Below are 53,300 nucleotides of genomic sequence, written 5' to 3'. Positions count from 1 at the left end.
TGAATTATAACAATTTATGTGATCGATATTAAAGGTATTTAAAAGCATGTATTTTTTTCTATATTATTATTCTCCTATATTATTATCCTATATTATTATAGCATTCCTATATTATTATAATATCCAATTACATGTTGATACACAAGATATACAGATTATTATTTATAACGTTTTAGTTTTCTTAATTGAGTCATTCATTTAGTACAAATGATAAGAAATTAGTAATAATTCACAAAAAAAGGATATCGTAGTAGAAATATTATAAAAAAACATTTTCTGTTTTAGTGTAGAGTTACTCCTTCTTACAGACAGTGTCGTACAAATCTGTACGTCTCTGAGAAAATGTAGGTATCCGAGCCCTTACTTCCTCAACAACTTTTAGATCTGATAGAAAAAAGAAACATACGAAATAATAAGTAATGCTTACTAATAAATTCAACAAATACAAAGGAAGATGGCTAAATCGATAAATTAACGAGACTAAAAATTAATTACATCATGGATCTCTCGCTTTTAATTTTAAGCTGTAAATTACCGATATCGGTGACTGCCATATTCTCTTGAGTTTCCAAATCGTAAAGAATCTTTCCCCAGGGATTGGTCAACTGTGTATGTCCCCATGCGACGTAACTTGCTTAAGGAACACGAGCCGGTGATATGCAGGCAACGTATAATTGATTATCATTCGCTCTGAAACGCTGAAGTAATGACCAGTGCAGTGGTCCAGTGGTCATATTGAATGCCGCTGGATATATCAGCATTTGGCAACCTAACCCAGAGAAGCAGGAAATATGAAGCCACCGAATACCAATTAACTTCGTAGTTGCACGGTTCACATTCCATCATTTCTGAATATGCGAGGACAGTCCTCTTATTGTGCTTTTAATTCTTTTATTTGTTTCATTTTCAGCAAATATACTGGATTTTTAAATTAAGCTTCTTTTTATACAGAGTTACAGATTATATTAATTTTATATAGAATATATTTAAGAAAGATATTTAATTTTTTGCTAGTTAAGTATTGATCGATTAAGTTACTGTACCTTTGTTCCGATAAATGCGTGCCATTTCCTCGAATCTAATATCATAGCAAATGCCAATACCTATTTAGCAGCCCTTCACATCGAACGTCGTTAGGGAGTTACCAGGACTGAGTGAATCACTCTCTCGAAAAGTAATCTTATTAGGAATGTCGATGTCGAATAGATGTACCTAATAACATAAAAATGTGGTCGCTAATTATATTGCTGCAACTTTTGTAATTTAATATCAAAGTTACCAACTCCTAAACTTTAATTATTTTTTATTTAATAACTGACAGCGTTTTTATCACTTTCTTTTATTAAAAAATCTTATCATTTAATAATGTTTAAAAAGGAGAAAAAATAAGTATAATAATATTTTAAGTATGTGAAAAATTTATACAACAACAAACACATTACAACAAAAATGGGCGTTTCCCGTATCATAACGTATTTTATAAACCGTAAATTATAGAATTGGTTATAGTATACGTATGTACATATGTATATTCCTAAATTATTCCTAGATAGAGTCACTTTCTTCACCCCGATATTTTCAAATTCAAAGCCATAAAGGAATATATTACTTACCTTTCGGTGTCTTGCTATCAAAGTTCCATCGGGACCCCAAATAGTACAGGTATTGTACAATTTATCGCCCTCTATTTCAGGCATCGTACCACCAACTACATAGATGTTGTTTTCTTTAGCTGCGTTCGATGAAGCAACGCTCGTTTCACCATCAGGAATACTCTCGGCGTATTTTGGAAAGTACTCTGCATTGCAATATTTCAATTAATGAAAAATAACTGTCTTTTGTTCCAACCATAAATTAAATTGAAATGTTTGTCAGTTTTTTATTTTCTAAATTATCAAAATAACTAAGTTTTATATTTCGACTTAATTAAATATGCAATTACTTAGCTAATAGTATATATAATAAATTGTTTCTACAGGTTCAAAATGAAAAATGAATATTTAGAAATATTTAATTACGACAATGCTATTTGTGTTAGCATCAGTGGCTTGTTACTCAACGACTTTGCTAGTACTTTTTGAAACATAAAGTTAGTTTTCAATTAACACTTATACTAGAGGCGGAATTATAAATGCAAAATAATTGATAATACTAATTTATAAGTACCTAATTATTAGTATGTTAAAAAATATATTTATACAAAAATCACGATAATCATGAAAATGGGGAAATCCTATATTCTCGACTCAATTCACAATTTATTTTGTATATTAATTAGATTCCGCGCTCATCAGTACGTACTCACTGGCGACATCGAGAAAATGTATCGGCAATTCCTCGTACGACCAGAGGATCGGAAATATCAAAGGATATTATGGCGCAACGCGAGTGGAGAAACAGAAACATATGAGCTTAACACCATAATACTCTTATCATAGAAATAGAAGCAGTCCTCAATTCCCGCCCGCTAACTTCTATCTCCACCGATCCAAATGATCTCCTAGCCCTCACTCCCGGACATTTCCTCATTGGCGATTCATTAATGTGCTTACGTGATCGAGATTTCAGGGACATTCCATCGAACCGACTCTCCAAATGGCAGCATATCCAACAGCTTAAACAACATTTTTGGAGCCGCTGGCATAAGGAGTATTTGAACGAGCTAACCAACCGCAATAAATGGAGCAAGGGTGGACACAGCATCCAAAAGGGCACAATCGTCATCCTCAGAGAGGACAACGTTCCCTCCATGCATTGGCCTCTGGGCCGAGTTATCAAGGTTCATCCAGGCGCCGATGGTGTCATCCGGACAGCTACAGTTCAGACGGCAAAGAGCATTTTGGATCGGGGTGTCAAAAGGCTTGTCCCACTGCCAATTCAACCCGATCTCGAGAAACCCGAACAACTAGCCACCGAGACGAAATAAGATGGGAACTTCAACCACACCTCGCTAGTTTGATCGGTACCCTCTCAACGGGGGGAGAATGTTACGCCATGCGGCTTACCATAGGTCATATTCTTAACTATCGATCGCGGCACTATAATGTCGCAGACGGATCGTCGCGTCTGCCCGGCAAACAAACATTGTAGTGGCAACCGCATGGTTCATTAAGCAGGGCGACTTCCAGAAACGTCGACTCGTGGCCCGTATTTTACCTCGCGTAAAAGAATGTGGCGTGATCCGAACGTAGTGGGGGTCGCCTTCCAGAAAAAACGAAAAAAATCGAAAGGCGTTCAGAACTTTTCGAGAAGTCGAACCGTCAACACATGTGGTATGTCGCGCATTACTTATCAACCAAAACGCAGTTACATTTTTTTTGTTCCATTTATATCTTTCTAGTTAATAAGTTGTTGAAATAAACATTAATTTATTTGTGTTAATTCTGTGGAATTTCATTGAACTACCCTTATTATCATAATCGAAATAAGGGGATCGATCAGTTCGTGGCGTCGATTATTTAATCGTAACGGGAACTTACAACTCTCGTTGACGTGCTATCCCGTGATCGCGTCTCTCCGCGAACGGTCGAAACAAAATGATTCACTAAAAACTGTCCTGAATTCCTAAGAATTTATTTACCGCAAAACTGACAAAGTGTTTATTTAAAAAATGAGGTTGAAGGTAGTCCTTTTCTTTCATTTCATTCATTCTCATTTTCTTTCTTAAGTATGGCTAACACAATATCTAATCAATTAAAATTTTATATTTTCACGTGAAAAGTTTCTTTAGATAATTATTATCAACATGATGACTAACTCTTACGGATTAATACGTGTCTGTAGTGCAATCCGGTGGACTTGATCGGCTTTTTACTTCGAAAGTTGAGTAATCGGTGTCGCTTTCTTGCGCATCTTTGAACTGTATAAATGTTTTAAAATTGTTTGATCCAGAATGTACCACGCCGGACAATCAAGAAGGCAGGTGCCTTGACTACAGAAAATGTAAACCTCTGCAAGAAATATGGCAGATACAGTACCGTACAGCCACCGATTTTTATAGACGATCAGTGAGCAGATACCAGGGCAATGTTACGATCGTTTGCTGTCCGGACGATCCAAACAAAGAGAAGAGAGAAATTTTAATAAAAACTGTGTATAAGTATAAGGCTTGGCGACCACCATACTGTGGTTTTAGCAACGTCTCTCATACCAGGGTGGTCGATGGTAAACCAGCTGAACTTGGTACGTTTTATGTCTTTCTTTCCGATTAATAATAAGCCATTTACTGCAAAGAATGAACTTTAAAGGCATTAAACAGCACATCAATGTACATTTCAATTAGACTAAATAATAATGCTATGATTTTATCGGTAGTAACTTTACTTATTAACTTGAATTATTTCTTTCTTTTACTTCATGTTAGGAAGAGTATCTTTTTGCTTGAAATAAAAAATTGATATAGGAGTAATAATATGGATAGAGATCAAAAACTGTTAGGGCAGAAATTACACGTTTGAACTTTATAGTTCAGTATAGTTCAAATAGAAATTATATAGAATTATTTAATAATTTGTATTCCACTGGAATAAAAATTTAATTTCTGTCTTTATCAAATCTCTATTTCAGAGTATTTGTACGTATGTACTTATCGTCTGCTATATGATCGAATATCAAATAGATAATAATCGTTGTTACTCATTATGTGAGAAAAAATTATGTATATTCACAACTATGACTATTGCATTTTAGGCGCTTGGCCATGGATCGCTGCATTAAGTTTTCGTAATCCCCGAAACCCAGACAAACCACTATGGAAGTACGGAGGTTCCCTGATAACGGCTAGGCATGTTTTGACCGCAGCACATTGTGCACATATGGATGGAATAGAAAACATACGCAATCATAATATTGCCATTCTTAGATTGGTGGAGGAGGTGCCATTTTCGAGTAAGTCCTCAAATATATATATATATATATATATATATGCTATTGAGTATTACTGAAGTATCATATCCTGAAATTTCTTATTGTACACATATATTGTGTCATAAAGCGTGTACAATTCTTTCTCATACTTTTGGTCATTCGTTTCCTGCATTTTCATTTATTTTTTTATTTTTCAGGGTACGTATATCCCATTTGTACGAAAGAGCCCCTACGAAAGAGCAACTTCGTCGGCTATAACCCCCTTGTTGCTGGATGGGGAGCGTTAAGATATAGTAAGTGATATCAATTTTATAATAAAATTAAACAGCTCCAGTCTTAAATATCTTTCTTATTTTCTTCGTAGGACGACCACGACGTAATGCATTAATGGAAGTACAAATGCCAGTGATTAAGAACGTCGAATGCAAAATAGCTTATTCCAAATTTCCTAATGCACCTGATATCACTGATGGTATAATATGCGCCGAACATGCTCAGGGTGGAGAGGATTCTTGTACGGTAATTAAGTTACAGAGTTACTACAAACTATACGGTATCTGAAGACACGTCAATTCGAATTAACATCAAATCGACGTCTTAAACATTAGAAATAATAGATAAACACAATTTAATAGTTTTGCCCACTTCTCACACCTCATTATGGTATTTAATCTAATTTCCTTCTAATCTTAGTTTTGCTCAAAATACATATAACATGTACATTATAAATTGGAGTATTTCAATACACAAATCAATAGAAGATTATTACTGTATATAAGTATAATTTCAATACAATTCGATCGATATATTTCAGTATCTTTGATTAAAAATTTAACGATCCTTTCAGGCTGACCGCGGCGGACCACTGCTGATACAACATGAATGAACCTCGTATTTAATAGGTATTGTGTCTTATGCTTATATGTGCGGCACAGCTGGATATCCGAGCGTTTACACTAGGGTCACATCGTACCTTGACTTCATTCTCCAAGCGATGCAATAATATGATATTACTGTTCCATAAATATCATTGTGTAAAAAACGTAAAGTTGGATTTTCTTATTGTGGAGATAAGAAACAGCTCAAATTTACATTGTTTTGTACGTTACAAATTATAGGCTTAAAATGTACGAAATGTAACTTTGAAACGACACTAATTTTTTACGCACGATAAACCTCCACGACTTAGGTATGTAAAGATGATAAACGTATATTAATTCTATTAATTTGGTAATAATAAACCAACTTTCTGAGAAGTTCTGTAAATTTCGTTTCTGTTGAAATCAAGAGAATAATGGAATATTCCACTTAGATCGTATACTTCTTGTATGTACATACAAAATTTTCCGGCTAATCTAAAACACTTCATAAGATAGAGAGCTTCTGGAAATTCGGACACAGAGAGTACATAAAATACAAGATAAGTCTCGTGTCTTTCAAAATTATTTTTTATTCGCTAAAAACGTCCTGTGTATTCATGCAATCACATGCAACCTGGAAACTTCACTTATTTTTTATCACTTTCCAATTCAATACACTGTTTCTGCATTTTTGACTATATGTAAGAGAAATTTCCATTCAGCCAAAGGTGTACTTACAGATTATAGATTCCTATACGACTCTCGGTAATAATTTATCCGCACTCCAGATAGTTAAAACTTCTGTCGACCGTATTGATCCATCTGCACTCTTCGTATGACGTCAATATCTGTTCAGTGCTGCTGCGTAGGTTTCATTGTGTTACGTCAATTCGTTTGTGACCGTTGCGCGAGTAATGGCGCTTTGCAATGGTGATTTGCAGGAAAACAGTGCAGGATGCTGTGATTCGTTTCTTGTGGTCGGAGGGTTATGTTTGATGCCTATATTTATCAAAGATTTAATGCACATTATGGAGAAAGTGTTTTGTTACGAAGTGTGTTTGAATGGGCACAAAAGTTCAAAGAAGATCGCACAAGTGTTATGAAAAAACAGCTGGACGCCCGTCCACATCCACGATGACAACATTGAACGTGCTATCTATGGAATAGACGAGTGACACTGGATAATGTGGCAAATCATTTGCAAATCAGCCACGGCTCTGCTTATGCAATAGTGCACGACAGATTTGGGTTTTAAAAAGTTTGTGCGAGATGGATGCCGAAAAAGCTGATGAAAAGGTGAAGACGACGATGCATTCGTGGTTCGCAGCTCAGCCCAAAACATTTTTTAACGAGAAAATACGAAGGTCCTTCAGCAAATGGACAAAGTGTATACAGAAATTGAGTGATTATGTCAAAAAATGATGTATGTCTTTTTTGACAATTGCTTAAAATAAATTCTACACCGACAGAGCGGGTAACTTTTTACTCACCCTCGTAAGACACTTAAATTTCCAATCTATTATGATGAATAAAAGAGCTTATACTATTAAATCTAATTGTATTTTGTTGCATGAGAGTACACGTGTATGTGATGTACATTACCTTTATATCCCCTTGAACGCTTCAATATTGCGCATATATACTATATTTTGTGCAGCTTCTATAAAATTTTGTATGTTTGTTTAGGCTGTTAATCCAGAGGCTGGAGTACAAAGAAGTGGCACAATGATGTGGGCTGATGACATTTATAATTATCAAGGAATCACCCCTACATTCGCTCAGGTATATATCGTTGACTATAATGTATTTAACATATATGATTGTTAGAATATTAATAATTAATTTTTAATTCTATCAGAATTTTAATGAAACTGTCCCTTGGGAAGGAAGAACTGATACCTTGATATCAGGGTTTGTACATCCTATATATACGACAAATTTTAGAACATTATATAACGAAGAACCAGATCGTCGTGGCCATGTGATGTGAATAAAAGGACTTGAATTTGATGATATTTTTATAATGTTAGATAACATAACTAAGTATCTTCACAGTAAGATAGGATGACATGGTTTACATGATCTTAATGTTGTTCACTTGAGTGATGATATTATAAGGAAAAGTGTAATATCACAGGTAGGATGATTCATAATTTAGAACTACTAACTCATGTATGTATTAAAAATTAAAGAAATATATTAAATTTTATAGGATATTTATGTTTAGTAACCAGTAATTCAGAGATTGGTATTCATGGTTACTATAACGAGGCTGTAGAAACGCACCCTTTCTTCTTTGCAAATGGTCCTGTATTTATGTCTAAGTCGAAACTGGAACCTCTGAATAATTTAGATTTATTCTTGTCATTTTCTAAAATACTTATCTACAGTATACCATAAGGAATGATACCGTATCACACCTAATCAAGTGCCTTAAGAAACATCAACAGGATATCACAGTAATCCCTTATCGACTGATATGTAAGTAAAAGTTATGTGTCATTGTTATACACAGTTATGTGTTAGTGTTATACACAGTTATTTATCATTTTCTATTAATTCAGTTGTAGCCACTACAATATCTATGACACTGGTAGTAATTATGAGAACAATAATGATGTTCTATAAGAGGAAATGATGATTAGGAACAAAAAGTTACAGGTAAGTCAAAGTATATGTTATTTGCCATTTGAAAAGAAAGTTACTAACTTAGAATTTTTTGATAAATAACAATTGTGCAAAATATATTGGATTTCAAATTTGTCAAAAATTGAAATTTAAGAAGCATTGTAATAATATAACATTAATATTTTGATTTTTCAGGAGATATCATGCGGTGGATGGATAATATGTAAAAAATATTAAGCAGTATATGAATTTTCATATTGCGTAGAGATAACAAAATGAATTTTAAAAAATGTCGACATGGTAATAAGAAATAGCATCATGACAAAGAATATATAAACACAGTTTCATTTTTTATAAATAAAAATTTGTTGTTCCAGATTTTGAAATATAGTGAAACGTTTAATTAGTATCTTAATATCTTTAAATAATTATTATTTTAGAATCAATTGTAATTGTATCATACGTACTTTTGAATTCGTGCAAGAACATATGTAATTTTGAAGTAGTTATTATTAGGAAATTGTTAGACGCGAACAGTATGCGAAAAGTTAGTATGCAGTGTAATAATTATCGATCAAAACACAAGAATTAAATTCTTGAGGAAAAAATTTCCGGAATTTCTTATTTACATGATTATAAAGAAATCCATAATAAAAAGGAGCTGCTTTCTAATACTTCTCTTCCTTGTAATGCCTACGTTAATAATAACGAGGTTCGACTTTTTGTTTTTAGAGGGATACTGGAAAATTTGAAAGTACAGTACCATTGGGAAGAAAATCACGATATTGAAAACGATATTTGCAAGTAAATTTCCAAAAAATCTGTTTTCAAATTTTCGCTTTCTATTTCACATTAAAAGAAAGGGCTGCCTTCTTTCTCTGCAAGACAAAACAAACATTCTGAATCTCGTATCAATGAATGATGTCAATAAGTTATTTTTCTTTTCAGATTGAACAATATTCCAGATTTATTCATAATTTCATACTACGCGAAGAATAGACTTTCATGGGTATATAAAGGAAATATTAAGTATAGGAAAACTCTTTTTCGTTGTAGGTGACATATGCTTCACGGTTGAACACATGTATTTTTGAACACATAAATGAAAAAGTACTCTTATGGAGAAAAAGAATTGATACCTTCGATTGACATTAGATAATGTATATAAACTTATGAACAATCACTATCGGTTTGTATTTTAGGTGCACACGCAGATTTGTTGGAGTTCTTATAAAATGTACATCCTGTACGAACGTTTTATTCTTCCAAATTTTACGATACTATGTCTCATATAATAACTATATGGATTAAACGTAATATAAATGATCCGAAAATAGACTCGAACGACATTAATTGTCTTTCTATTTATATCAATATCGAAAATACAAGTAAAGCTGGAACAATAGTATGCAAGAATGGACTATTTATTATTTTAAACCAAATCATAGCATATTCAGAATGCACAGTATTATCATGAAATGTAAATGAATCAGTTGTAAACGAACGATTTTACTGTAAAATCGTTGCCTCCTTTTTTTCATCTGAAATATAGCAGCAATGAGTACATTCTTTTAATATATAATAAAACGAGATATCTTTATAAAGTTACATATGTCATCACTGGTAACTGTTATCTCGTATGACACCAAATATACCGTTAGTATGGAATGATATTTTTATGAAGATATACTTTAATGATAGATTTTATGAATGAAACGTTATATAAGAAAAATTATCTCTTGTTATTCTATGATGTGTAGTAGCTAATGAAGATTAATTTTACAAAGTATTGGAGCAAAAGAGAATTAAAAAATTAAAAAGATCTAAATAAGATTGTTCGTGTGGCTTAATTATCTCAATTCTGGTACACCACTTGTTACATTCTAACTAATTAGCGCTAAACAATAACTTGCAAATATTAAAGATATTAACACCTTAATATTAACACCTAAAGGTTTTCAAGAAATTTTATAATATTTGATTATTGTATATCTAGTCATTGATTGATAAAATTTCTTGTATAAGCATAGATCGAGGTTGACATCATACGCAGATTGCATATCATTGACAGGTATCGTTTTAATTTATTTTATGGCTAGAATCATTTGAATATTATACGAATAATTATTTCCATTCGAACGATTAATAAATCACGTACCTATAAAAGATATATTATGAAAAAGACGTGACGAAACAAAAAAATATTGGAAATTCCGTTGTCATTAGATCAATTATTTTTGCAATGATTTTTATTTCCATGTAATTACATATGAAATGGGTAATTCATTAACATTTCCTCGAATCGAATATAATTCGTTACACTTCACAACGATTCAAATAATGGACGGGAAATATATAATAACTTTCCTGTCCTTGCGTTAAAATAGTACTGTACAAATCAGATGATACAGGAAATACCCAAAAAACCCAATTACATCCACATTGCATGACAGCACACTTGCAATGGATTTTTGTGATTTCAATGTCACAGACAATGACACAACTAATCAGAACACGTTCGAGGCTATAGACATTGAAATTACCGCGTGTTTAATACGTTTAAAGCATAAATCTAAATTTCACGCGATTATTTCTTTGTACATTGTGAAACTCTTAAATTATCTTAATCGAATAAATAATCCTAATGTAATAAAACATCTTGAAATAGACCTAGATATCTGAAACAGAAACTCGAAGGATAAGAAATCCTAAAAGGTACTAATCCTAAAATAACAAACTCCTAAATAATAAACAAGTGATAAAACCTGTTATAAATAATAAAGCTTACCTGGAATAATCAAATCCTAACTAATCGAAAATAAAATAAGGCAAGCAATTCTTAATCTTTCAAGTAATTTTTCCGAAAACACAGAAAGATAGAGAAATTAAAAAGACGCAGCACAAATTGCAGCACAATGAAAGTTTCAGAGCGATGAATACGATCGTATTAAACTAAATAATTTTCAAAAGTGAAATTACACTGAAACGTATATCGATGATATTTGTCATTTCTACGATCTGTTTCGCTTGATCGTGCTTCTTTTCTGATGTAAATTCAATTTATAATACGAACTAAGTTTCCTTTATTATTATTAGTCCTGCGTCTTTTTAATTCGTCACTTCTTTTATTTCAGAACAATGACGGGCTCCAAGATGCTGTTCGGATGTTTGGCGTTAATTGCTTTTCTGCATCCATTAGTTCACGTTTGTACTTCGAGTAGTACAGCTCAAGGTTTGTACTTCGAGTTGTCTTTTTCCATGCACTTCAAATTCCAATACGATCTGGTCACGTGGCCTTCGTACAATTTCGAAATTTTACCTGTTTGGTAATCGTCAATGAAAAAAGAAGTTATGCGTGACCTCAACACATTGAAACAATTTTTATGATTTTTTATTTGCCGGTTGGTCAGCAAGTTAATGGAAACATTTCACTTAACTATTCGCGTTAATTTCTTCGGTTTAACTTTTGGGAAATGCTTCGTTAGCTTCGGGAATATTCCAACGATTCGTTTTACGTACAAAATAAGCATGATAAATATTACATCACGGTAATGTAATATCGGAATATATTAAAGGTGTAATTTTGTCCGATTAATTATAATTTATTAATAATGGATTGAAAATACAGATATTAGTTAGACAGAGAAACGATGTTTGATTAACAGGAAAACTAAATGCAACGCTCGTATTTTTTATATTTGGTAACTCTCTCTCTCTCTCTCTCTCTCTCTCTCTCACTAGCAACTCTAACACTCGACAATTCTAACGACTCTATGCTTCGACGTCTCGATCAACTCTGACCCTCGCCAATGCATTCCTGCTCGGTCGTGTTCGCTCTTGCTCTCGTCCTCACACACACACACACACACACACACGCACACACACACACGCACACGCACACGCACACGCACACACTTTCTGGCTCACATGCTCTGGCCTCTCGATTGCCACTCCTTGAAATATGAAACCGTACTTCTGTTTTGACGCTGTTTATCTTTTCTCGCGTCACTGTTACTAGGCGCTCTTGGATGTAAACAAACTACAAAAAGACGACGTACACGGTGTTTTCTAATTTCAGCCGATCTTCAATCAAAGCTATTCTACGATATTACAGAATTATATTTCCCCCTTTTTAATTAATTATATGTCGGAGAAGCAGGGGGGATAGGGTTGTCGGTGTTTGAGGAGTCTTCGTTGAAGGTAGCCATCGTTGCGGTGTAACGAAGATACGATTTATTGACACAGGTATGAATAACACAGGTTTGACAATCTATCACGGCGGTGAGACGTTCGCGACACTAGTGGCAGTGATCTCAGGTTCAATAACGAATCCGCGGTCAACGGGATGACAGATAGGCGTTCTCGCTGAATCTAAGTCTGACTCGTAAACGATAATTGCTGAGCGTAAAGACGTTACTCTTTAGTCGACGGGAGCGCGTCAAAGAATGCGCGTCCCGTCCCGATTATTCCACAGAGGAAAACTATACTGGGGTGTGTCTAAGGACACGAGATCATCGGATTCGTCGAGGAAAGCCTTCGTTTAGGAAGTAAGGGAAATTGACGTTGCTGCTAATTGGTCAATCTCCATATCGGTGGTTAGAAAAAGATGCTAGCCGCCCTCGAGGGAAAGTTGCTAGTGGGAGACGCCGTTCGTTAAAAAATATGTCTCCCCTATCTTCCCGTAGCTGGGACAAAGACTGTTTGTCTGTTTGAAGGACTTTAGTTAACTAAACCTTAAGATTTATTACGGGCCCTCGGGCTAGCCGAACATGTACTGCGGAGACGCATCGACATCTGGCAATCATCTTACTCGAAGAATATGGTCTGCGTGTGGCGAGCCACGGGACAGAAACCGTTGGAATGTTTACTGTCGCGTGTCGCCACGAATATTTCTTTTAAGGAGAGCTATAGAATTATTCCATATGTTTGTTGGGCAAAGCGTTCATCCCTTGACCGCGGCTACGTTGGGCGACAGACTGTCGCCTCGAGCCAAAGCTCACCGTCACTAATCTCGAACAATTACAATCGGATTGAATAACTACAATAGTTTAGTTACAGTTATAGTAGACTTTAGATTGCAATGTTGCGGGGCTATCCGAAGGTTCCGGTGTCCTTTCATCTCCGACATATATATATATATATATATATATGTCGGAGAGGTTTACATTAGAATTAGGGTTAGGGGCGTGAAACGAATCTTCGTTTGGGTTACACGTTGTCGTTATGCAATAGAGAAGACATTGACAAGTGCAAATACGATTATTATAGAACCGGACAAGTAACCGTGGTAGTTATGTACTCGAGAAACTGATGACAATGATCCTAGGTTCAATAACGATTCCGCGGTCGACGGTATGATAGATGAACGTGCTCACAAAATCTAAGTTGGACGCGTAATATTCACTGGTCGTAAAGGGTTACTCTTTTCATCGATGAAATCGCGAGCGAGAATGACTTTCCCGTCCTGATGATGCCACAGAGGAAAACTATAATGGGGTGTGTCTAAGGACACGAGATCATCGGATTCGTCGAGAAAAGCCTTCGTTCAGAAAGTAAGGGAAATTGGCGTTGCTGCTAATTGGTCAATCTCCATATCGGTGGTTAGAAAAAGATGCTAGCCGCCCTCGAGGGAAAGTTGCTAGTGGGAGACGCCGCTCGTTGAAAAATAGGTCTCCCCTATTTTCCCGTAGGTGGGACAAAGACTGTTTGTCTGTTTGAAGGACTTTAGTTGACTAAATCTTAAGATTTATAACGGGCCTTCAGGTTAGCCGAACATGTACTGCGGAGACGCATCGACATCTGGCAATAATCTTACTCGGAGAATAGGCTCTGCGTGTGATGAGCTACAGGACAGAGACCGTTGGAATGTTTACCGTCGCGTGCCGTCACAAATATTTCTTTTAAGGAGGGCTATAGAATTACTCCATACCTTTGTTAGACAAAGCGTTCATCCCTTGGCCGCGACTACGTTAGGCGACGGACTGTCGCCTCGAGCCAAAGCTCACTATCACTAATCTCGAACAATTACAATCGGATTGAACAACTACAATTGTTTAATTACAGCTATAGTAGACTCTAGGTTATAATGTTGCGGGATTATCCAAAATTCCAAAAGCTCCGGTGTTCTTTCATCTCCGACAAATATAAGTACTGTCGAGAGACGCTCGTACAAACGTATTCGTAAAAACAGTGTATGATTGCTCGCATATGACTCGATAACTCGTATAACTCCGTTAATTACCGTTAATAACTCGTGAAACTCGAATTATAACTGACTCGCTCGCGACTGCTTCCTCTTATTGATAAATGATTTTTTGTCTATTACACGCCTGTCAGATTTCTTTACGAGCAGAACTGTAGCAAGTGCTATTGTAGCAGAATACAAAAAAATGATGCGTGCCTATGTGGGTGTCACGTTTATCTGCAGTTACGAAAATCTGAACTTTAGAAAGAGAACGTTGTTGTGGAAGTAATGATAAGTAAAGTGCGAGTGTTTGTGTAAATTCATATTTTTATAAATTGAAAAAATTAAATCTGAGCAGACGATTGTTTTATTATAAATGTTATAAGGAGTACTATATCTTGTATATTTCATACCTCGTTCGGTCTAATACTTCATATATGAAACCTATAGTGGTCATTGTTATCTATATTCATTCAATTAATATTTATTATTAATATTTATATTGAAACAATTTATGTTTATGTCTATGTATGAAGCATAAAAGTTTCAGCAACTATATGGTACGTGGTATTAGCATTATGCTAGGCATTATTTTACATTAGTCTTTGATTCCCTCTCTCTCGCTTGCGCGAATGAGAAGGATTACGTTCTTACTTCGTTGGAATTGAAACTTATAACTCAACTTAATATGCCTTCGCAATTACTTAACTTGTGACTTAGAGAGTACACGTAGATACCCCGACCATTACACTAAACGATTGTATGTGCCAGTTTATAAAATATGTACGTTGTCATTTACTATATAACATTTAAACCTGGCGACGTGGTAAATGTAAAGATTACAAATATTGATAAACTGAATGATTTCGTTAATGTACAACTTGGTAAATTTAATGTTCAAATTCCACCAGATCATATATCTGACGAAGATCTAAGTCCCTTACAAAAGCTGAAAGTCGACAAAGAAGTAGAAGCAAGAGTCTTGTTCCTTTATATAGGCCGAAAAAAGTATATCTCACTTTGAAAAGGTCTTTAATAACGAGTGACTTGCCCATTTTAGGAAACATACAAGACGCGAAAATTGTCTCGAAACACCACGCAACTATCGTTCAAATACATAAGCGTGGAATATTGGTAAAGTTTTTCGGGGATGTCAAAGGTTGGATTCCACATACTGCCCTCGAGCTGGAAACATCTAACGTAAATTGAAACTATTCAGCTGGACAAACAATTTTGGTAAAAATTCAAACAGTGAACACAGATTCGGGAAAAGTAGTTCTAAATGTGGCTAATCAAGACATAAAAGTTGAAGAAGCAACATTCGATATTGGTGAAGAAGTAGGGGGCACAATAATAGAATCATCCGCTCAGGGATTATATTTAAGAGTCAGTAGATATAAAGGACAAACTGTTAGTACAGGATTTTTACTAGATGGTCACATGTCACCTTGTATGGAGATTGCAGCTCTACTAGCATCAAAATATGTTCCTGGTCATACACTTTCAGCTCTTCTATTTGCTACAGTACCTAATTTAATTTTAACTAGGACTTTTGCAACTCAAGGAAGGTACAGGAATTTTGAAAAACTGAAAATAGGAGACTGTATACCTTGTACGATCAAGGATATGGGTATAAGACTGGTATAAGACTTATTTTTCCAGTTGCAGAATATACGCCATTTGGATATGTGTCCCATAGTAACGTTAGTAATTTTAATCTACTGCACGCAAACCAAATTTTATTGGCAAAAATATTTTCTATTAACAGGAAAGAACAACAATTAAGACTAACATTACCGCTAAAGAAAATATACATTGAATCCATTGATCCTGTATTTTAATAAATTAGTAGAACTTTCAAGGAATTCATATTACAAAAACAGACCCATTGCATCTGTCAAATTAGGGCAGAGAGTTACTGGAGAGATTGAAAAAATTACGCCTGATTGGTTGGTTGTTCAATTGCAGAATAACTTGCTAGGTATAGTGTCTAAGAATCATTACTCTGAGAATAAAAAAATAGGGGACAAAATTTCTGGGACGATTATATGGAAAAATTACGTACACGAGCTTGTCCAATCGACCACGTTATCGTTAATAATGCATAAGTGCCAAAATAAGTGCCAAACAAAATAAGCAAATACAATTTCCTGACGGTAAATTGCTACGTGGTAGAATCTTAATGGTGACAAATTGGTTTATCCTGATGCTCCTTCAAGGTATTGGCAACGGAACTTTAGCTGCGATACCTGTACGTCGTCACATAAATAGTTTACTGCCAGATCTAACACCTTATACTATTCATTCTAAAATTAAATGTTACACCTCATTAAATTTCAAAAAATCCGATATTATGCCTCTCAGCGTCATAAAATCTGCATTTGAAAAGAAGTGTTGTGTGAGAGAGAAATCGGATGATAATAATAACTTAAAAAGAAAGAAGCAAAATCAAGAGTACGTGGCACTCGCCAAAAAAATAAAAATTGAAAAGTTACGGGAAGACGAAACATGAAAAACAAAGGGAAACGAAACAGAGAAAAACCAGAGAAAGATTTAGAAAAGGAATATTCAAAGAGAATGTGTGTTGAACAAACAGGAGAAGAAAAGATTAAACTGGAAGATACCAAAGCTTCCGAAGAAGATTTGAAATATGCTGACTCAACTCTCCTTCAGGATAAAGAGTCATCTTGCGATAGTGAAGATGAAGTAGAAGAAAAACCAAATCTGAGAAATAAGAAATTATGTGCCGCTGAACGTCGAGAACAAAAAAGACAGGAGAAACGTGAAATACGTCAAAGAGAAGAAGCACTCGCCAATAACCAGTTACCAAATTCTGTACATCAGTTCGACAGATTAGTTTTAGCTAGTCTAGACAGTTCAATAGTATGGTTACAGTATATGGAATATCATTTACAAACAACAGAAATCGAGAAAGCAAGAGCAGTTGCAAGAAGAGCGGTGAAAACGATTAATTTCAGGGAACAGAAGGAAAAATTAAACGTTTGGAAGGCTTGGTTGAATTTGGAGTCTAAATTCGGATTTCCTAAAGCACTGAATGATGTTTTTCAAGAGGCAGTGAAGTCTAACGATTCACTGAAAGTATACAGTCACATGCTGACTGTTCATGTCGAGGCTAGCAGGCAGATGGAACTAGAGAAAACAATTAATACCATGATTGGAAAATTTAACTGTATTCCCGAGATGTGATTTAATTGTGGAGAAGGGTTGCTAAAAATGGGTTCGAGGGACAAATCGAGGCATATTATGCAGAGAGCATTCCAATCTTTGCCAGCATCTGAACGTATGTACACTACAGAAATAAAGAGAGAGCAGTAACTCTGTTTGAGCAAATTCTAAGTTCTTATCCGAAACAGGTGGATATATGGTCTTGTTATGTTGATTCTCTAGTTAAATCTAATGATACTGATATAGCAAGGTAAAAATATTTTTTCAACTATATTTTGTCTTTTTAATTTCATACAGAATTTATCTTCTAATAATTTGTATTTACAGGAAAGTTCTAGAGAGAGCAGTTGTTCAGGCATTACCGCCTAGAAAGGTAAAGATCCTCTTTAAAAAGTTCATCAATTTTGAAGAACGAGTTCTGCCCGAGCAGTCGAGCTATGCGTACGTAAAACATAGTGCCTCCGACATTGTGCGACAAGAGTAGAGCAACAGAACCAATCGAGGATGGAAAAAGTACCATCAATAAGAATACTAAACAAAGGAGAAACATACACTATAAGCAGGGCAGTAGACCAACAGAGCCCAATTAAAACAACAAGAGAAGTACAGGACTGCGCAAATACAAAAGAAATAGAAATGGAAATAATACAAGAAGACGACGTAAAGAGCAATACTAACAAGGATCTACCACAACATAACGAAAGTTGAAGAACTGTAACTCCCAGCAAAAAAAGAAAAATAAACACAAACACAAACGATAGGAGGACCACAGAAACAGAAAGTCAACAATGGCTACAAGAAATTCCTACACAAAACTCCTTCAGCTCACTGACAGAAGAGATGGACACAGACCCTACAGAAAAACCAAGAACACTCACTCCCAAGCCACCACCAATCTACATAGACGCAAAAATAATAGACCCCCTCATTGATCTGCTAAACAGCACGGCAGGAAAAGAAAACTGCACTATCAAACAGCTCAAACTGGACCAGGTAAAAGTACAAACTAATACCCCAGAAACCTACAGAAAAGTAACTAAAGCGCTAAAGGAAGAAAACGCTGGGTATCACACTTACCAACCCAAATCCGACAACAGCTGCAAAGCAGTAATCAGAGGTCTACACTCCAAAACAAATACAAACAAAATATGCGAGGAATTGGCCAAGATCGGACACCAGGTAAGAACGATCAACAATTTAGCCAGATTTGACACTAAGCAACCACTACCGCTATTCCTAATAGAGTTAGAACCGAAAAGCAACAACAAAGAAAAATTTGAAATTAAAAAAATCTCAAACACAATAATCACAGTCGAGCCACCCAGACATAGAAAAGATATACCACAATGCATGCGGTGTCAACAATACGGACACACAAAAAACTACTGCAACAGAAGCCCGGCGAACACAAGCCAGCTACAAAGGCTGCGTAGTCAGAAAACAACTACAAAGCAAACTCTTCCCGCCGATTCGAAACAGGACACACAACAATTTCCACACGCAACAAGACAACACAGAATCTATGTCAGCATCAAATACACAGCATGTAATGAACAATAACCACACTAACACCAATACCGTCAAAAACCGAAGCTACGCGCAAATAGTCAACCGGTCGTCACCCCTAGATAATCAAGAATAGAACAACCACAGCAACGACGCTACAGAAATCAAAGAGTTAATAAAACATTCCATAAAAAACACCGAAATACTCACAAAAATGATAAGCGAACAAAACGAACTCCTCAGACAGCAAACACAGCAGATAACAGACATGTTACAATTACTTACTAACGTGATGAGCAAAAAATAAAAATAGACACGCTTAAAATAGCAACCTGGAACTCTAACGGCCTACAACAAAGGGCCCTAGAAACTAAAACATTCCTGTATAGCAACAACATCGATATACTACTCGTTTCAGAAACACACCTCACAATGAAAAGCTATATAAAAATACCGCACTACACCATATGCGACACCAAGCATCCTCCAGGGAAAGCACACGGAGGGATGGCAGTAGTAATAAAAAACATTAAACATCACCTACACAGTCAGGTCAGTAAGGAACATATACAAGCAACCACCGTTACCGTACAGACTAACAGCAACCAACTGCAGTTGTCAGCAGTATACGTACCGCCGCGACACAAAACTACAACGCAAATGTGGGAAGAGTACTTTCGACACTTAGGTGACAAGTATATTGCAGCGGGAGACTACAATTCAAAGCACACACTATGGGGATCAAGAATCACTACACCTCGAGGTAGAACCTTGGAAAAATACATTAGAAACAATAACCTCAATATATTATCCACAGGAAGACCGACATACTGGCCGACAGACCTGAGCAAAATACCTGACCTGCTAGACTTTGCAGTTACAAAGGGACTAAACGCAAATAAACTAAACATAGCACCCAGCCTCGAGCTTACCTCCGACCATACGCCCATAATAATTGAATACAGAAACAAACCAATACTTTACAGCAGCACAGAGAAGCTATGCAATAAAACCACCAAATGGCAAATATTCAAAGAAATAATAGAGAGCAAAATCAGCTGCAACATCCCACTGAAAACACCTGAACACATCGATCAAGCAGTAACAACATTCACAGAAACTATCCAAGAAGCAGCAAGGGCAACCACTATACCTGAAACAACCAACAGACAAACAAAAACAGTTCCACTAGACATCCTCGAAAAAATTAGAGAAAAAAGAAAAGCGAAAGCAAAATGGCAAAAACAAAGAACAAAAGAAAACAAAAAACACCTAAACAAACTCACAAAAGAAATAAAAGACAAAATAAAAGAGCACAATAACAACGAGTTCACAAAGTTCATCGAGTCACTATCTGCTCACGAGAACTACAACTACTCCCTATGGAAAGCCACAAAAAAAATAAAGAAGACAATAAAACTGGTACCAGCAACCAGAAGAATGGGCAAGAAGCAACGAAGAGCAAGCTGAAGAATTTTCCAACCACCTATGCAACACATTCACCCCACACAACATCAACAACAGCAACCACAATAGCCATACGGACGAGGACGCGCTAACTACTAGTACACCAACTGACAATCACTACACCATACCCAAAGCAACAGCACAAGAAATCAGAAACATAATTGAGAAAACAAAAAATAATTAAGCACCAGGAATCGACCTAATTAACGGCAAAATCTTAAAAAACCTTCCGCCAAAAGCAATAAGACAAATCACAATAATAGTTAACGCAATACTAAGAATACAATACTTTTCAAAAACTTGGAAACTGGCACAAATCATAATGATACCCAAACCAGGCAAGGACCCACACGAAATCAAATCCTACCGACCAATCTCACTACTTCCGATGTTCTCTAAGATACTAGAGAAAATAGTTTACTATTTGGGGATAAACCCCATAATAGAGAAGAATCAACTAATACCGGATCACCAATTCGGATTCAGAAACAAACACTCCACAATAGAACCAGCGCACAGACTCGTCAATGAAATCTTACAGGCGCTGGAAACGAAACAATGCTGCACGGCACTCTTTATGGATATCGAAAAAGCATTCGATAAAATAAACCACACTAGCCTACTTCAATCAATCAGGAAACAGTTCCCGGAGCAGAGATACCAATTAATCAAATCATACTTAAGAAGCTTCATAGTAAAAATCAAAGACACATACTCTGAAGTTAAAGAAATCAAGGCAGGAGTTCCGCAAGGAAGCGTCCTAGGACCAATTTTATACACATCATACACGGCCAACATACCAACAACTAACAATAGCAAAATACTGACATTCGCGGATGACACAGCTGTACTAGTCAGGCACACTAACCCTGCAACAGCAGTTACACTACTACAAGAACATATCGCAAAAATAGAAAAGTGGCTTCAAGCAAAACAAATAAAAGCAAACCCCGATAAATGCAACCATATTACATTCACACTGCGAAAACAGAAACCACCAAACATTGTACTAAATGGCACACACATAATACAAACAAGGCAAGTCAAATACTAAGAATCCAATACTTTCCTAAACTGTGGAAACTAGCACAGGACATAATGTTACCTAAACCAGGCAAAGAACCACACCAAACTGCATCTTACAGACCAATATCATTACTTCCTGTGTTTTCCAAAATACCAGAGGAAATAATATGCAACCGCATAAAACCAATAATATAGAAGGAAAAATTAATACCAGATCACCAATTTCGATTCAGAAACATACACTCCACTATAGAGCAAATGCACAGGCTCATTAAAGAAATAATACTAGCATTAGAAAACAAACAATACTGTACAGCCCTCTCTATGGACATAGATAAAGCATTTGACAAAATAAACCACGAAAGCCTACTACAAACAATCAGGAAACAATTTCCGGAGCAAATATACCAATTAATAAAATCTTACTTAAGCAGCAGAACCTTCGTAATAAAAATCAAGGACACATACTCTGAAGTTAAAGACATAAAGGCAGGGGTTCCGCGAGGAAGCGTCTTAGGATCAATACTATAGACAAAACATACCAACAACTACCAATAGCAAAATACTGACACTCACGGACGACACAGCTGTACTAGTCAGGCACACTAACCCAGAAACAGCAGTCAAATTACTACAAGAACATATCACAAAAATAGAAAAGTGGCTGCAAGATAAACAAATAAAAGCAAACCCCGATAAATGCAACCATATTACATTCACACTGCGAAAACAGAAACCACCAAACATTGTACTAAATGGCACACACATAATACAAACAAGGCAAGTCAAATACTTAAGACTCCACTTAGATACACGACTCACATGGAAACAGCATATTAAAGCAACAACAGACAAAATACAGATGGCAAGGAGACAAATGTACTGGCTAACAAGTCGAAAATCCAAACTAAGCATAGAAAACAAACTAAAAATATATAAAATGGTCATAAAATCAATCTGGACGTACGGAATAGCACTATGGGGAACAGCAGCAATGAGCCATATAACCAAAATAGAGGCAACGCAATCTAAAATACTCAGAACAATAGTAAACGCGCCATGGTACGTTAGAAACGAGAACATTCGGAAAGACCTGGGAATACCAATGGTCAAGGAGGAGATTAACAGAAGTGCAAGAAGGTACAGAGAAAGAATACCCAAACAAATACAACGCACCCAAACCGGCTGGCAGCGGAAACGGTCGACACATCAAGCATAAAAAGAAGATTAAAAAGGAAACACCTAACAGATCTCACAAGGACATAACCTAACAAACACGATAATGGTACCCCGCTGGGGGTAGCCACCCACATGTTATATTAGTATACCGCTATAATATTTTACCAAATGTCCTACTGGACAAATTGTAAAAATTTAAATAAATAAATAATAAAAAAAATTTTGAAGAGCAGCATGGTACTGAGGAAGACATGACTCGTGTTCAAGAAATGGCTGTAGAATATGTAGAGAAGCAGTGTACAAAATGATTAAAAATAATAAAACATTTTGACACATATTTCATTACATCACGTGAGCAAAACCTATGTTACGTGGCGCAAGATGATCCGTGCGACGTCCTTCATTGTCGGACCGTCAAAACCCAAGCACCATTAAACAGGCCCTCAATAAATCTAAGGCCCCACCATAAAACTTTAACTTTTTAACGTCATTATTTTAACACATGTTTTAAGTTAATCCTTTTGTCCTGGAGGACTTTTTAAGCCTAGAAAGGTTTTCGGTTTATAGAGGGTTATTGGAAAGGTCCTTAGGCTTATTAGGCGCTCTTAAAAATTACGGAGACTGCGGGCAGTGACCTAACGGAAAAAGTGGATATTTATCTAACGGAAAATCCGGCTTTTTCCGGATTTTTTGTAAACAATGACACCCCCTAGCAAGGTTGGTAGGAGGTTTCCGTCTCCTCTCACCACTCATTAACATGACTGAAACCAATAGGCATCACATATCGTTACTCTCACCTTATTAACGAAAAGTGTGAGAAACGAATCCGCTTTCTTCGTTCAAGAAAACACACCCACACCGAGCTTTCCTCCGTAATTGCATGAGATCGGAACATCAGTCTCCTCTATTGCTACGTCAACTACAAAGAATACTGTGCATGTGTATCGCATCTTCATACGCCAAATCGTCGTCTACGACATATATCATACGCAACGGCGTAAGTTCGTTGTATCAATTTGTTGAAAATATATAGTTTATAATCCTGTTAATCGCAGCGCTATATCACCTCAACCACCTCTATTATCTTAACGGAAATCAGGAGATCGATCTATTCGCGACGTCGATTATTATAATCGTAACGGGAATTTACGACTCCCGCTGATGTGTTTCCGCGCGATTACGTCTCCCCGCGATTGATTGAAAATACAACCTTAATTACACAATACCTAAAACAGTCCAGTTATGTAAAGTTTTCTACCACATATACAAAATACTATTAATATTGATACAGATAAAAATGAAAAAAGTAATAATAAATTGACATATTTACAATTTCTCTGATCTCAAGTGCGTCCTTTTTATTGATTATTCTGTAATGACAAAAACAGGAATATGTCTAATCAAAAATCTTTTAGTACGTTTGGGACGCAACTGCTCCATTGTGCAGCAGTAGTTTTAGCTAATCGATCGTTACAACCACGTCCGCGCTATTGACTTCTTCAGAGGTCTCGGCGACATTTGAATTGTGCCTGAAATTGTACAATTTGGTTTTGTAGGTACCCAGGTAAATACCCTTGTCCAAGAAGTCTTCGTTTTTGTACTTCCCGTTCGTGGTTATTATGTTTTGCGTCTATCTTCTTAAACATATTTTTTAAGGTAATCCATGCTGCATCATGAAGACATTAAATAATGTAGATTTATATTGTTTCGACTCGAGATCTCTACCGATTCATTTATGTGATGCTCTGTATGAAGTGTATCATCGATCAATTTGAAGAGAGACACGATTTGAATTTTTGGACGAACTACAAATTTTTAATAGTTAGTAGCCAAAATTGAGAAGCTAAATCAAAATCCGCGCGGTCACCGTCTACTTCTTCATAAATGTAGTCATAGACTATGGACATAAAAATATGGATCGTACCATAGGTCTATGGTTTATTCATCTCTGGATATAATGTTCTTGATTCGTGATGTAGTCGCGCGTGGGTTGCCTCGTTGCTTATTGCCCCGGTGTAGCTGATTCCTCCATCTGGTTTAGGATCAGTTGCCTGCAGCTTGTGAAGCAAAAAAATCAGAGACTGTTGAAGAATTTTGAAGATAGATCTGTCTTATACTGTTCATTCTAAAATAAAACGATATATTTCATTAAGTTCCACAGAATAAATTATTGCGCCTATTTGCATGGTAAGATTTGCTTTCGAAAAGAAATACTATGTAAAAGACAAGTTGTGCGATAATAATAACCAAAAAGGGTTGATATTTCTAATTTCATAGTGTGCTTACTTCATAAATGAAATTTTGGGGGTGTCCTGGAGAAAGTACTTGTTACGTTCGGATACTGGCAAAGATTGCAATGCTCTCTGCATAATGTGCCTCGATTTTTAATAATCCTTCTCCACTATTAAATCATGTCTCGGGAATATGTTTAAACTTCCCAATCATGGTATTAATTGTTTTTTCTAATTCCATCTGCCTGCCAGCCACGACACGAACAGCCAACATGTGACTGTATATTTTCAGTGAACCGTTAGACCTCACTGCCTCTTGAGAAACATCATTTAATGAGTCAGGAATTCCAAATTTCGATTCTAAATTCAACTAAGCCTTCCAAACGTTTAATTTTTCCTTCTGTTCCCTGAAATTAGTCGTTTACACCGCTCTTGTCGCGACTGTTCTTACTTTCTCTATTTCTGTTGCTTGTAAACGGTATGCCGTATACTGTAGCCATACTATTGAACTGTCTGGATTAGCTAAAACTAATCTGTCGAACTGATCTACAGAATTTGATAACTGGTTATTGACGAGCGCTTCTTCTCTTTGACGAACTTCACGTTCCTTCTGTGTTTTCTGTTCTCAACGTTCAGCGGCACTTAATTTCTTATTTCTCAGTTTTGGCTTTTCTTCACAATCGCTAGATGACTCTTTAGGCTGGAGGAGAGTTAAATCAGGGTTGTTATCCCAGTAAAATCCATACGCAAATATCCTTGGCTTCCGCTCGTTATCGTCACCATTATTAACATTGTTAAGCGCATATCTCAAATCTTGTTTGGAAGGTTTGGTATATTTCAGTTTAATCTTTTCTTCTCCTGTTCGTTCAACACACGTTCGTTTTTCTCTGTTTCGTTTTTTATCTTTGGTACTTCTTGTAACTTTTCAATTGTTATTCTTTTGGCGACTACCATGTTCTCTTGATTTTGTTTCTTTCTTTTTAAGTTATTAATATCATCCGATTTCTCTTCCACACAATAATGGAAGATAGTGTCACGTAGAAGACACAGGAAATCACGAAATTAACGGATCATGTCTTGTGAATTTGAAGTGTGTAGGACGTAATAGATGCCAAAAAAAAAAAAACACTCGGAGATATTTAAACAGTATATTTATTAACAATTCTCTCTTTCGACACTTTGCGTAGAACTCGCGATTACACTTGACGATTCGCAATTCTCGGTTACAACTGATAGACGATGAGTTAAGGTGGCGATTGAGCAAAGTGCGCGATATAAATTAAGATGATGACTACTCAAGGAACGTAGAGGAACTGTCCTTCTGTGACGATGACGCTGCGGAGGTGTGACTAAGGGTACGAGATAATCGGATTCGTTAAGGAAAGTTTTCCTTAGGAAAGTGAGGGAAATGAACGTCGCTGTTAATTGGTTAATTTCTATGTTGATGGTTGAAGAAGGATGCTAACCGTCCTCAAGAGAAAGTTGCTAGCGGGAAGCGTCGTCCTTGAGGAAAACAGATTTCCCGTATCTTCCCGCAGTAGGTGTTAGAGATTTAGGGACTGTTAGGATAAAGACTGTTTGTCTGTTTGAAGAACTTAACTAGTTAACTAAATCTTAAGATTTATAACAGGTCCTCAAGCTAGCTGAACATGTACTGTGTAGATGCATCGACGTCTGGTAATCGTCGCACCCGGAGAATAGGGTCTGCGTGTGGCGAGCCACGGGACAGAAACCGTTGGAATATTTACTGTCGAGTACCGCTACAACTATTTCTTTTTAAGGAGAACTATACTATTACCTCATACTTTTGTCAGGCAAAGCGTTCATCCCTTGACCGCTGCTACGTTCGGCGACTGGTTGTCGCCACGAGCCCAAGCTCATTATCACAAATCTCGAACAATTGTAATCGAGTTAAGTTATAGAGGCTAAAATATTGAGGGTTTTCCGATGAATTCCAAAGGAAGGCCCCGGTGTCCTTTCATCTCCGACATATATATTTTGTGGCATGCTTGTAAAATCTAGACATCATTCTTTTGGTAGCTTTTTATGATTGTATCACAATTTTAAGATTAATTAAACGAATATTTAATAATGATTTTAATATCGAAAGTAACGATTATTATACTACGAATTTTTATATGAATAGAGTATGTTAGAATATGTGAAACATAAGATCCGGTCAAGTAATAGGAACAAACGAAAAACAGTTTTGTACGAAGAAAAACAAGAAAGATATAAAGAATAACAGGCTTTGTTTTCGAGAAAATTGATCTTGGAAATCTGTTTGAAACATGTAAATTTGGTTAGTTACCGATTAAGCAGAGGGAAGTTATTCGACGTGCAAAAATAAGAGAAAAATGTGGAATAAGATCTTTCCATATAAAGCTTCATTTTCAAGAAAAACGAATTTCTTCGTGCTCAGTTGATAACACTGTTCAACACGTAATTTTGCAACCTTCAATTTCTTCTACCACCGTTCCTGGTATGCCATCTACACCAACCACTTTATTCCGGTTCATCTCAGCTCCGGCATCCAGTAGCGCTTCCTTCGTGATCAAGCCCTCGCTGACACTAATACTCCCGTGGGTTCTACTTATATTTCCCCTCGGTCTCGTTAAGAAAAGCTACGTCATGATAGCCCTGTACGCCCTTCGCTATGGATCCCTGCCCAACGAGGCACAGAACTCCTTTCAACCCTTCTCCTTGTTGGTTCGAATCAGTTTCCTCATCTGCCTCTTCTTTTTCCGCAACTCCTAAATCCACTGTGCCGCGTCTCCAGTTCCTCTCGCCATTGCTCTCTAGCTCTTCTTCTCGTCGTCATCAGCTCCTTTCTTAACTTCATCGACTGTTCACTCCGCCAATAATTATGATTTTTCTTGCTCATCGGAGGATAAACCCTTTTTAATTCGGAGGTACATGAGGTTTCCACTGTAACAGCATACATCGAGCCCTCCTGCATAGATGTCCCTCGGTACATGTTACTAAGCTTTCCTAATTAACCATTGCCACCAGGTGGCCCACTTAGCCAGATTGACACATACCATTTCATATTGAATAATACTTCACTTCATACATGTAGATGGCACCACTCCTTAATGTATCATAAAGCCCCTAAAGAAGGGGCCCGCTTACCTATTGGCAACCGTATGACACGTGCGCGTCTCATCACGTCGTTCAAATTATTATGTGAGCCCTACTTCCTACACTCCATTGCATATAAGCATTTGCATTTGCATTTCCCCTATCCCATCAACTCACAGTTGACCCTAGTGACAAGAAAACCTCACCTTGCCCCAATGCTACCACCCACATGTATCTTCTTCAATTCATCGATCTACTAATATTCATGTGCCAATCCAGCAGGTATTAATCGTGTCGAAGCCACCCAAAGGGCAGTGTTAGTGTATTATTGTGTTCCATCGTGTGCAATTGCATTCTCTATCATACTTCATAATCTTACACCATTTAAATCTATTATATTAATTATCATCTCGAAGCCAATATTAAATACTGTTGCGTTGAAAATTAATACAAAACCATTCTCGTTATTCAATTAAAAGTAAAATAAATAACGACTAAAACAAAAACAAAACACGATAAACAGACTTAGCGTGATGAGTTATTGTTATTAAAGGCGTTTTTAATCTTTCCATTCTTAACCATTAATTTAATAGTTTGTAATTAATTAATTAATTAATTTGTAGTTATGAAGCTATAATAACTCATCAATAAATGCGAACAACCAACGTCCTTTTGAATTATCTACAACAACGTACTCACGCATATTAAACATTTACTAATACGTTATATACATTAATTTATTACTTTTTAAATTATCTACTGTTTCCTATTAATTCCTTTCTTTCTAATTCCACTCTCTAATTCTTTCACTGTTTTCCATTATGAACTGACTTTATCTGATGAGTCATTATAGTTCCAAACATATTTATCCCAAGCTATTGTATTTAAATTACTTAAGGTTGAAAATAAATTTCTTCTTAAAACTTTATATTTATATAGTTCTTCAATTATATTATGTAGTATTCTACGTAATACTCCTTCATTATATTACCACTCTTTATTATATTTTATTGAACTCTGGCTTCTCCTAATTCAATTCTAATTTTATTTCCTTTTAAAGTTTTATCATTTAAATTGAGATTCGTAATTGCATTTTCTATAGATACTCGACTTTACCAACTCCTCTTCATATTTTAATTCAATAATTCAATAATTTATTGCCTTATATTCTTTGATATTGTTCATCTATGACTCATCACGCCACGATTATCGAGCATTACACTTCTTGTTTCTCTCACATTTAACATTAGATCCTCCAATTATTCCATTTATTTTTGTTCAGCGAAGATATTACCATTTAATTATACCCAAACATATTGTAACTCACTCACTCGATCATAATCCACGTCGACTCCCTTGTAATATACACCCTTTTTTTTTTATTAACGTGGAGGAAATCCGCACTGACACCAGGTCGCTTCTGGGGAAAAGCGGCGTGGTAGTGCCGGACTCCAGCCGACTAAAACCTCCACAATGACCGCCCCGGCTGCGATTGAAAGGGGCCCGGGAATTGGTGTGAGCGATACACCGCCCCCCCCCGCCTAATACCACCGCTTGATGGAGCCATGTATCATACACCCTGATATTCACTTAATACTATTCCACTCACATCAATTCTCCTATCACCTCATCCCACTTCACACCCCTTACAATTTATCGTAATAATTCATTGCACTTCCCTCCCCCTTTGTAATCCATTGTAACCCATTGCAATTTTGTTGAAATTCGCACAAGCATACTGTATTTTCGACCAGTCGTGGGGAGACGCTTTTGCTAGGAAATGCGTCAACGGAAGTCGTAAATTCCCGTTACGATTGTAATAATCGATGCCGCGAACAGATCGATCCCCTGATTTCCATTGAGATAATAGGGGTGGTTGAGGTTGTATAACGCTGCGATTAACAGGGTTATAAAGTATGTATTTCCAACAACTTTACACAAGATAATAACGCCGATGCGTAAGAGGTAAGTGAAGAATAAATGGATTGCTCTTAGATGAGAGAATCAGTGTAGAGACGATGATTGATCTAAAGACAGAGCTCGCGTCCTGGTAGATATGTTGTCGTCGACGAAGTCTTGAGATGTTGGGTATGTTAGAATGGAGAGTTAACTGAACTTCCGCTCTCATGTAATTACGGAGGAAAGCTCGGTTTGTAGGTATTTTTTGAACGAAGGAAGGGGATTCGTTGTTCACACTTTTCGTTATGAAAAGTGAGGGTAACGGTCCACGATGCGGCTTGATTATAACCTACGTTAATGCATAAAGATATGAGGAAGAAGCCTCCTACCAACGTGGCTCATGGGTGACCTTGTTCATGGGAAAAACCAGCTTTGTCGTTAGACAAACATTCGTTTTTCCCATTAGGTGACTACCCGCTCTCTCCGTAATTTTTAATAGCGTCTAATAAACCTGACGACTTGTCTAAGAACCAGCCATAAACCGAAACACTTATAGGATTAGAAAATCCTTCCGGATAAGCACATTAACTTGAAAACATGTGCTAACCGTTAAATTAAAAAGTTAAGGTTTATGGTGGGTCCTTAGGTTTATTGAGGACCGGAATGACGGTACGTGGACCATAGGCTGCCAGGCATTGTCGTGACCAGTTTCGACCATTTTGTTTATTGACGGTCGGACGAAATGCGTCGTCTCCAGGTTTTGCGTGGCGCGTATCCCAGGATGGGAAAGTCCCGGATGGAGCGAATTATATACGCTGTGCCGCAAGGGTTTCAATACAAGCGGTCGTACAATATCGCCTGATACGTCGTAATCAGGAAAACGTATCTTCCTTAATTGTAATGCGGATGTATCGGACTTGATGATGTTGCGCAGCTCGGTGTCGTTTTCTTGCGCTGCGGCGAGAGTTTTATGGTCCACAGATTTCCCTATCGCTTCGATGCGAGATAGAGCGTCGGCTACATTATTGTCCAAACCTTTAATGTATCAGATGTCGGTCGTGAACTGTCCAATGTAGTCAAGATGGCGAAATTGTCGCGGTGAACATTTGTGTAGATATTGATTGAACGCGCACATGAGGGGTTTCTAAAACGTTTAACTGCGGTGTACAGAGCAAGAAGTTTGCGGTCATATGCTCTATATTTTTTCGCTGCGCGGAGGTCAAGGATTTTGTAACAAATCTTAACGACTGCCATTTGTCGTTTACGCGTTGTTGTAGTACTGCTCCTATGGCGTAATCGGATGCGTCTACCGCGAGGCTGACGGGCCCGCCTGGTATCGGATGCGCTAGTGTCACACGCTCAGTAATGTCACATGTTGAGAAGCAGTAATAGGGTGGACAAAACATACTGCATGCCACAGCTATCGATACAATAACCAGATAGTAACGGAATAGCCGTCTCTGATATACACTCGGGGATAATCCCTACAGGGGGACTAAAACCTCAGCATAAAAACCTTTCCAAATTAGCGCTCGATATCTTTTTTATTATAGCACTCTGAACCCTCACTATTTTGGATTCGTACAATAAATTTTACTACTGTTAGGTAGATGATACATTTACACTGTACATGTGAATGTGTGTGTAAGCGTCAGAGGGCGTCCAGGTATCAGTTGAGACAAAGACGATTCGAAGCTGTTAGAAGAATCTGGTGGGGTCGGTTGACAACAAGCGTGCGTACAAGAGGGTTATCGAGGTCTTCGGAGTGTAATATATGTCGGAGATGAAAGAACACCGGAGCCTTTGGAATTTTGGATAATCTCGCAACATTGTAACCTAGAGTCTACTATAGCTGGAATTAAACAATTGTAGTTATTCAATCCGATTGTAATTGTTTGAGAGTTATGATAGTGAGCTTGTGCTCGAGGCGACAGCTAGTCGCCGAACGTAGCCGCGGTCACGGGATGAACGCTTTGTCTAACAAAGACATGGAGTAATTGTATAGCTCTCTTTAAAAATGAAATAGTTGTAACACACGGCAATAAACATTCCAACGGTCTCTGTCCCGTAACTCGCCACACGCAGACCCTATTCTTCGAGTAAGATGATTGCCAGATGTCGATGCGTCTCCGCAGTACATGTTCAGCTAGCCTGAGGGCCCGTTACAAATCTTAAGATTTAGCTAACTAAAGTCCTTCAAACAGACAAACAGTCTTTGTCCCAACTACGGGAAAATAGAGGAGACCTATTTTTCAACGAGCGGCGTCTCCCACTAGCAACTTTCCCTCGAGGGCGGCTAGCATCTTTTTCTAACCACCGATAGGGAGATTGACCAATTAGCAGCAATGCCAATTTTCCTTACTTTCTGAACGAAGGCTTTTCTCGACGAATCCGATGATCTCGTGTCCTTAGACACACCCCATTATAGTTCTTCTTTGTGGCATCATCGGGACGGAAACTCACTCTCTCGCTTGCGATCTCATCGACGAAAAGGTTGACACCTTACGGTCAGTGAATATCACCAAAGAATCTGACATAGAGTACGTACACCTACCATCCCGTTGGCTGCGTATTTGTTAGTGAACCTAAGACCATTGTCACTAGTGTTGCAAGTGTGTGATCATCGTCAGTTTGCGTCAACTCTGTAACCTTTTTGTTTGTGTCAATAAAAGTCACTTCCGTGGTCTAAGAAGATGGATAGCTTCAGTGAAGAATCATTACCTACCCCAAGTCCTCACCGTGATAGCGACTCGAGCCCGGACTCGGATCGTGACTCGACATGTCAATAGGAAAGGATGTACTTACTCTTAATAGGTGTGTACCCCTACGAGGTAAGACTTGGGCGAAGTGCGGTGATGTGTGAAGAAGGTTTCGATTTTAGGAGGTAGAACAGGATATCCTGAGAAGTGGAGTTTTATATTAAATTATATTAAAGTTATATTAATTTTATAATAGTAATATTATTATTATGGCAATAAACATTGTGCAGGTACGATGAAGTTTAGCATTTTTTACCTATTTAACAGCAGATAGTTTATTGTAATTGACTATAGAGTTTATACGATTAATTGTTTACTAATATCGACTACAGAAGGAGGTTTTTAACTCTCCATATATCTATCAATGTTTATGTGTTTTATTAATTATTACTTGGTTGTAAGCATATATGAAGGAGGTACTTACTTGCTTTTACTAATGTACTTACTTGAGAGGTAAGTCTTGGCTTGCGTAGTGTTTAGGGAACGAGGTTTTTGATATCTAAAAATTGACTTTGAATTATTATTCATGAAGTGGATCTCGCTAGGATATCTATGCTCATTTTAATAATGGACCATTGTTACTTGATTTGTAGAGAGAGTTAGTTTATATTTAGTTTTTATATGTCGGAGAACAGTCAGGAACAGGGTTGTGGGCGTTTGATAGACCTCCCTTGGAGTTGGCCATCGTTGTGTGATAACGAAGATACGGCCTGATGCTACGAGTATGGACATTACCGATTCGACAATCAACAGCGGTGGTTGGGCACTTGTGATGTTAGTGACGTTGGTCTTAGGTCCGATGACGAATCCACGGTCAACGGGATGAAAGATATACTTGCTCTAACTCAAACTCACTGATCGTCAGGCGCTGCTCCCTTCGTCGGTGGGATCTCAGGAAAGAATGAATTTTCGTTTCAATGATGCCACAGAGGAAAACTATGATGGGGTGTGTCTAAGGGCACGAGACCATCGGATTTGTCGAGGATAGCCCTCGTTCCGAAAGTAAGGGAAATTGACGTCGCTGTCAATTGGTCAGTTTGGGACAAAGACTGTCTGTCCGTTTGGAAAATCTTAATTGCCGGAAAAACCCAGGTTTTGTAGCGGGTCCTCGGGCTAACTGGATTTGTGCTGTGTACGTGCCTCAACATCAGGTATTCATTGTCCGAAGGAACCGTTGGAATGTTTTACTGTCACGTACCTCTATTGGTATTTCTTTTAATGAGGGTCATACTATAACTCCACACCTTTGTTAGGCGAAGCGCCCGTCCCGTTGACCGCGGCTACGTTCGGCGACTGGTGGTCGCCTTGAGCCCAAGTTTATTATCACAAATCGCAAACAAGTACAATTGGGCAGGATGACAGCAGATTGTTTAATTACGACTGTAAACTTTAATTACAATTTTACGGATTTTCCCGAAGTTCCAGAGGGAAGGCTCCGGTGTCCTTTCATCTCCGACATATATGTTTGATTCTACTTACTATATAATGACAATAAATTTATATTTTATGTATTTATGTATATGAGGTACTTACTTTGAGTGATAGTGATAAATTGATGATGGCATGTGTCTAGCGAAGGAGGTTTTGATGCCTGTAAGCAGGCCTCGAGTTAGTTTTGTTAAGAGGATTATTATATTCTCTTGTTTGATTTTGACTATGTGATTGTTATGTTACGCTTTATGCTTTATATTTATTTTGTCTATTCAAATAGATGTACTAGGAATGATGTACTTACTTCTAATAAGTGCGTGCTCCTACGAGGCAGAGAATTGGGTGATGAATGTGTTGAGGAGCAAAGAAGGAGCTGATCTTAGAAAGTAGAATGAAGAATTATCCTGCGAAGAGGAGTTTATTTTAATTATATTATTATATTAATTGACATTGAGTAGGTATTATGGAGTGTAGAGTATTTTTACTTATTTATTAGGATACTGTTATTATAATCGACTTTTGATTTTAGAGTTGTACGATTAAATTGTGTTATTAATAATTGACTAGAGAATAAGGCTTTAACTTTCCATATATCTATCAATGTTTGTGTGTATTATTAATTATTACTTCGTTGTAAGCATGTATGCAGGATGTACTTAGTTGCTTTACGTACTTATTCTTACTTGAGAGGTAAGCCTTGGCTGGCGTAGTGCTAGGTGAGCGAGATTTTTCGATATCTGAAAGTAGATTTGAATGATCATTTAGTAAGTGGACCTCATTATCATATAATATATATTTTATTTATTAATGTACTATTAATATGGTACTATGAGATTTATTATATATTAGGCTATTTTACTATAATAGGTGACTATGTATTAGGTATAGTTATTATGTTTTAATAATTGACTAGTGATATAAAAGTATGGAGTTTGGTTTTTGTCTATAGTATTATAAGGGATGTACTTACTTTAAGAGGTTGTGATATTAAGTGGGTTGCTTACTTACTGATTTAATTTATTTAATGGTTAACTATTGATATATAAGGAGGTACTTACTTCAAGAGATAGGGTTAATTCGAGGATGGTCTAACGTCATGCGAAGGAGGTCTTGATGCCGGTAGTGATAAACTAGTTTGCGATCGTTAGTGCTTTTAGCGGTGATTGATATGTTTATTAAGTGGTGAATTGCTGGTGGACGTGAGCGCACCAAGCCTGAACCTCACCGAGGGGCGCGGCGGGCCTAGCGCGCTTCGCCAACGCCACACGGAGTTCCCAGGCGATCACCCATCCAAGTACTCTCCGTGTCCGGCGCTACTTAACTTTCGTGATCTGACGGGAACGAGTGCACTCAGCGCGGCCAGGGCGTTGGCATTTCTATTTTTTACTTAACATGTTTGTAAGTAGTTGTAGCATGACTGTAATTTGTTGTGTTTGTTGTCTGAGTACTGCATTTTGCTCACATATTTTTGTTGACTGCAGCGTCGTTATTGTTGTTGTTTTGATTTTGGTTGTTTAAGGGTGGTGTTTAGTTAGTTACTTGTGCATAACTTCGGCTACCAAAGGTGTTGATGGGGTAGAACTGATGCCGATGGAATTTGACGAAATCGTTATTGTGTTTAAATGTTACATTCGTCCATTAATTGTCGTAGAATATCGAGACTACGTGATAAGTAACACACATTTTGAGTCGATCCGTTAATTTTCCCACGATCAATCTATCAAGTTACGAGACGAGAAATTTTTAATTTATAATAAAAATGTATGAGATTACGCTTTTTCGATGTACGCTTTTTCGAAGATCTGTAGCGCAAAGAACAATTCTCTCTCCAACGGTTTCTTTGATACATATTATAGCATCGCCGGAACACTGTTTACGAAAGGCCGACGAAACACATACAGTGTCGCGATAAAGCGTAGGTGCCGACGGGCCGAAAGTGTCGGGAAACTTCAATAGGCCTAATGGCCCACCGATATCCCTTTGGTCCTTCCGTAAAATAATCGGAAGAAGGCGTATATAACCAAAATAGCAGACGGTTACGAACACGTGCGTAGCGGGGATATTGAAAGATGACAAAGGGAAGAAAATTATTACTGGACGTCTAGGTTACATCATCGAGAACACAAAAAGGAAACAAATATGTCCTGACCATACAGGATCTATTGACCAAGTGCTCCCTTAAAATTCCTACTGTAGCGGTTCATGGCCATAAAGAAAGTTCCAGGGCTCAAGCGCACGTGCTGGCCTGTGAAATGTGACGTCCGAGGTCAGGACGTCGTCAAAGAATAGACCCTATGATTTACAATAAAGCGCAAGTGCTTTCGATAAAGGAAACTGATTCCCTACCCCAGAAGAAAACATTCTGTTTCAGGCACCTCGGTATCCTATATGAATGGCAACGAGGAAAGGCTAGAGAGACGCAGAGAGATACAACTGATCAGTGAAGTCGAGTAAACGGTGAGTATGCGAAGAACAATACCAGTACGGCCCAGGTAACGCGTGCTGGTAAAACTATCAGGTCTTCCACGTATAATTAATAAACTCATTGTTAAATCAATCCGCGGAGTATTTCTTTGGCACCGTACACGTCCTACCACCTCACTGATAAAATCGAAAATAAAATCTAAGGAATATTACAACAGACGGATCAATAAACAAAATTTCAAAATGGTAGATTTGTTACATTTAATGAAAGAACTTAGTAGAGGGAAATCTCAAACGGATATACAGAACCTCATAAAGTTCCCAATATTTTCAAGTACCATAATATTGAAATCGAAGTAAAAGGAATGCCATGGTCAATACATATAAATAAATTAAAATTAACGCGCTCGCAATAGATAGTGACGAGCATTCAAACAGGCGGACCAAACACAACAAACAAAAGCAACACGTTAATAATGAAAACTTTTCCTATTATATACAGTACGGGCATCGTTTTTTATGAACAAGAACAAGGAGAGGAACTCTACGGTCCTTGGGATGGAGAACTTCCAGCCTATCACCCGGAGGTGTATGGATAATTACTCACTTACTGTTACCAATTACTCCAACACGCTTATTAAAATATCTTCGACCGTATCATTTGTCAAAACTGTTATTACAATGTAGATGAAATGCCAAAAGCAAAAAGGAATCGTAGACGTAGAGGCTATAATCCAGAATGATCGAGCTCTGTATACGACTGTTAAACTCGATATTTTGTTATCGAACTCACGATAAGAATAAATATAATGACCGAGCCCTTCTCGCTGGGGCATTCGATTGTTGCATATTCACTACCGTAATCTCCAGGTCGCATTGACAAATTTTGAACAGATGTTACGATAATAAAATGAGCCGTGACACTTTAACAATTTATGATTTTACAATCCGCGGGAAAATAACATACTCAATATTCTGATTTGTGACTCAACAAAAATAAAGAAACACATTTATACGTCCTCTGTACTGCATATCTCGTTGAACATGTGGAAAATCGCTAGTAGCACATAGATTATGAAGATACATTTTGCTTGTTATGATATAGTAATCCTACTTTTTCAGCACTGTATCATATTTGGATTTAGGCTTGAAGAACGCTTCTACTTTACTAGTGTTGCTGTTTTTAAGATCTGTTTCTCGTAGTAGGTCTATAGAATTGTACTATATATTCAATATTACTTTATGAATATATTATGAAAATTATGTAAGAAAATTTAAATAAAAGGCAAATTTGAGGTAACAAACTGATAGAGCATGTTATATAAAATATGTTGTAAAACGAATAAACTCACTTCACTTCACTTTTCGTTCACTTTTTATAACACTTCGTGCTTTGCTTTTTTGTAAAATGTTTCGACGTATTCATTTTTTTATTATTTTTATGCAAAATTATGTTATTCTGCCAGAACTTTGTAATTTAATTCTCTCAAGTTAACTTACTGTTTGAAACTGACTCCCTTCTGCGAAAACATTTTTTGACTAAATTTACCCAGATATTTTCTGTATCCAATACTCAGATCCGATGAATATTCGGAGCAGTTCAAGGCTTGAATTTCGAAAGAGGTCCCGGTGCACCTTTATTAAGCGTCAAGTAGGCCAAGGTGAAGAAATTTACCTTTATATATGATAACAGAGTTTATTATGCAGATCTAACAGAGTAACGGTACAAAATGTTACAGAATGATTCAAAGTATTACAAGAGACTGCGTCAAAATATTTTAACAGATTGATTCGAGCGCTTATTTTGGGGGGTTTTTATATCGTGCTTTCTATACTGTGTGACACTATCGTGGGGTTTTAGTCGGTAAGTCCGACACTACCCCGACAGTGTCCATGAGGATCTCCCCACGAAAAAAAAGTTCAAGGCTTGAATATTTTTAGAAAAATAATAATTTCACTGATCTTAGTATTAATTTCAGTGATTTCAGTAAAAATAAATGTAATTTTCAGTATTACTAACAATTTGTTTTATCCTCTTCCTACCACATTTTGAAATACAAATTTTTAAACCTAAAGTTCAATCTAACAATGAAGGTCATCATCGAGGTTGATACATGTTCCAGTTTCGAATATACATCAAAAGAAGTATTTCCTTTCTTAAGTTGAGGTCACAATAAGCATCTTCAATCAGCATTTTATTCTTTTGTCTTAATGGTGAAAACAAGTGATCGAAGAGATAGTACGCATCAAAATATAATACAATATGCTCAAATATACTACACAACCTGCTACAATATACTGCAAGAGTAATTGAGACCGAACACGGAAGACCAGGAACGATAGCGTCATAAGCAGCTTGTTCCTTTTTGTTCTTTATTTGGAGTTTTAGATTTCTTCCCTTACAATAAGTAGCTCTTTGTGATCTATCTGTTTCCTCTCCTTTTTCCATCTACTTAGGGACTCATTTTTTGGAATCCGCGGACACAGTACGTAATTGATCTTCATCGAGCAATCTTGTCAATACGCATCGTCATTTGCCACTCCCTCATTTGAAGAGATTTGATGATAGTATTCCTATTACGGCATGTATATATTTCATGATATGGAGCAATATCATATGATGGTAATAAAAATTTCTCGAACGATAATCCATTTATTTATATTTTTCAATATCTGTCCTTACGATTGCGTATTTATTTGTTCCACGTATCATATTTATCTATTTGCATAACTGTAGGTGACATTTTTTTAAACAATTTTGCTAATATTTCATAACTTTTTAATTCATATTTCAAAGTGGTAACAGGTGTTTCTTTCTTTTCAAGTCTCCTCCATATCGGGCTTATTTCTAGTAGCCACGCTTGCTTACAAAGCAATTTTATATCTGCACAAGAATATCTTTCAGTACATTTTACTATGTGGTTTACAATATCTGTATTTTCTAATAAGTGGTTGCTAAGGTATAATTTGAATATACCAAGTCGAGCAACTTCATTGGGTAATGATACGTATATTTGCTTTTCGAGACGCCTGAGTAAAGCTGCATCAATGCCCCTAATAACATATTTACAATAAATATTATCGTTCTATTATACTAATAATAATGAAGGAATACTTCAAACAACACAATAACATATTTGGAATTTGGAGAAATATTACGATATTTTCTACTTAGAAAACATTGAAATAACGTGATATACGTACCAAGGGGAATTAGTTGTAGCCAGAAGAACTACATTAGAATTCTCATTAGACACTAATCCATCCAATCTAGAAAGAAGTTCTGACCTGAATCTCTTTGCAGGTTCAGACAATATACAGTCTCCTTTATTTGTGGCGATCCAGTCAATCTCGTCGATAAAAATAATTGTAGACGAATGACTATAGGCAAGTTCAAATAAAACCTGTTCAGTTTAACAAATGTATTATTCATTAAATATTATATTCGAAATTCCTTAAATTCATTGCCTCATCACGAATATGATATCATTTCGTTTTCCAAACAACTATTCTATTTATATATAAATGACGAAAAATAAAATCAAATCTTTTTATACCTAGAATCTCTCCTTCATAGACAAAGGAACAAAGAAACTTACATAGACAAAGCAACTTACACGTATATACTTCTCGGAATCGCCTCTCCATTTGCTGACCAATGAGCTGGCAGTTATGTTAAAAAAAGGTGCAATGGCATTCTGTCGCGACTGCCTTCGCTAACTTCGTTTTCCCTGTTTTGTATATTTCTTGTAAACACGTACAGAAATGAAAAGAATACGAGTATCTTACCTGTACCAGGTGGGCCGTACAGCAAAATACCTTTCCAGGGGGAAAACGGGCCATCAAAAAAGATATGATACTTAAGGGGATACACAACGGCCTCCTTAACAGCGGTTTTACATTCCTCTAGGCCTATAACGTCATCCCAATGTACATTTAATTTGTTTACTATGATCTCCTGTGACGATACAAAGATAAAATGGCGTCTTCTCTATATTAAGTAAGTGTTACGTAATTTGATATTTGAAGCGTTACTGAAATCACGTCATTGTCGATATACGTTGGACGGTTTATCGACGGGAATTTTATCGTTTAAAAGCTTTACGATACGTATATTAATCGAAAATAACTTACGCATGAGATGTCCTCAGCAATCTTTCGTAATTCCGGATTATCTGAATAAAGCTTTGCAATGCATTTCAATATCTTCGATTGCATGGATTGTTCCATTGGGACGTTAAATAGCTCTTCTGATGAACGTCCATCACTCTCATTGGGGAATATTGACGTCACTGTCATTGCGAGATTAATATGATTCGCATTATCATCAGTTATCTTCTGCTGTAGATTCGTCTCTTTCACAGGCTCACTTCTCGCTTGTTTACTAACAGATTTGGCTTTTGTCTCAATACTTCTACAAACACTGGATCATATTGTAATACGATACGTTGAATACGATACGTTGAATACGTTGAATACCGTTTAATATCGTTAAATAATTTAAATTCTTACGTTTTGCTTGCATTTGTCACTTCCCTCGTCATTTCCCTTCCAGCTATTTTCTTACACAATATGGGATATTTTTGAAATTTCATCTTGTAATAATTTTCATACTCTGCAACGATAATTTCCAAATCGATGTTGTCGCAAACCCGATGTTCGGGAGATAGACGAGCTTCCCGGAATAATACATCGCTAACGTCTATATACATAAAAAAATGTAGTTTTTAATTAATTATAGTTTTTAACTAATTAAAAATATTTTTCGCAATGACTGAACACTATAAGATAACCATCAAACAATTGTTTTATCTCTAGGTAAGACAGGCAAAAGAATGTATTTACTATATAAATCCTCGAAGATAATTTCTTGTCTTCTGCTTTTTAATTTCCAATTTTTAGATGGATAAGAATAATTTGAATTTATACTTCATATATTTGTTTATAACTAGTTAATCTACATAATCGATTGAGTTATTCTTAACTACTGAATTACCGATGTCGAATTTTCAAATTTGGTTTCGCCTTCTCTTTCCATGATGTCCACTGATTTCTATTTCGATTGGTCACTGACACTATTCAAAAGAATTGGAACTAGGAATATATTTTAATTATAATATACTCACCCATTGTGTTCCAAATAATCACATACAAGGTATAATATGTTCCGATGACGTTCCGAAATACGACTCTCCTCCTAATGCAACATGGATATAGAAAGATGGATGCAACATGGAAATAGAAAGAGAACACCATGTATAGATACTTCCTGTCCATGTTTAATCAGGCATGCACACTAGTGGACACTGACGCTGCTCGTATACCGCTGTTACATATTTCCTGTACATGTGCGCGTCATTAGACAAGGACGGAACATCCTCTCTCTACTTCTCTATCGCGTTTTTAGTTCGCTCACGCGCTCTGTACTCATATCTATTACATTTCCACCCTAGGCAGCGGCCGTGCAGTGACTTACAAAAGTTCCGAACGGTTCCATCCTGGGCGGACGGTTAATTGCGTTCGGTACTTCGAGGCAGGAAGGTGAGTGCAGAATCGCTCCTCTTAGTACTCTTATTAGAAGTGTTATCATGGAATATAAGTTTTTTCAATAAATTCTTATCGTTTTACGATCTTTCTAGAATACAATGACGTCAGCAATCGATCATTTTCGCGAATTTATTGTAAATTAATTGGGGGAATATCTGGAGTTCTTTATCGGTTTCGACTGTAAAATCAGCAACTATTCGAATTTTTCATTCATAATTGTGACATTTTCGACACTTCCGTTGCCAAGACCCTCTTGAGAGATTTTTGGCACGTTCCATCACCCTTGTTAAACGAGTGCACATTGGTGGATATATTGATTTTAAAAACCAATACGTGTACGAGATTTATTATCTCACTGGGACAAAGAAATCCGTTTTATTCGCGAATTTTCCGTGTTTCTTCTTAATTTTCGTGAGTGTCTGGCGCGGAGCATTATTTGAATGAACTTTTCATCGTTCAGATTATATTTCGTTTAAAAAGATTGAAATTGATGTCGAGAAGAAATGAAACAAGGTGCTCGGGCATTCCATCGTTTCCCGGGGAAAGAGAAATATGAAAAAAACGGTCGTTCTTCCTTCTGCCATTTTCGTCCATTACCAAAATGGTATGACCCAAATGTCCCGGGCCGTGAATCAATCAAGCGAATTTTGAATAATTTTTGAATAATATCCAGTTAATAATTTGTGAAACAAATTAATTTCATTTTATCGTTGGAAACAAATTAGTTGGATTTTTCTTTCTTTAGCAGTTTTCGCCTGAGTTGACCTGACGTGCTACTTCAGTTTCCATCATCGCTTCTCGAAACTTCCAACGTCCTTGGTGTTGGAGTCTCCTTGACCAGGTGAGTACATAGCTTCTAGATACTCGTCGCTGTTCATCCTTACGAGCCTCTCGAGAAAAATCCGCAGTTAATATTCTGCTAATCCCTGCTGCTTTTAAAGACCATAAGTAGTCGTCCGTAAGGTTTAAAAGATTTCGAGTAGATTTGTATTACGTATTTTATCTTCTAATTTTTAAAGAGAGGGTCGTGTTTAATCAATTGAAAATGACGAAACTGTAATGGGACATTATTATCAAATATTAAACGTGGTTCCATTGGGTACTTTTATGGTCTTTGCGAGATATATATGCATTATACGTTGCTACTAGCAACGCGTAGCGATGAACGATGGAGAGCAGTACCTTCGTTATCTCGTCTCGGTTGTGTACATATCAGTAATGCACAGTACTCGTACTAAATATCTTACAAATTCCATACAGATTTTCAGATTAGTTTCGAATAATACCAACACGACCATGATAGTCACAGTACAGTATTAAATGGTGCCACTATGCATAATACACTCCTAAAATGTCTCTACAAATATATTTGTCCGAATATTTTTGTCAGCTACTATATCCTAACCACGGTTTATTAAACAATATATAGATTTAAAAAAGAATATATAACGATATTACTTGTTTAGGCTAGATTGGTTTAACTTGTATAGTTTTAGTAACTGTGTAAGATCAAACAAGAACTTATCGTTAGTTTGGCGAGATCTGATTACACGAAGCAACATAATTGCTTTGAAACTCAGGACAGAAAACAATGTCAACCGGTAGACGCGTTTGTCTGGTGAACGTGTAACGCGTGAATAATAGATAGCGACAATCACGCGAACGCTAGTTACAGCTGACTTGGCTTACATTGTAGCATTCAAACTAGAGTATACGAGCCGTAAGCGCTATTGAAAGTTCAAAGGCCGACTAGTGAGCTTCATCCTATCTCATTTTTTAATCAGGCGATGGATCGACGAATCGTATTGATTTCGAGGATTATTATAGTTCTGTGGAAATTTTAAAGCGTGGTTTGTCTAATCTTGTCTCGTTAGCTACAGACTCTTTGGCGAGCAGCCTGAAACTTGATCCAGTTTCGAGAAAATGAAAAATTCGTTTCTTCTCTTTGCTTCCCTGTTCCGTCTTTCCTCCTTTTTCCCTTTTTACATCGCGTTAGGACCCGTTAAATAATATTGACTGCCGTGGACGCTGGCTGAGAAGTGCACTTTATAACTAGCTTTGAAATCACTGACGTCGATGAGGACAAAGGTAAGTTAGAGGGTCATTTATCTGAGCTGGTGTTATTCGACCTGAACCCTGCAGCTTTTCAGAGTTTCTTTCGTTTTTCTTTTAAGAGCAGAGATGTTAACTGGTCTCTCGTTACGTGTAAGAAGTATGTACTAAAGCTTATTTATCACCAATTGGTTGCTCAAAGTCGAGATATACATACCTATATTATATTAATACGTTACAGAAGATTACGCGTTAGTTAGCTTATGAGAATTTATAGTGTGTCACAGATCACAAAAGCAGAATGACTACTTTTTCATAAACGATATATGTATATGAATTGAAAGTTTAACTATTACGTCACATACTTCTCTCGATAAAGGTCGTCGAGTGCATATTGTTAAAGAATATTAGCCATTTGAATTCAATAGTTTCGAAGATACTAATGCTTCTGTGAAGTTTTTGCAGGCTGTTAATTTTTTATTGAGATACTACAAACTTTGAATAACTTCGATTAGAAATAAAAATCACATTACACTAACGCGTAGAATGTAACGTAACGCGTAGATAATGTAAATATAAATTATATTACAAGGAAATAATACGGGTAAGTAATGTGAAACATTCTGGTTAAAATTGCATCCTTTGAAGGCTAGGACACACAGTACTTACGAAGTAGATTAAGTACCAAATGGGGTACTTAAGAAAATTCATGTTGTCATTGTTTAATAAACATCTTCAGCTAATAGCTTTCTGCAAAAGCTGGTTTAAGTTATGCTAGCTTGTTCCTTATTAATTGCAATTATATTGTTCGTATCTCCTAGAGGATTAACAATCCATTTTTATAATGGATAATAAAAGTAAATTCCTATTAGGTTGTCCCAAGTTTCTTTCGTTTTATAAAGAAATGACAGTTATGTTATTCTATATTATTTTATATTAAATTGGAAAAAGGTGGATCACACGTAATTCAATAAAATAATATAAAACGAAAAATGTTGTACATCCATTACTTTCTTATAAAACGAAAGAAACTTTTGGAACAACCTAATATTTCTCTACTACGATGCTTCTACAGTGCTAAAATATTTGATAAAAATGTTAAGAATTTCTAATATTGATTTAAGCGTATCGATTTATCCACTCTTCATATTTGATCAAACAGAAATTGTTAATTATGATTTACACTTAAAAGCGGATTGCATATTATGAGGATAAATTATCAAATTCATCTCTAATATACACATTAGAGAATCATTCATAGCCGCAATCCTGTTTACCGCTAACATTCCTGGTACTCAATAATTCATTAGGTGTCTGCTTTAGCCGCACAGAATACACCTGTAAATAATTAATCGCCATTAATATTCCATCGACTTTTGAAAATCCCTCATGTGATCTATTTCATGCGATGAGAATATGTATAAATTGAGATTGCGATCGACCATCCTCAGTCGGATAAATCGAGTGATTCAAATTATAACACAAAAAAAAGTTAAAACTAGTTACATTATCTTTTTCAATTTTTATGTATTATTTGGCGGAAGAAACTTTGGTAATTGGTAAGTAAAGTTCACCTCCTTAATGTTAATGATTTTAATATGTTATTAAGCTCAAAGTTCTAAGGAATTTTCTATATATATATACATATACATAACTGTGTGCGTATATATATAATATACGTATAACAGCCAAAGTTCAGCTCTCAAGTGTACGCAAAACTTTTATGTTCATTTTACGCTATACCAGTATGTTTCATGAATTTGTTTGCTAACAGTATCGAAACAAATAACAAGCAGAGGACGAGCTATTCATGAATTGTTTTGCCAGCGTGTACGCTCCCAATATTTTCTATTTGAGAAAACATACTTGTTGCTATTGCAACTACAAATATCTTTACAGTCGACGCTTTTGCCGCGAATCATTGGCTAACATGTAAAATCGAGAAAAAACATGGTTTATTGTGATGGAAATGTGGAAAACCGCAAAACCGATATAGAAGGGAAAATAAAGGAAAGGAAGGTAGGGATAAGTAGAAGCTTGGGGCCAAGTTTAATTCACTGAAACCGAGCTGCTTGTATTATCGCAAAACAAAATTGCCAGTACGTCATTTCCGTACTCTCGTCCTCGCGAAAATGGTTTTGCTCGTTAAGAAAAAACGAAGAGACAGGGAAGAGAGGAAAAAGCAAACGGAGAGCGCTTTTAAAAAGCTGGCGAACCGTGTGTTACCACAACTCGTTTTTGAGATCTTTGCCAGGGACGCGTTAAAACACGCTGCAAATATATTTCTGGCTTTTCTGGGGTTTAACTGAAATATGACAAATAACGTTGTAAAACATATGTACTTATGACTTACAGAGTAATTGAGTGTACAAAATATAATAGCCAGCGATTTAGGGCTTTAAAAGATCAAAAGAAAAGAAAAGAAAAGAAAAGAAGAAAGATAATATGTTGCGGCAGTTTAAGTCGATCTAAGAAAATAGATAAAGGGAGGGAGGGGCAAAGCTAGTTAATCTGGAAAGAATCCAAGCGTCAATTTCAAGCATTTACAGAGAATCAAGCGGGCTGGTTAAGGTCGTGAGTTGAGCAATTATCCCGCGTTAGGTTCAATCAGGTTAGTCCCACGCGAAATTGATCCAACCATGCGAAAACGAGTGTATTCTGATTTCTGTCGCAGATACTTCTGGCTAGTGCAGTACCTACACGGTGGTTGTTGAAATAGCCGCTTCTCATCTATTTTCCGCAGCGCGGACATCATCCTTTGATCCCTTACGACTAACGAAGTTTTCAAAGATGTACGGCAGTTTGAGATTCTACTTGAAAATGATCATGATTGCGGTCTGTGTACCGCCTGCCCTTCTTTTTGTTCTTCCGTTAAAGACTGGTAAGTTGATACTGATTAATTATGCGATCGAAATCCTATATAATGGCTACAAAAAATATTTGCATCATTATTCTCGTTTCCTAATGAATCGCTGTTTTAATCAAGTTTTATATTGCATCAAATTTCTGTAGTTACACGAAAGTACTAAATTATAGAAAACTTGATATACACGGATTTAATTAATTGATAAATTAGTCGATATATAGGCATTATTATTTATTATATTATATATTATAGGCATTATATATTAGTAATGTATATATACACTTTTGAATTTTAGCCTTCTATTATTCTTATATCCTTTAAACGTCATTTCAAGCTACAAGCGACTTTAACTCAAATAGCTCGATTTCAAGTTCTAACGTATACTGTAAAGCACACTTGCGAAGTGAAACAGTAAACACGATATGAAAACTCTCTCCCCAGTAAGAAATCGAATATCCAATTTCAATCGTGCTTCATCGATAAAGCATCAATGCTACGTAGAAGCATCGTGGCAGCCGCAATGCGGATCCGTTGATCAAAAATTTCCTGGCACGATCGTTTTCGTAACGCTATTAGCCGTTTCAGTATCAGGGATGTTTTAAAAATCCGTATCGGATTGTACCATGAAGCGCAATAGCGCTTCGTTTATTTATTTACGAGAAGTGCCGATCAACTCGATTGCACTGCTCTTTTTTTTTTGTCGAAACATACCTTTCAACGCGTTCACGCTTCACTTCATCAGCTATATCAGAAACGTTACACTAAAGAGTCAAAAGGTTGCCAAATATTCGTGCTTTACCTTTTGTTTGTGTGACGTTCTGTAATTGGTTTTCCAATTCAAGAGGTAATTTATACATTAGTTTTTTCTTTATTTGGTTTACGATTATTTGAAAGAAAAGTAATTACGAGAGGAAACTCTGATAGACTAGCGACAAGCTACGTTCGGAACCGAGCGCGCTGTGAATTGACAATCGTAACCAAACATCGCGACACAGTTCACCACACTATGCGTACAGCATGATCACGCTGAGTGGCGTTGAAACGGTTAACGTAACTGCGCGTACGACCGTCGAATGGCAAAGATATTCAAGCTGAGAATCGTTTTCAGATGCTATAAACAACCGCTGTGCTGACTTTCAAGGAGAAACCATTCGACATGATCTTACGTTTGAGCCGGGGCCTTCGGTTTGCAGTTTCTGCGTCTGCTACAATTCGAGGCTGAAGTGGTGCATATCGATCGTATGCAACCCGCCCGTAGTGAGTATATGCTCATTACTTAAACACTTAACACAACCAGAGAGAAACTAAAGCACACCGTTAATGCGAATAGGGTACACAGCGATTCATCTAACTTGCCTTGAATTACTTTTGCAAAGAGAAACATGGACAGGAATAATTCTTTGTTACGAGTCGTTTAATTTATTCGTTCGTTAGAACGATTGGTCTGACAAATTCAAAGTCTTGTTCCGTATAAATATTTTTAAACAAGCACGTCATAAGCTTTGTATATTTTTTTTATCGCAACGAAACTGTTCAGAGAAATGTTGAAATTATTAATTACAAAAGAAGACATTTACGTTGTAAAAATGTTAGCGAAAACATTTGTGAAAAAGTTACTTTGTTATAAATTCTACAAAAGGAAATATTGAAAATCACGCCCCATTTATTCAGTTGCACGTATGAAAAGTATTTTGCATTCGCGCAAAAAAATCCCTTAAGGATACATATTTTATAATAATTGGAGTGTCAAAGTTATTACGCGGATTGGCGTACCTTAACCACGTGCCTTTTAATGAAACTAGGTTATTCATTTGTTATTCGTTCCTAACTTTCAACTTTATGATTTTTGCGGAATAAAATTTTATATTCCGGTTCAGTTTATAAATGATTCATTTTGAATTGAATAAAATTAGAGTTACAGCAGTGTAATTTAACAAAGAACAAATAATCATTTGTACTTTATTAAAATGTTCTTTTAGCGTCTCGTTTTAATATTTCTCTAATAATATTTTGTTAACCGTTATATTTAAATGAAGGTTTTCAAAGCAGAGACGTACTTTAACGTAGGAAATGGACGTACATTTATAATGAGAATTCAGAAGCAAAAATATTTCATACAAAAATAAATATTCCCCATGTGTAAATAGCTACGTTATGACTTTTATATGTATCTAACGTTTTTCCATGCAAGGTAACGTATATTTGCTTCTTCGCTTCTTCGCTTCTGAGTAGTAAAACCTGGCATTCATGCGGCTGATAGGTAGTTACGCGCTGACAACGAAAAACATAAAATGAATAAAAAACATGAGCCATCCTATAAAAAAAATAAAGCTGCTTTTATCTTTCATTACATATTCGTCAGAATATTGTTAATAAATATTTAAGTTCAGATTTCAGCTTAAATAAATGCATAGGATTGGACATTTATTTATATATGTATCTGCGAACGCTTTTTGACATAAAATTTTTATAACGACTAAAATCACATATTCCGATATTAAATTAATTTGATGAGAATAAAAACTGAATTTTTTAAACGAGATTTTGTATGAAGTTACATTTATTGGGAAAAATTCATTCTTTTATAATATGATAAAACGAGACTCATAGTCTGTATAAATCATTTCATGGAATATTATGTGTATGTACATGTGTTCTACGCTTTTATGATAAAAATGCTAAATGAACATAACGATCAAATGCATCGACAAATGCATTGAACATATCGATTGTTATTTTGAAAAATTGATTATCTTTTATTTGTTTCGAACTACAAATTGATCGAGACATTCGTGTTTGCTAAATTGCGAATTTAACGCAATGAAGTCGTCTGAATCCCTTGCGAGCATGTAAATATAGCGTCGAATTAACAGGTCAATTACTTGAGGTTGGAACTGAAAGAAAGAGAAAGATGGAGGAGGTCTTGCCTTTGAATGCTGGACACTTCTAAAGCCCACAGTTCGCTGAAATTGCCAGAGAATTCAATTAAATGGCAAATTAAACCATTGAACTGAATCTGTTTCCAATCGTGAGCTTGGAGGTTCTACCCTTTGAATTTTTAAACCAGTCAACCTTCTTTTGTACGTATGGTAACGAATATAATTCATAAACTAATGAAGTGTGTAATTCAATTGAAAGCTCTTTTCACTGAATTCAGTTTAGATTAAGAAAAATGATATAATAACGAAATTATCAATTTACAATTTATAGAGCGTATACTTTATTCGAAAGTGAAGTTTATTACTGCAAATATTAGTTGGCTATTTATAGCCTGTTTGAAAAGGTGATTTAATTTCGATTGATTTTCGATAAGTTTTTGTTGGTTTACTCAGGTTAATTAATCTCCAATAAAATAGAAATACCAATCCGGTAGTATAATTGCTTTCTTGCTTATTACTTTTTTACTAATTAGCGATGCACGATTCCAGACCAGTAAATATTTTTCCATCGGGAGAAGTCAGGTCGAGAGATGCAAGATTTATACGCTCGTTCTGTCAGTTATCCCAGTGTCTGTTACGCGATAGAAAATGAACGAACTGAATAATAAATGCATTATCGGCATGAAGATTGCTTGATGTAGGCCACCGCTTTTTTTCTATCCTTCCGATACCATTTTTCTTTACTTTTTTTTTTTTTTTTTGCGAAACACTTTGCTAGTCGTGAGAAGCAGCAATTCCCTTCTGCGAATCAATTACGGTTCACGAGAAATTGTATTATAGCCTGGAACGTATTCAAATTATCTTCAATTATTCTCGGCTGTTTCCATTTCCATTCGTCTCTTGCGTAAGTACTCGTTTGATGTACGTACATCGTGAGACAATAATCGTTAACACCTTTAATGTCTTCAGTATTATAGAATAAGACGCGAAAATACGTTGAAACCTGACTTTTAGATTCGCGAGACTCTATAAGGCTTCGAAAGTCTCTTGTTTCAGGCCGAATAAAAAATTGTAGATGAAGAATTACATTGCGAGGTCTGTTAAGGAAAATTTTAAATCGTATCGTTGTAATAGGATTATTTCAGCGAGGGAAATTACGTGTTGCGTGCGAAGCCACGAGCTTTCTTTCAGGCTAATATATATAATTGTCCTATCGAACTTTCCATCTAAACCATTGCGCTCACACGTGGATTTTGCATTTCAATTTTCTTACTTACAGTCCAGTCCAGTGAGACCAAGTTAAATTTTTCAGCCCTCCGAGGTAGAATATGTTTTATAGAGAGACGTACAACGCCATGAAAGGGAGACAGATCAATAAATTGGGTTATCTTTAAATTACTGACAATCATTTCATCGACGCGGTTTCACCGACACCGAGTCCCCCGGCAACGTCTGTCAAAGCTTATTTACCGATACACTGAACCACAATCATTTTACCGACCTCTTCCTTTGCTGACAGTTATTATACTCGCTGTCATATGTTATCGTTGATTATACATCTTTATTTACAAATTCGTTCCTGTGTATAACGAAACAAAGGAAGAAACGAAAATGATACGTTTCATGACGCATTGTTAAATTATTAATTAACGAGAGTTACATATCTACATGAATGCTTTGAAATGTCAGTTATAATTCATGAAAATGGATACAAGCCATTTTACTATACATAAATATAGGAATATAAGATGCTAAGTAATCTTCCTAAGTAATCTCCTCCAGCTTTTTCTAGTTTGATCAATAATTATTAGTACATGTTAGGAAAATAAATAGAATTTTTGTTCTCAAGCGAGGTATAATTTAAATTTTGTATGTACACAAAAATGTTAAATTAATAATGATTATAATAATCAATAAACTATGATTACAGAGGATGGGTTTTTTGATAAAATGACATTCTGACAAATATATATAGATCGATATATATATAGATATAGATAGACAAATATATAGACTCTTACAACAGTAGTTATGAATGAACAGTAGTTATTGTATCAATTCCGTTCTTCAGAAGCTTCATTTGTGAAAAGACAATTCGCCAGAATATGGATTCACTGTAGTTATAGCTATAGGATTTCAATCTAGTTGACAGACTTGCTTTACGTAGAGAATATCTGTCTCTTGTTCTACCTTATCGCGATTCTCTCCTCATCTTATACGCTTTGTCGAGCAAAGTAATATTGGCATATATCTCGGCTCTGGTTACAATCATTAGTTTCCGCCTAAACGGTTAGAATCACATAGCTCGCGCTCTACTCTCGTTTATTCACCATTCAGGCCATATGGTCGCATGCGACGAGTTTTATGTTAATTCCGACCGATTACAATACCTTTCTTTCGTTTACAAGGAACGACGAGACTGGCAGTTGCGTGATTTGCAATGCAAAAGCCGCGATATCTGCACGATAACCTAACCTCAACCGATTTTGTTGTACTATTCTTATGTGGACTTCGTTTGTACCACTTTCGTAACAAAAATAGAATACGTAGAACACAGCATTCCGTTATGCGATATTGTCGACTCCTAACATCCGAAAAATCAGAGATAATTTTTTTCCCTACAGTTGTACATTTGTGTGAAAAATTACGAACGTAAAGTTGTTTGGTGCATGCACAGTCCTCCCCTACCCTGCATTTGCGTGGACATGCTAGAAAGATTCACTTTTCCACGGTGAAACTGTATGTATTATAATTTCATTTTTACAAAGGTCGAACATCCTACTATGCATAAATTTAATATTAATATAAGCAGGTTTCCTGTTAAGTATTACATCTGACGTATAAGCACACGTGTGTACGAGCCTTGGTTTTAAATGTCTTATAGTAGACACCGAAAAGATTATTCAGTTGGATATCTGACTCAACATCAATATTTTACTAGGAGATAACATGTTAAGAACACGTTGGTGGATGGCATGGGAGATGATGAATGAAGACATACTTCTGTGAGATACATAAAATAGTAGTCAGAACGTATTTTGGCGCTTGGGGACAGCAACAGCTGGTGATACTGTCATACACCTCCATTTATAAACTTTCGAAAATCGATGTGACCTTCAAACTTTAGTGTATTCTGTTTCACAGCACAAAATGTTTCCGAAACGTACGTTTATTGTTACAATGAACTTGACTAATGGCTCTGAAATACTATCCTTGAAAAAACAATGGG

At 36.3% G+C, this 53,300-nt stretch overlaps 3 long non-coding RNA genes and 4 pseudogenes across 3 annotated transcripts; 3 read left to right on the top strand and 4 right to left on the bottom strand.

Moving 5' to 3' along the window:
- The first annotated feature begins 15,209 nt into the window (after nucleotides 1-15,209).
- On the top strand, nucleotides 15,210-18,414 carry LOC117215207 (annotated as a pseudogene).
- A 6,531-nt stretch (nucleotides 18,415-24,945) lies between these two features.
- LOC117215208 lies at nucleotides 24,946-26,087 on the bottom strand (annotated as a pseudogene).
- Nucleotides 26,088-32,994: 6,907 nt separating this feature from the next.
- LOC117215205 lies at nucleotides 32,995-35,394 on the bottom strand. Its single transcript, XR_004489041.1, has 6 exons — nucleotides 35,362-35,394; nucleotides 34,977-35,040; nucleotides 34,608-34,707; nucleotides 34,406-34,463; nucleotides 33,319-33,382; nucleotides 32,995-33,012 (listed from the first exon to the last, which is right to left on the bottom strand). It is a non-coding gene; the product is annotated as an uncharacterized LOC117215205 (long non-coding RNA).
- Nucleotides 35,395-35,536: 142 nt separating this feature from the next.
- LOC117215206 lies at nucleotides 35,537-38,088 on the top strand. The gene is made up of 3 exons (XR_004489042.1): nucleotides 35,537-35,701; nucleotides 36,675-36,760; nucleotides 37,230-38,088. It is a non-coding gene; the product is annotated as an uncharacterized LOC117215206 (long non-coding RNA).
- LOC117215209 lies at nucleotides 35,557-35,675 on the bottom strand (annotated as a pseudogene).
- A 1,332-nt stretch (nucleotides 38,089-39,420) lies between the features above and the next one.
- LOC117215204 lies at nucleotides 39,421-42,280 on the bottom strand (annotated as a pseudogene).
- Nucleotides 42,281-46,814: 4,534 nt separating this feature from the next.
- Nucleotides 46,815-48,728, top strand: LOC117215202. The gene is made up of 3 exons (XR_004489040.1): nucleotides 46,815-46,937; nucleotides 47,001-47,207; nucleotides 48,301-48,728. It is a non-coding gene; the product is annotated as an uncharacterized LOC117215202 (long non-coding RNA).
- The last annotated feature ends 4,572 nt before the right edge of the window (nucleotides 48,729-53,300 follow it).

Source organism: Bombus bifarius, unplaced genomic scaffold (assembly GCF_011952205.1).
Source record: "Bombus bifarius isolate JDL3187 unplaced genomic scaffold, Bbif_JDL3187 scf7180000009442, whole genome shotgun sequence".
Classification (NCBI taxonomy): Eukaryota; Metazoa; Arthropoda; class Insecta; order Hymenoptera; family Apidae; genus Bombus; species Bombus bifarius.
This window is presented reverse-complemented; position numbering and strand designations above follow the sequence as displayed.